Here is a 63,542-nt window from a genome sequence, read left to right as displayed (position 1 = left end):
ATATTTGCTACCTGATATGGTTTGGCTGTGTCCACAGGAAAATCTCACCTTGAATTATGATAATCCCCACATATCAAGGGTGGGGACAGGTAGAGATAAATAAATCATGGGGCAGTTTACCCTATACTGTTCTTGTGGTACTGAATAAATCTCATGAGATTTGATGATTTTATAAATGGGAGTTCCCTTGCACAAGCTCTTTCTTGCCTGCTGCCGTGTAAGCGGTATCTTGCTTCCCCTTCCCTTTCCACCGTGATTGTGAGGCCTCCCCAGTCATGTGGAACTGTGAGTCAATTAAATCTCTTTCGTTTACAAATTACCCAGTCCTGGGTATGTCTTCATTAGCAGTGTGAGAACAAACTAATACACTGTCCTTACCAGACTGTGAAAATCTTGAAGGGAGACTTGTTTCTGTAAGAATCCTTGTGACCCTAGAATCTAATATTGTTTCTAACATAGTGACTATTCTCAAACTGTTACTTGGATGAACTAAAAGACCAACTTCTAGCTACCAGACAGCCCATAGATTAGAAAATTTAGGGATAGAAAATATGCATTTTATTTTGTATGAATTCTTGGATAAATATTCTTTTTAATGCAAATGATTCAAAAATGAATCATAACAAATTTTACATTTTAGGGACTTTCCCAGTTTATAATATGTTGTTTTATGAACTGTCCTATTTCACTCTTAACTAATCACTTAATAAATACTTATTGAGTCAATACTATGTGCCTGGAATTGGGCTAGGTTTTGAGGATATGATGTTGAACACACATGCAGTAATTTTTTAAAAGAAAACGTAAATCAAATGTTCACATAAACTGGAAAAGTTCTGTAAAATAGAATTACACCTGCTAAAATTCCTATATAAAAGGGCCTGTTAACCCAGTGAAGGAAGTTAGGAAAGGCTTTTCATGAACTGAGATTTTTAATGGTGAATAAGACTGATAACTAGGCCAACAGGTGATAATGTTCTTGAAATATTCTGGACAGAATGTTCTGGAAATGGTGTTCCTGAAATAAGGATTCATTATGTACAAATCTCCTGGGTCAGAAGGAAATTTGCCAAGCTTAAGAGCATTACTGTTCTCCACTAGGGCAGAAGGTGTTAGTGAAGGGACATGGTTTAGCAAGACTAACAGAAATACCTTCATTTTCTAAAAAGGGAAACAAGGCCCTAATAAAGTGTGAGTATCTAGAATCATGATGAGTGACTGAATCAAAACTCAAAATTGAGTTTTCTGGTTTTAGTTTGGCTGCATTTTTCACTTTAAGCTACTGTCTATAAGGCTTGGTTCGCCTCTCAAACAACTTAAAGTTTAGTGCAAATTAGACATACAAACATAAACATGTAAAATAGACAGGCAAACATTTACTACAAGCTAGGATGAGAAAGATCCTGTAAGTTAGAAATAACCGAGTTGTTATTTCTTACACAGGAGGAGATGATAAAGTCCTTTGTAAGAAATTTCTTACACAGGAGGAGACAAAGTCAAATTGAATATTAGTGGAAGACCTCAAGGAAAAGTATGCATGCCAGAAATGTATCTAAAGCTTCATGATTCAAGGACAATTTACATATGAATTTAAGTTCTGCAACCCAAATCAAAACATATAAGGAAATAACCACCACAGTAGATCAAATGAAGGCCACAGCAGTTGGAAGATTATGAAACAAGCTTCCTAAAAAAGAAATTTGCAAGGTGGCCTTGAAGGGTGTGACCATAAAGCAAAAGAAAGAAGAGGACTAAGAATTTCCAGGAGGACATTGCTTTGGAGAACAAATACCTGGCAGCAACTGCAAAATTATTTTCTTTTTTGCTTAATGGAAACTTTAAGAGCAATAGATGTTGGGAAGAAAAAGCAAAGAGAAAAAAATATTGTTAATTAGGGACTGATGAGAATCTTGCAAAATTAGCTATGTCAAAACTTGGGCTAAGCAATGTATCATTGGAAAATGTATAGTGTAGCTAGACAATGCCATGAAAAGAGAAAAGAGCAAGAATGAATATACTAAACACATGCACCTTTGTGTGTGCAAACAGGCACATGCAGATATACAATTTCTTTAGTTCTCTACAAGATAGTGGGAGCTATCAATTTATTTCTATTCTTAGTATAGTCCCTGGGTTACTGTCATTCCTTCAAGATCAAGTTCAGGAATAGCAACAGCCATTTCTCTTTATTGTACACATATTCTTTTATATATATATTATTTAATCAAAATTGGAAATCAATGAATTCTTCATTATTGTGTGGCAGAATTTGAGTCCTATATAAACAAATTTTGTAAATATTAAATGAGTTTTAAAGGCATATTTTCATTTGTAAAGCAGAATTTATTGACCTCAATATTACATTTTCTTTCTTTGCATTTGCCAGCTGAATATTTTTCTGAGCTTGAATCTTGGCATCTGTTTTATAAGTCACTTGCTGGAATGTGAAATGATTATTAGAAGTTTTGTTTTCCTTGTATAATCTCAATACATCATATACAATGACTTTTTGTTAACCTGGGGAAAGCTGGCAAGTCTGATAAAGGGAGGGAATTAGAAACAGAGGAGAAAGGAGAAAGTGAATGAGGGTGAGATAATGGAAGAGGAGACAGGATCTGTTATGTGTTGACCACATGAATCAAGCCAGTTGTTCTCAATTATTTACCTTTATTATGTGTAGCATAGTTCAATAAGGTACTGATGATACAAATAACATCATTCTCATTTCACAGATGAGTAAAATGATTCCAAAGGAGTAAATTCATTATCATACAGAATGAGAGATAGTCAAAATTTGAAATCAGATATTCTACTCAGAATTCACCTGATCAGCATGGTTTTAACAAAATTAAATAAGCTCTTGTTTTAGTATGAATATTATTTTTCTGACAGTACAGACATAGAATTCACTAGAATAACAAAAGATGTAATGTGTAAAATATTTCACTTTCTCTTGTTTCTTCTATGGTATCTCATGTTCTGATTTGGGAAATAAAATGGTTGTGCTAGATTATTTTTGAAGTCCCTTTAAGTACTAGAATTTTATGATAGATGACTCTGGGAATTTGTAGAAAAACAATGGAGGATAATTTTGTGTATTTAGGAGATCTACAGAAATTAATCCTGCTTTTTTGGAACCCAACACATTCAAGAAAACTTAAACACTGAATATGTTCCAGGCTATCTGTTAGTTGCTGGAATGTAAACATAGAAGGACTTGTCACTACTTTTCAAGAGCTCATATATCTCAGGTTGGTGAAAGCCATAATGGGGAGAGGACAAAGAAAGAGCAAGTAAAGAAGCAAATGCAACTTCATGTTGTCTTGGGAGCTCAAGGAAATGTCAATATCTACCTCCAACTGCCTTCAGGTTGCCATTAAAATTAAGTAGCATAATGATATCAGGAGATGCATAGCCCATTATATTATGACATTGGGTTCTCAAAATATGGTTGTTAAAGCGTAAAAGTAATTGCATTTTTGAGTCAATACAATGAATAAAACAAGAAGTGATGAAATGGAGAATATGCAAGATATTCCATTTACTTCATGTTGGATGAGAGGAAAGTAAGGACATAAAAGGAGTGAAGGATAGAGTAAAGGTGATTGCGTAAATAATTTTGAGACCTGGTGAGATCAAACACTTTTACAACTTGTTATTACCATAAGGGAGTTGGAAGGATAGAGGCTATGGTCAGAAAGTGGGATGCTTGATATTGAGATTATGAAAATTGTTAAGTTAAATAATGATAGGGCTTGGGTATGACCATGACATTCCCTTGTTGCAAATGAAGAGATGAAGTTCACGAAAAGTCAGGTCTACACTACCTATGTGGATACTGGAATCGCCAAAAATTAAGGTAAGAGCAATGTGGAAAAGAGGGGCAGAGAACCTTGTGCTGAAATCTTCAGAGAATGAGAGGAGTGAACTGGTTGTTAGAGTGGTGACCACATCAAAGAAGAAGAGTGAGCAGTACAATGTGATGACAGGAGCTATAAACCTGGGTGGCTTTTGAAAGAAGTGGTACTTGTAGGGGGAGCTAGCCTTGGAGTGTAACATGCAGAATAAGGAATTAACTTCCTTCAAGTCCTCATTCAGTGGTACTAGGGGCGTGGAAGAGAAAACAGACATTGTTGAGAAAGCTGCAGGGAAAACAGTGCCCTCCAAAAAGAAGCAGATTTCCTTAGAGCAAAGAGCTTTGCTAACGATAGGTTAAGCTTTTCAGATAGTAAAGTGCAAACATTTGGAAAGATAGTGAAAGGAAGTGGTGATAAAATAGGGATTTTCAGAGCAGTAAGGAGGCACATATCTGTGGAGAAATGATGACCATAAGAGCTCAGATTCTTGTGGATTTTGACGTAGTTATTACTAAGGATCATCATCCAGGCGTGAGTCCTGATGTTCTCCAAGGTGGATTGTTTTGTGGTGCCAGTTTTCCTAAGGAAGGACAGGTGAGGACCTGGTTAAACATGGGCAGGGCTCCTAGTTTTCCTTCATCCTGGTCGTCAGGGGAAGAGTGTCATCACCATGGACTCATCCTATTGGTATCTTACTGAAAGACAGTGCTTTAGAATTCTGGCAAACTGGCAATGTCTAAGTAGACAGACATGATGTTTAAAATCTTTTCAGAATAAAATATTTCCACTTTAGAACAGTGCTATTTAAGAGAATATATAAATATTTCTGTGAGCCATGTTGGGGCTAAGAGACACTACCTCAAAATGTGGCACAGTAGATGTCATTCTCTGACCTTCTCCCACCCTTCTTTCTGAGAGCTCGCCATGAAGGAATTACCTGACCTTCCTCCCCTGAAAGCTGGTCATAAGACCATAAGACTTTCACCTGAAACATTCCCCCTCTATACCCAGAGGGAAGGAATAAAGACACAGGCCAATAAAAACCTGAAAACAACAAGCCTTGCTGACTTCCCTCAGTTTATTATTGTTAGACCACACTCTTTTATTCAATCATGCTTATAAACAGTTGTCTATTCTTCATCAAACCTAAGAATAAAAATAAGTTTTTCATGCGTCATTAGGTCTTCATTTCTGAAGGCTTCTGTGTCACCTAAAACTTTGGTTAAATAAATGTGTTATGTTTTTCTCCTGTTAATTCATCTTTGGTTATAGGGGTGTCAGCCATGAACCTTGAGATGAGTGAAAAAAAGGTATTATTTTTCTCTCCTATAGCCACGTAAATAATTTTAAATTTTCTAACAGCCATATTTTTAAAAAGTAAAAAAATAAAAAGTAAATTTTCACTAGCATATTGTATTTAACTCAAAATATCCATATATTAAATGTTACGGAAACAGGTCAGCGTCACCAGTCTCATTGTCTAAGATGTTATCCAAACTCGTCAACTCATGACCAAGAGAATTAAGGAGGGTGGACACAAAGGGTGAGGTTTGAGAGAAAGTTTAATAAGCAAAAGGAAAAAGCTCTTCACAGTGGAGAGGGGAGCCCAACTGGGTGCCATTTTTACCCTGGAATTCAAAAGCTTTTATAAGAAACTCCTTTCATCTCTGTAGCTGTTAGAGTAATTTCTCTTACCTGAAAAGCTGTCTGCACAACTCCCCCTTATCTATGTGGTTGTGAGTATGTCTCTAGGCAAGCACGGAGTGCCACTTCTCTTGTTTGTATAACTGTGCATTTGTTTTAGGTAAGCCCCCCTCCTCGCATGCAAGTTCCCACGGAGCCCATTGTGTACATGTTTGAAAAGGGAAGGAAACTTTTTCCTGGAAGCCCGCTAATCAAACAAAGAACAAGAGGCTTCTGTGCTGGACTCTGCCTGTTTATCTGTGCAAGTGCAGCCTGAGTTTTTCCTCAGTGTGTATTTTATACTTAACACATCTCCCTTGGACTAGCCACAGTTGAAATTGTCAATGTCCATATGTGTCAACCAGATTAAAGAGCACAACTCTAGAACTTTATAATCTGGTCACTACAGAAGAATAGAGCAGTTCTAATGTAAAACACTAATTTAGCATTATTTTTCCAAAGCAGTAAGCACAACCGTGGCATATTCCCACTTTGATCTCATGCTAAGAATTAAATCTTTTTCACACTTTAATAATGATAATGAGGTGAGCATTATGGAAAGTGTATTTTCAAACTCATGTATGAACACTGAGAGAGTATAACCCGGTCAAATGTTAATGAAAATCTGGGTTTAGAAGTCACAAATCTATCTAGCATGACTGTCTTGATCCTATTTTGACAGCCACAAGTATAAAGGAAACTGATGACCAGTTGATGGAAAAACTAAGAAAATAAAGATCATGCATAATTATTAGCTCCTCCTTCCTTTAGCCTCCCTTTGGTGTCCCCACCCTCTAGTGTTGGAATTACTCATAGGTTCCACTGACACTTTAAAGCCAGCTATAGTTTCCTCTAAGTCTGTAATACTGTGATAATGCATAATATCTAGCAATATTCTGGTAATCTTCCCAATACCATCTATTGGTCTGTGCCTCTGACTAGGTTTTGTACACTAGCATTAAACTGTTAAATAAAATATGATATTATTATTATTTTCATTGTTATGATTATAACAGTCATTATTATTATTAGGTATAGTAACTCAATGATGCTGACATAATTTGGAAGAAGTGTCTTTTGCACAAACTCTACATTGTTGTAGGAATCATTTTCCTGTTCTCTTGCGGATTTTTCAAATACAGCCTGGAATCTTTCACTCCATGCTTGGCCCATCAGGTGGTCTCTCCTCTTGCTAACTGATGAGATTTGGGTGTGTAGACATATAATATCTTTCCTTTGTATCCCAAGTTTTGAAAACAAGTGAGAGATATGGATATCTATTATCAGCTTTATTATTCTCTAACATCAGTTTTTTTCTTCAATATTTGACCAGTTCCTCAACCCTCTCCACCCAGTCTCAGGCAGAGCTGACACTGGTGTCAGCCAATGAAGGCAGACTGCTTGCCACATGACAGACAGAGCAAGCCTGCCCTGCCCCCTTCATGGAAGAAAGAGAGAGAACCCACTGGGGACTGAGCTGCAATTGTATGGTTCTTTGTCCCAGCGTCACTTGGCAGATGAATCCTGTTTTTCTTCCCAAGAAGTAGAAGTTTTTTGCTCTTGAGGGAAATGTGAGAAGTGTAGTATACATTTTTCCTGCAAAATCAATAACTGCCTGAGTTCCCCACCTCCCACTTCATGTTCTGGCAATTTTAGGCAGCTTCCAGCCACCCCAACACCCTCCCTTCTGCGGATGCTCAAGCTGTTCTCTCTGCCTCTTTCTGATTCACCTAGCTCAGTGGTTCTCTCAGTGGTTTTGCACCAGCCCACATCTCAGAGGGCTTACATGACTCATGTGTATTTCTCACCAAGCTCCACATTTAGAATGAGATGGTAGGGGTGAGGGTGAGTACAAGGCTGGGCCTGAAGGCCTTTACTATCCCTGCATCAGGAGAAATAATTCGATTCAATCACACACTCACTTTTAAGGTTTCTGCATGCAAGAGACAAGCTCCACTTCTGTTCAAATCTCATTAATCAAAGGAAGTCACATGGCTATACCCAACATTTAAGGGAGGAGAAGTTCATTACATCATGTGCCCAGAAGGAGCAGAAACCTGGACACATCTGGTGCACAGACTTAATGACAATCATAGGTGGCAAAGGGGAAAATCATGTTCCAACACCTGCTATCCATCTGCTTAATGGTTAAGGGAAACAGCATGAGGCAACAGAGTAAAGAGTGAGATTGGGTACACATCAGGTCCTCTTTCTGTCAGACATCTCAAGGAGTGAGTTATTTAACTGATAGCTTCCCAATCTCAAGTTTCATTTGAGATAATAGGGTGATGGCTAATGGAACAAGTTTTGGTCTTTCAGGATAAATTTACCTACCTATCTTTGATTCCTGTTCACTGGTGGTGAAGCCTTATATTACAGACTGAATTATGCCTCCCACAATAATTCATAATTGAAGCTCTAATCCACAAGATGATGGTATTTAGAGATGGGATTGCTGGGAGATTGCTATGTTTAGTTGAAGTCATGAGGACAGGTCCCTCATGATTGGGTTAGTGTCCTGAGAAGAAGAGGAAGAGACAGCAGGTGCTCCGTTCACATGGGGACAGAGAAGATGACTGTCTACAGGCAAGGAAGAGAGCTCTTACCAGGAAACTGAATCTATGGGCACCTTGATCTTAGATTTTCAACACTCAGAAACTGTGAGGAAAATTTCTTGTTGTTTGAGTCACTTAGTTTATGGTATTTTGTTATGGCAGCCTGAGATAAGTGTTAAAGCAAACTCAGAGGCCTGAGAAGGACTCTGTACTCTATATTTGACTCATTGCGGATGAACTGTAACCTAGCTTAATAGGCAGACAAGATTGAAAATCTAACTTAAGAGTATATGCCTGTAACTGAGTGTTGGCCAATCCCAGAAGCCATATTTCAACCACTCACAGACTGCTAATTGTTCAAACTGTGTTGAAATAAGGCAAAAGCTGAGCTGTAACCAATCCAGCTGTTTCTGTACCTCACTTCCTATTTCTGTACGTCACTTACCTTTATTTTGTCTGTAAATTTGTTCTGAGAATGATGCATCCCTGGAGTCTGAATCTGCTGTGATCCTGGGGGCTGCCCAGATTTGTGAATCATTCATTGCTCAATTAAACTCCTTTAAATTTAATTCAGCTGAAGTTTTTCTTTTAACATGACTAATACACCTTATATACATCTCTGCCCTTCTCTGATTCTCAGCTCCATCATTTGCGACATGCACATCGTCCTTTCCACCCACCTTCTTCAAAACATTTTAGGGAGGAACTGAGTAAAAAAGGAAATCATGTCATTAAAATTGCTTTGTGACCTATATAAAAGTTAACGTGAGTAGACAGCCTGCCTGTCATTGTGTTTCAGAGCCTCTTGTTTTTCTTTCTTTTTCCTTTTCTTTCTTTTTTTGCTTTTTGACATGGAATTTCACTCTTGTTGCTCAGGCTGGAGTGCAGTGGCGCAACCTCAGTTCACTGCAATCTCCACCTCCCATGTTCAAGCAATTCTCCCACCTCAGCCTCCCGAGTAGCTGGGATTACAGGTGCCCGCCACCACTCCTGGCTAATTTTTTGTATTTAGTAAAAATGGAGTTTCTCCATGCTGGTCAGGCTGGCCTCGAACTCCCAACCTCAGGTGATCCACCTGCCTCGACCTTCTAAAGTGGTAGGATTACAGACATGAGACCATCACGCCTGGCCTCTTGTTTTTCATTTGATATAGTTTGGTTCTGTGTTCCCACCCAAATCTCATGTTGAATTATAATCTTTAGTGTTGGAGGTGGGATTTGGTGGGAGATGATTGAATCAGAGGGGCAGTTTCTAATGATTTAGCACCATCCCCTTAGTGCTGTCTCAGGATAGAGCTCTCACAAGATCCGGTTGTCTAAAAGTGTGTAGCACTGCCTCCTTCCATCTCTTCCTTCTGCCCCAGGCTTGTGGGATGTGCCTGCTTTCTCTTTGCCTTCACTATGTTTGAAAGTTTCCTGAGGCATCCCCAGCCATGCTTCCGACACAGCCTGCAGAACCGTGAGCCAATTAAAACTCTTTTCTTTATAAATTACCCAGGCTCATGTAGTTCATTATAGCAATGTGAGAATGGAATAATACATCATCTATGGAATTTCCTTCTTCCCAGCCTTGACCAGCTTTTTGGTCCACAGTCATATTTTATTAAGGAGCGCTGGTTACAGTAGGGTAACATGATCAGTGATCATGTCATAGATTAAGGAGCTGCAGTAACACCAGTGAAAAGCATTCTTGCCAAGTTTTGTTGTTTAAACTGAATTAGCATCCTCTGGGAAGTAGAAACACAGCAGAGATTCCACAAAGGCCATCCATCAGTGGAGACTATAAGTAGACCTGGGTGAGAAGCAGCCCTACACTGATAACCTTGTGTGATCTTGGCCAAATCACTTAGCATCTCTGAACTTCGGTGGTAAAAGCTGCTAAATTGAATTAATAGGAGCTCTTATCTTACAAGTCCATTGTAAGGAAAAAAGAAACAAAAGTTCAAAGGATTCATTTGTTTGTATGGGGAAGCCCAGGAACAATGCTGTATTGGGAAGAAGGGGAGAAGTAAGCAGGAGTCCAGGCCCTGAAGAAAGCTCCCAAGCCCATGTCAGTAGATGCATGACTGAGGCTGGGGTTTCACCCCTTATCAATGCATCATGCAATCACTTCCTTTAACATTATGAATTTTTCAGGTGCTGGAAATACAATATTCAAAATAGAAATGGCCCTTGTCCTCCTGAGAAAAACGGAAACTAATCAAATAAATATTTAGAATACCATGGAGGAAAATGAAGCCCGAGAAGGCAATGAGGAAAATGGCATAAATGATGTGTGAGATAGAGCCATGCCAGATCTGAGGTGCAAGCATTTTAAGCAAGGAAAGCAGTTACTGCAAGCGCCCTGAAAAGAAAGAATGTTTATGAAAAAAGGCAAAAAATCTGGTGTGGCTGGAGCAGAATGACTGAGGGAATGGGGCTGGGAAAGAACGTGAAGGCAATCAGTTTCAAGTTTGTTGGCCTTGGACAGATTACAATTGACCTTGAAACAACCTGAATTTGAAGGGCGTGGGTCAAGTTATACATGTATTTTTTGCAATGAAATTTACACCAAGTGTGCTTGGCTCTCCTGCCTTCCCTTCCACCTCCTCCACCTCTTCCAACTCTGCAACACCTGGGACAGCAAGACCAACCCCTACTCTCCCTCCTCCTCAGCCTATTCAGTGGAAAGACAATGAGGATGAAGACCTTTATGATGATTCATTTCCACTTAATAAACAGTAAATCTATTTTCTCTTCCTTATGATTTTTTTTTTGAGGAGTCTTGCTCTGTTGCCCAGGCTGGAGTGCAGTGGCGTGACCTTACTTCACTGCAACCTTCGCCTCCTGGGTTGAAGTGATTCTCCTGCCTCAGCCTCTGGAGTAGCTGGGATTACAGGTGCCCACCACCACGCTCAGCTAATTTTTTGTATTTTTAGTAGAAACGGGGTTTCACCATGTTTGCCAAGCTGGTCTTGAACTCCTGACCTCAGGAGATCCGCCCTCCTTGGCCTTCCAAAGCCTGATGATATTCTTAATAACATTTTCTTTTCTCTAGCTTAATTATTGTAAGAATACAGTATGTAATACATATAACATAAAAAAAACTTAACTATTTATGCTATCAGTAAGGCTTCCAGTCAATGGTAGGCTATTAGTAGCTGAGTTTTTGGGAAGTCAAGCTATATGTGGATTCTTGACTACACAGGGGTTTGGTGCCCCTAACTCACGTGTTTTATAAGGGCCAATGTATTACATGGTTTAAATGTATTTCTGCTGAACCTCATATGTCATGTGTGGTGGGTAGAGTTTTGTCACTATTACATAAAATACCATATTTGAAAGCACACCAAGTCCTGAAATCATAAGACATCTTTTAAAAGGTAAGAAATCAGCCAGGCATGGCATGGCTCCTGTACCAGTTCCATTCTTTCCCAGTTGAATAACCCACCAGCTACCCTGCTTCCATCACCACTTGAAGTCCCTGAAACCTACTGCAAGGATCATGCACATTCTCTGATTCAACCCAGACTTCTGTCTTAATTCTTGAATGAAATAATAGCTACAAAGCTTTTAGAAGAGTACCAAGTACATTGATGTTAGCCACTGTTGTGTGTGTGTGTGTGTGTGTGTGTGTGTTTGTTTCTCCCCCATTGCCTTCGTGAGCTGGTCAGCATAACGCTGAACAAAATCTTTAAGGTCCCCTCTTTGGATACCTGTCCCTAGAACAATGAGCAAGGACTGAGCTAAATGTCTTTTTGGGTTCTTCTCCTCGGTGTGGCCAACAAACAGAAAGGAAGAAGGCATTCATAAAGTAGTTCTGATTACGAAAGATGAGAACTTCAAGGAAGTAGTTTCCATGGAGCCCCCAAATATCTCAGTGTTGAGAAAAATCTGTTTTCTAAGTTAAGAATGAAAAGTAGATAAGGTTGTTGGGTAAAGGTTGGTGTGTTAGTCTCTGAGGGCTGCCTTAGCTAAATCCCACAGACTCAGTGGCTTAAACAATGGAAACTTATTTTCTCACAGCCCTAGAGGCTGGACGTCTAAGACCAAGATGTTTGCTGAGATCTTTCTTTCTGACTTGCATTTGGCAGCTTTCTGACAAGTTCTCACATGGCCTTTCCTTTGTGCATTCACACAGAGAGGGAATGGAGGAAGAGAGAGGGGGATCTTTGATGTCTCTTCCTCTTCCTATGATGACACAAGGCCTATCAGCTTAGGGCCCCACTAATATGACCTTATTTAGTCTTAATTACCCCCTTAAAGGCCCTATCCCCAAATACAGTTAACACTGGGGTTCAGAACTGTAACATGTGAATGTTGGGGTAACACAATTCGGTCTATAACAGCTGGTCAGCATAGATAGATAGATAGATGATGATAGGTGATAGATAGATGATAGACAGATAGATAAACATGCATACATATAGCTAGCCATCAAACTGTTAGTCTTCTGCATAATTGGTTTTTGACATAAGAGCGAACTGAATTTTCTCTTCCAGCAACAACATTCACCAGAAAAAGAAATGTTATTATACCAACACATGAATGTTCACCATCAGTATATATTTTTTATATTTGAAAGTACATTTTATGACAGTAAGAAAAAGGATAATTTACTTCTGTTTTAACAATTAATATTTAATGCATTTAATGTTACAAAGTCAAAATTTCGTTCTTCTTGTGCTTTTACATTTAATTTATAAATCATCTCATTTTTTATTAGTACATCCAGAAAAATATTTAAAAGCTCATAAGTAACCCTTCCAACTTAAGGTCCATTAACTGCTTTAAAATTTATTTATAAATTTAATGTGTTTATTTTTACTTTTAAGTACTTCAATTTTCTAATAAGCTAAGTTTCCCAGATACTTAACCACTTTTTATAAATTTAATAGATCAAAATTACAAGTATCTTGTTATAATTTTCACAGATATAGTAAAATTGTCTTAGACTATTCAAATTAGAATGACAAGCAAAATCAAATTTTCTAATCCACATTTTAAATTGGAATCAAATTAATCTGTTATATACTCTAGGATGTCAAATTATACTTTAACATGCCAAAGTCTTATAAGTTATGAGTGATTAAAATGTCGAATAAGCTCAGGTTATTTCCAAACTTAACACAAAAATATTAACACTATGAGTTATAATTTGCTTCATCATGTTCAGAATTAAGTCTAGAATTTCCTGTGGTTAAACTACTCACTCATGCACCAATTTATTCATACAACCTTCAGAGCCTGCCATATGCCAGGCACCATCTGAGACGCTAGATCTAAAACAGCAGGGAAAAAAAGACCAGTATCCCCAACCTCATGAAACTTAAATGCAAGGGGAATGCAAAGCAGAAAGACCAACAAAGAACTACAAATTAAATCATGTGGTATGTCAGATGGAGATTACCATGAACAAAAGAACACTGGATAGGGAGTTCCTGAGTTATTACGGTGGCACTTTTACTTAGCACAGTCAGGAAAGAGCTCCTGTAAATGGTGACAATTGAGGAAACACCTGGAGGAGGTAAAGAAGTCAGCCCATGGATATCTGGGTCAGAAGCACTCCAGGCAGAGGGATGAGCAAACACAGACGCCCTGAGAAAGGAATGCAGCTGGCATGGTGGAGGAGTAGCCCAAAGGCCAATGTGAGTGTGGCCCAAGCAGGGAGAATGAAGAGACAACAGGTAGGGGATGAGGTCAGAGAGAGAATGAGGTCTAGGCTGGCTGGGGTTTTCCTGAGCATTTATTCTCAATAAGAAGGAAACTCAGTGAAACGCATTGAGCATGGGAACGACATGAAGTGTCATGACGTGATATGAGGTTGGCAGAAAGACTCTAGCAGCTGTTAGGTGAGACTGTGTGTAGAGAGATGGGGAACACAAGGGCAGAAGCCAGAAGGCCCGTCAGAGGATCCTGCACATCCCAGATGAAAGGCGATGGGCATTTTGACCAGGCTAGAAAGAGTAGAGGTGATGAGCAGTGGGATGTATTCGAAAGGAGACCCAAGGAATTGACTTCAAATTCCTGTTCATTAGTGAAAGATGTTTGGTCTGAGCCACTGGCAGAATGAAATAAAGAAGACTATAACAGAAGCCAGTTTAAGGGAAAGCAGGGAATTCAGTTTGGGCCATAAGTTTAGGAACTAAATTAAATATCATGTGGAGATATAACTTTGGGGTTAGATTTGTGAGCCCGGACAAAAACAAAACAAAAATGTTCGGTATTCAGCAAACTTGAGATTACCTATTTACCAAGCAAATTGGGGTTTCATATTAACCAGCAATTTTCACAGGGATGTAAGAATTAGAGCTATAAGTAGTAGGAGTGATTTTTTTTTCTTACCCTCTTTATATGGAGAAATGTGGAAAAGATCTCTAAGGCCGTGATCTCCAAATGATGTCTAATAGCTCACATCCCTGGGATTCAAGTTTTAGCTAATTAGTTATTAAGCCAGTGATTTTTGTTGTTACTGTTGTTACAGTTTTTAACAATTTAATAGGATACAACTTGTGCATTTATTGTCTGATCTATCCTGAATCTGTTTTACATTCTTCCTGTCTGACAGGGCTATGATTCTCACTGATATTTATTTGATTGGGTTCTACATCCACTTCTTGCTCTTTTTGAATTTAAGTTCCTACCTCTCAATGTCCAGTAAAACTTTTCATCAGCATTTCTTTTTCTTTTCTTTTGTTTTGATTTTGGAGGTAAGCTCTGCCCTCTCCAGGCTCCTGTTTGAATATACAAATATTGTGGGAAGGAGAAATACATTAAGATCAATCATACTTTACTTTTTCTCAATCTGAGAGTTAAGGTGGCAAGAAATCCTTTTGGCTTTTCAAAAAGTGGACAGAAGTGTTCCATGTGAAGAATTAGGGTATCCAAAGAACAACTTTGCCTGATTAATTGTGGTGCTGTCAGCCGGATCAGAAAAGCAAACTTTTCCAGGCTATGACATAGTAGGGACATATATCTTCTCTTAGAGCTCAGTTACCCAAAAGCCTCCACTGTGATCAACATTCTTGAAAAGGAAAAAAAAAATGCTTTCTGGAGCGTCCAGTTAGCTTTGTGTAAATCCATATGGCAAAGGTGTGTGCTTTACTTGAAATAATTCCCCACCTTCCCAAACCACTATAAGATGGTCTTTACACAAGTTTAACCAATGCTTGGTTATGAGAAGAAAGAGATCAGCGGTTACCGGAAGAGCTATTGGAAGCTGGCAGTCAAATGTGAGCAATGTGAGCAGAGGCAGAAAGTGTGAAATTTACACACAGACTTAGCCATCTAGAATCACAATAAAATAACATGAATTTCTCAAGTAAACACAAATTTATTAAGAAGAGCCAAAGGCCTTTAGTATCATTTAGGTAAGAAAGCAGAAACAGGTTTATAAGATGTATATGCTAAACACAAATCTAGTAAAAATGGCTGAATGACAAATTTTAGCACTGAAATAAGTACATTTTCAATGATATGGAAAATATTTTCTGAGAATTCCAAATAACCGAAGATTTGCTATAGAATAATACATTATTGTCTCTAAAAGGATGCATCAAATGCATTTTCTTACAGTGCAAACAGGTCTAAGGTTAGATGGTGTTTTCAAGATTACATAGCATGTTAATGTAAAAACCTGAATTAAAATTGAATATGACAAAAATATCCAGGACTGAGATTTATTCAATCACACTTTGGGTTAAGATTTAACTTTCTATTTTTTTTTTTAACCACAATCTGATTGTAATATGATTCTTTATAAGTAACTTAAAATGACATTTACCATTTTCTGTACTTCATAAAATGCCTTATTTTTCTTTGTTTGTGATCATCTGGATGTTTTTTCTTTCAAGGACCATATGCCGTTAAGCCAGTTTTAGACTTGGCTATTTTTACTACATTTTTAGTGTTCTCTAATTAACCAGATTGCTTTCTTTTCATTTTTCCTGTTAAGTCCTAATTTTGAAAAGCATTCCCTATGCAGCTTAGTGCATTTCTCCATTAAGTAAATCTGCCTTCTTTATTGGTTGGCTGTACTATGTTCGCTCCAATTTCTCTTGTATCAAGTAAAGAGCTTAAAAACTATTTCTTTTAATGATGCACTATGTGTCTTTATGGACATGTATTTTGTTTCATTTACATTCCCTTTCCTTTATTCTTATTATAAACTTTTCAGACCTACAGATAAATGTAGGTATTCAAAAGATTGAAAAAATAAAATAATATAGCACTATATAGGGTCCTTGTGGTGTAATTTCTACATCAAAATTTTTTCATGAAGATATCATATTGGTTAGTGGAATATTTACAATCTACAAATACAACATTTTTTCAAAGATACTGTTTCGTTTCATTTTAGGTGATATCTTTCCAGAACATTTACATGTTTCATCTTACGATAAACTAATGAAAGAGACATCATTAATACAACCAGGAAGTTCAAGCACCACACACTACATGGCAGTACTGAGGGCTAGCTACACATCTCATTTCCTCTTCCCCGAAAGTATTCCATTTTTCCACGGTTCTGTACGTGGACTGGTGGTCAAATCTGTCTCAAGTGTGTTTGGAAGACTGTCACTACGCTAACAACAACAACATCAGAAATCAAGGATCAACAGAGAAAGCAATATTTTCAGTGGATATTATCTAACTACTGAAAAGTTCATCACTTAATAAAATAGATATTTTTTCTCATTTTAAACATTTGTAATGTATGTATTCCAGAAATATATCAATCATTTCTGTGTATTCTTTTAATAAATTGCACATGCTGTAACCTTTCCATGATGCCTCGAGATCACAATCACGCATTGTAATTACCAAGTTATTCTGTCTAACCCGTATATCATCTGTGGCTTCTTTTCACTGAAGCTGGAGATGAGGTCTGCTTGAACCTATATTCTATACCTTATGTGAGGTTTAATGTTTGTCTTAATTTTTGTCTTGGCTGCTATAATAAAAATACCATAGACTGGGTAGCTTAAAAAACAAACATTTATTTCTCACAGGTCTGGAATCTGGGGATTCCAAGATCAAGGCACCAGCCTTGGTGTCCGGTGAAGATCTGCTTTCTGGTTTACAGATGGTGCCTTCTTTCAATGTCCTCACGTGGTGGAAGTTATGAGGGAGCTCTCCGAGATCTCTTTTTTAAAAGCACTAATCCCATCCATGAGGAATCTACCCTCCTATCCAAATTACCTCTTAAAGGCCCCCCTCCAAATACCATCCCCTTAAGGGTTAGGATTTCAACATATGAATTTGGGGGAACATAAACAATGTATAGCAATGTTCCAACCAAAATGTATGCAGACCCAGAGCATCAGTGTTCACCCTCAGCTGGGTTGCCTTCCCATGTGATTGTCTTCTATCCGCTGTAATCCTGCTCATTCTTCTTCCCAGGCATTCCAAACAGAGAGGGGAGGGGACTGCATTGAGTTTCGGTGCGGGAGTTTAGGAGAGCTGGGTTCTCAGCATAATCAAGAGAGTAGAGTGATTCTGCATTTGGTTATGAGTAGCAGAGGGATGAAGGTATCTAAATCATTTCTACCACATTAGCACTTACTAAAGCAGGGGAAAATTGTTTATCTTCTATCCATAAGCCCCATGAAGGTAGTGGCCTGATCCATTTTTTTTGATTCCTGACCTCAGAACTGCCTGATACCCACAAGGGACTAATGACTGAGTAGTGAATGAAGGGAAGAATGAATAAGTAATCAACAGATAGGATCTGCCTCAACTGCTTTACTTGTACTCACTCCATCATCACAGCAATACCATAAGGTAAATGCTACTTCTCCCGGTTTTCAGATAAGAAACAGAAGTCCAAGCGTTTTAAGTAACTTGCTCAAGAAAATTTACGTATCCAGGACTCAAACCCAGACAATTTAATCCTGAAGTCCTGCTTACCCTTATCATTACATGTGATTGTCCCTTCTGTCAATTTATCTCTGTGTTGGCATTAACTCAGACACCTTGGACATGGCTCAGTCTCGATCCTTATGCACTGAACTCCCAACACTAAACACACACACAGACACACACACACACACAGACACAAGCATGCACTCACACATGCGGAGTAGCTTTACTCAGTTTGTCCTGTTTTAAATGTATGTGTATATACATATACAAATTATACTTCTGTGTTCTTAGTTCATATATATATATATTTCTTTTCTCTATTATAGTTACCCTAATTTTCAGGGTCTCCATATTTTATAATTCTAATGACATTCTTATCTAATGAGAGAAACAGCTTTGTACTAAATATACATAGATTCTTCTGTCATTAAATAATATATTTCATTTTGTGAGATTGATAGTTTCTGCGTTTTTCTCATTACTGTCAGATTGTCAATGCCAGTTTATCATTTCAAACATAAGTGTAGTCTTAAATTAGTGATGAAATTTAAAATATTCATGTGCTAGTATTTGTGGATTGTACCATTTTCCAGTTTAGCAAAGATAACCTTTCTATTATCGGCTTGTTTTTCTCCAGTTTTTTTTTACATTACGCGTCTGTTTCTATGCTCTATGATTTCCAGAATTTTTTATGATGCAGAATTTGGTTTATGGCAGAGAAGGGGCAAGATCAGATATCTAGTTTTAATTATGTTATTATTTGCATATTCATGTGTTTTGTCTTTTTGTTTTGTCTTTTATTCCTATGAGCATAGAGATACTTCTGTTTTTGTTGGTTGTTCTACTCCCTATGCCTAGAATAGTGCCCAGCACATAGAAATCATTTAATAATAAAAAAGTATATTCTTCAACTCAATTTATATAAAACAATTACATGCATTCTGTTTCCTAACTATGAGCACGGTGAAATTTAATTTGCCCAGAGAAGGAAACCAAGGTAGCAGAATGACCTATTATTTATTCTGTGCCACTTAAACTTCGAACACTGTGTTAGACATATTATAGCTGTATATAATGTATAATTTAATTCTAATAACTGTCCGATAATGTTATAACACTTAGAACTAAGGAAACATTAGCTTAGATGTATTAGGTATTCTCATAGATTGTAAATGGCAGAATAGAGTCAGAATACCAAATCATTTTTCCTGATTTGTAAAGGTTTTTCATTCTGATGTTTCCAATTGCACAGCAACATGTATCAGTTTTCTGACAGAGACTTTGACCAGGGGAGAAGAAATAACCTGTCCAGCATGATATAGCTGGTAAGTACTTGAACCTGGCCCCAATGAAGACCTGTAATGGTAACCTTGAGTCTTGTCCCTCAAAGTGTAGCATATTATCTGTATTAGCATCATACGGTAGCTTCCTGGAAATACCATGTCTGAAGCCCCACCCTTCGAGACTGGGAGACTTCCTAGTAATTTGTCTCTCAAGAACCAAATGAGGTGTCTGCATGGTAAGGATACAAATCAGGATGGCAGGTAAGTGGGACCATACACCACAAGAATCCCAAGGTAACACATCTGCCCCAGACCCATTCACTACAGTAAGTTGTGCTGATTCCTTAGAACATTACACATCTAATCTTCTGAGACCCAACACATTCGAATTTAAGGCAGGGAGAATCCTGGCATACAGTTTCAAGACAAGGCACAATTTATTACAGGAATCGTAATTTCTTCTCCATCTAAAGTGAGATAAAAAGCTGATGGAAGATTCTCTTGGCACTCTGTTAATGGGTGCTAATTAAAGTCCTGCTTTGGGCAAAAGAAAACAGCTGAAGGAGGATTAACCAATAGAACCTCACAGATGGCTCCTGGAACAAGCAAGGTAGGCCAGAGAGGCTATGTGATTAAGACACAACATTATGGAACTTTTAGCAGCTGAAGCTGTTCTGTTCTCCTCATGTATACACAGTATGAAAGTAATTATTCATATGTAAATTGTGTGATTTTTTTTCTTTCTCTTCTTTAAAAAATGCTTATTCACTGTAAATGCAAACTCCAACAAGCAAATCCAACTGAACATTAGTCTGTGGCTCCTTTTTTTTTTATTTTCTTCTCTTTTTTTCTGTTTCTAATGCCACCTCTTTTTAGATGTGGCTTTACAAATAAAAAGCACATAACATCTGGAACTGCTTAAAATCAATTTCTTTTCTCCTTTATTTTTCTGTTCTATAACTAAAAATGGACTTTCCAATTTGCATCATGCTTTTTTCCTCCCTTTCCTTTATAAAATAAATAAATAAATGCCATCTGGTCTAACAGCGCAGTTGCCAATTATCAGCCCGAGGCAATCCAAAACTGCCAGATAGTCAATGCAGAAAATATGGTTTCAAGAAGAAATGCTAACAGAGCCTTTGCTGTAGTATGGCTTGGCACTACTCCAAATTACCGCCACATGAAATACTGTCTTATCTCCTAGGGACTTGCAAGAAATCCTTACAATCTGCGTTCTGGTGTATTAGCACCTTGACTTACCTTAATGAAGATGTCTTGAAAACTCAACTGTTTGATAGTTAATGAAACATATTGACAGCTCAGAAAATCAGATCAGCATTCTTCTGATGGAGCTGTGGAGTTCTCAAGTGAATGAATTTTCAATTTGTTCATTTTAGTGAGATCACAGTAGCTTTTTGGTCATGGCCAGCAAGGAATAGAAGCCTTTCCCTGTTGTACTCAGCTGAGCTACGGCTACGGAATGCAATAGATATAATTAGTCACTGATCGTCTCATCAAGAAAAATCACTTGACCTATGTGACTTGAGTGCTAATTGGGTTGTTTATTAAATTATAGCAATGGAAGGTTTGGAATCATCATAGAGACCTTACTCCTCTGCATTCTGTATATTCGAAATCCACTGAGTTCTAGAAATTCTACTGCTAATACTGTTATGCCATTTCAGTCTTCACTGCTACTATTCAGGTCCAACCCGGTAATATCCTATGCCTGCTTTCCATTCAAAACCTTCTATATGGTCTTTTATTGTCCATTCTTCCTTCATAGCCAGGAGGGTCTTCTAAAAATATGAGTCATACCATGTTATTCCTCTGCTTGAAATGAGGCACTGTTTTGTTCATTGCATTTAAGAATAAAATCCAAAATCTTTAAAAATGGGCTCAAGGATCTCTGCGATCTCATCTCTTGGACCATTTTGATCTTTTCACTATTTCTCTCCTCAAACTGGTCTGTTGGATCTAAAAGACCAAACATGTCTGCTTTGTTCCTGTCCATCATTCCTTTTTGTAAATTTTACCTAAAAATAATTTCATTTGTGGAAAGTATAATACCTTTAAAACAACAGATATATGTATTCAACTGCAATTCAACAGATATGGATTGGGGTCTTACTTTGTTCAAGACAAGGTTCCTGGTTTTGATTCTGATTTTTTTTTAATTTTTAATTTTTTAAAATGGGCACATAAAAATCATGCATATTTGCCAGTTGCATAGTGATGTTGCCATACATACAATGTGTAGTGATGAAATCAGGGTAATTAGCATACACATCATCACAAACATTTATTATTTCTTTGTATTGGAAACATTTAATATCTTTCTTGTAGCTATTTGAAACTATGTAATACATTATTGTTAATTATAGTCATTCTACAGTGCTATAGAAGACTAGAACTTATTTTTCCTATCTAGTTGCAATTTTGAATCCCTAAACAAATCTCTCCCTATCCCTTTCTTCCCCCTACCCTTTCCAGCCTCAGTATCCTCTGTTCTACTGTTTTCTTCTATGAGATCAACATTTTTTAGCTTCCACATGTGAGTGAGAACATGCAATAGGCAACTGTCTGTAGTACACTCAAATGCTCTCTGAATTAATTCAGACTGAATGTTGATTCTATCACTTCCTACGTTTGCAGTTTAGAAAAATATTCTGAAAAGTCTAAGCCTCAGTTTCCTTATCTACAAAATGAAATAATTACTCCTCAAAATTTTGCTGGGAGTACTAAAGAATATGCTTATAAAGCTCAGTCAGTTGGTTTCACAAGAATGTTATTGAATAAATTAATGTTAGACAAATATTTTAATGCTGGATCTTTCACTTACTATCTCCATGACTTTAGCCAAATCTCCTAGACTTTTTAAGTGTCCTTATCCTTGGACTGGGATAACAGTATTTTCAGAAGAGATTTCTTGTGAGCAATTAAATCATAAAATATGGGTAGCGGAAACTGGCAAATAGTAAGTGTTCAATAAATGGTGTAACCACCGTTTTACTATTATGGATTTGTACCATAAAAACAAAAATGGTGAATTCACTTTATGTCACTAGTTTCAGAGAATTTTACTCTTATATTTCCCCCGGCACCCTTTGTTGTACCCCTCACCTCAGTCTATTAAAGATACAAGGCTACATGTGAAAAGCCTGCACCACCATGTTATCGAAAACTTATTCAGGACCCTAGATTTATATCTCTCCAAATAATCCCTTTGCTACTCTCTTCCTGCTTTCGATTCCTATCCCGCCTCTCATTCCCCAGTTTCCTTGGTTCCAAACACATCGTATTCATACCTTGACCCTCCCCTGCTTCAAGCTCCTTGATCGGTGACCTGTGAAGTTTGCCACATCAATTTTGTCTTTCCTCTAAGACATCTCTTTCCGATTACCTTTGACCTTTTGTTAAGTAACCCACATTTCCAGCCCTGTAAGCATCCCCTTCAGACACTGTTAGGTGTGCTATATGTGCTTTCCTAGCAGCTTCCCTCCATGCCAGCAGGCATCAGACCACACATATATTGTCCACTATGCTGTCTTCTTTTTGAGAATAAAGAACTGACCTAACTTGTTCACTCAGCACGGTGCCTGCTATGTGGTTTCTAAGTCAATAATGTGTTAAAAGAATAAAACCACAAGCTTGATATATCCCAATTTTATGTCCCCAAATACCTGTGCGAGACATTCAGTTCTAGCTGAGCCAGTCCTTCTTGCAGCTGATCAAATATATATTTGAACATTGAGAAAGGACTTCTACATGGGAAGGTTAGTATATACCCTACTTGCAACTTTTTAAAAAAGGGAGAGTGGGACTTAGGTCACTTCTCAGAGCATCATTTCTTCATCTGAGTAACAGAGATGACAGTGGTAAGTACATAAAGTTGTGGGGATTAAAGCATTCATAAAGTATTTAACAGAGAAATGTGCATTAACTTTGTTCACCCCTCTTGTATTAAAGTGAAAAGAGAACATCTTACAAAAAGTTATAAAATATGCCAAGAACATTTTAAATTGACCATTGATATCCATATGCCTGTTTTATAATGAATGAGGTTTGAGTTCCTGTCTTCCTTGAAGTGCTGCGAACAATCTGTATTGCATCCATATATCCAGGTGGAGATAAAGGATGGGAGAATATCCTTCCTGCCACTCACAGAGAATTGCTTTGAGCCTCAGGCATAAGACTTAATTATTCTTATTATCTCATTTTGCATAGATAAAAATGGTGTGATTGCTCATGAAATTAAGCAGCATCTTTCTCAATCTGTTGACATTGATTGACTTGATGTCTTAAAATAATATAAAGGATAAAATGAAAATATGAGAGAACTGCGATGGATTCCAGGCAGTAGTTTTTATAACCAGGAATTTTCAAATTTCAGGAGTTTAGACTACCACTTTGTATACAGTAAAATCAGTAAGAGAGTGATAATGATAGTTGGAAAACTTGTCGTATGTTTTTTAAATTATTGGCTATCATAAATATTATGGCATTTAAAAAATTTCAAAACTAACCAAAACCTAAATTGTTTCTTTCTACAGGCAATAATGTTGGTATCCATTATTCATTGTGACATAATTGACTTTATCAATACAATGGCTTCCCATGAGGCAACTATACAAAGCACAGCATTATCTCATCCATTAACATATAACTGGAGAGAACATCTGTTAGGATTGCAGAAATTTTGAATGAAATAATTGGTGATACATTATTTGTCCCAACAGTATTCATGTGCATACTGCAACTTGAACTAACAAATTATATGTCTTCAATACATTTTGTGGAACTTCTTTATTGATAAAAGAGCACAAATTTAGTAACTATTCAAAAATTTGTATGTACCTAGTGTCTCCCAAAACATAGTTCTAGTGGCTTAGAATACACAGGTGAATAAGTCATTTTTTAAAAAAAAACACTAAAAATTATGAAGTTTATTCTTGGGCTAGCAAGCAAATTGATAATAATAGGAATATATGGTAATTTTTGTCATAGATATAAAATGTAGAAACACTACAATGTCATCAAAACACAAAAGGGGCGCAGAGATCTGGGAGTAGGAGATTAAAGTAGGGTAAGTTTTAGAAAAAAATATATTATTTAGGCTGAATCTCAATAAACAAAAGCAATACCAGGGCTGATCATGAGAATGTAAGGGAGGAAGCATATTTTAAGCTTCCCCGCTTAAGAAGAATATTCTTTTTTTTTTTTTTTTTTTTTTTGAGACGGAGTCTCGCCCTGTCACCCAGGCTGGAGTGCAATGGCATGATCTCGGCTGACTGCAACCTCCGCCTCCTGGGTTCAAGCGATTCTCCTGCTTCAGCCTCCTGAGTAGCTGGGATTACAGGCACATGCCACCATGCCCGGCTAATTGTTTGTATCTTTAGTAGAGACGGGGTTTCACCGTATTGGCCAGACTGGTCTCAAACCCCTGACCTCGTGATCCACCCGCCTCAGCCTCCCAAAGTGCTAGGATTACAGGCATGAGCCACTGCGCCCGGCCTAAGAAGAATATTCTTAAGAAGAAGAAGAATTGAGAAGGCATAGTTTTATCAATTTGCTATATTGAGGGAATTTTAAATCACTTCTTCTGGCTGCAATGGTACATGTGAGGTAGAGACTGGCAGAAGGTATTACTTGACGTGATACAGACTAAATCATATAAATTATAAAGGGCTTTCCTAATTAAGACAGGGAGTTGAAACTTTCCCTTGAAAGTTATGAGGAGTCATAAGGATTTTCAGCAGAAATGAGATAACATTGGATATTTGTTTTAAATTATTAGTTTGACAAACGTCTGCAAGGAGAATTAAGGAAATCCAGGTGTCAGGCAGGAGCCCAATGGAAGATGATATTATAGTAACTCAAGTGGGAAAATGATCAGCCATTCAATAGAGAGATCAATGCATTAAAGAAATAGACTACGTAGTTTAAACATTGAACAGGTGTGGTGGTATTTGGTAAGACTTGGAACTGCACAACTTGATGGGTGGTGCTACAATTACGAAATATGACAGGAGGAGTAGATTTGGATCACTGAGATGAGGAGATTAAATAGTATATCTGAAGACATATTTTACGCTATTAATTATAGTTGCATATGGTTTTTCAAAATTAAATCGTAGTATACTTTTCTTATCTTCTTATGAAATCATTGGGTTTCAAATTAGTGATGCTTTGCTTTTGTTATATAAAAGAATTAGTAATTTAAAGTGAAATGAGCTATCACGTATTTCTTCAGCCTTATTTTACAGATAACCAAATAAGGTTCAAAGAGAGAAAAATATGTTCAGTTTCCATAACTCCTGAGAATAAGAATAAAGGCTGCCACCAAATTAAATACTGACCAAATTATCTACTAATTCAGTGTCAGTTAAAGATCAGGGAACTCTATATTCTCGTCCTGATTCTTGCCCCTTTTCCAGCACTCTGAATGTAAAACTACTCGTGCAGTCTCATCTAGGTGTTATTTCAGTTTCTGAGCCAATCCTGAAGAAAGCTGGGAAAACAGACAAACAAAACATAGTTCCAAGCAAAACATTATGGGACTTAGTTCAAAATTTGTCAGTGGACAGAAGGCAAAATTTCTATGTGAGCCTGAAAACACCTAGTAGAGTTTGTCTTCTGCCATGACCTGCAGTGTTGCCTCTTTACGAATGATTCTTTTTTTTCTCTAGATTTCAGCCCCAACAGAGTTGCTTGCAGAGGGTGAAAGATATAGGCTGCAAGGTTCCGCAGGTGGGAGTTCAACTCCCCAGGGGTGATTTTGGGTGAAATACTTATCTACACTTCAGTTTCCTTTTCCATAGAACAGGAATAATCAAGGTGCATGCATCTCAAGAAATGCAATTGAGAACATATATATCGCATGACATAAGCTTTAGAAAAGGGAAACTGCCCATTCCCTCACTTTAACACCTGCCCATTAACTAATATTACAACTTGGCATAATGTTTTTGTTGCTGTTAAACCCTCAAGTTTAATCTATCTTTCTGTGTGCTTCCACATTACCCTCCACATATTCCTTCCTATAAGACATCATTGCAGATATTCGGTGGTGGTTTCAGACCTGGAATTTAGGAGCTGAACTTCAACACTGAGTTTCCTGATCACCCACTGAACCCATTAGTGTGTGTCACAAAAGTTATTCCAAGTCCCTCTTTTTCCCTGATGATAGTTTATGGTATCATCTTCCTCTTTAATATTCCACTTTCTAGTTTCATCCTGGTCTGAAGGCTGGATCTTTACCTGCTTGTCCAGGCCATGAAACACCCCCTGTATCTGCCATCATTGAGGTCATTGCAGTTCCCAGTGAGTCCAGGCGCAGGAAGCCACCACATCAAGCATGGTCAGATTATCGTCATGACAACCAAAGCCAACCTATGATGGCTGCGCACATGAACAGTGCTTCCTTCACGAGGGATTTCTTGAGCTGTACATAGTTTTTTAAAACATTCTTTAGACACTACTTTGCACCCCTGGTTTCCATTGCTAGTGCTATCACGAGCCATAGCAGCCTCAGCGTCCTCTGAGCCCTGGGAGATTCTTGTCTTCTCCCAGAAACGTTAGAAAGTCAAAGGCATGGGCTTTGGAACCAGACAGATCTGGGTTAAAGTCCCTACTCAGCTTGTGTAACAGGACATTGGGTGGCAATTTCTTTTGGTTAAAATGCTAAATCACTTTGAGCCCCAGTTTGCTCATCTTTAAAATGGGCAAAATGAAGCTGCCTCACAAAGTTATGATGAGCACAAGATGTGAAGCTGTAAGTATTGTCCATATACTTATATTCAGCAACACTGCTACAAGTCGTTCGAATCATTGTCTTCCTAATGCTGGGCTTCACAGTGGAGTCCCAACTGGCTTTTTGGGTTCTAGTCTTCACCCAGAAATCCATTCTCCACACAACAGTGTTTTAAAAATATTAATGATGTTACTTTATATTTGTCTTTAAGCCCTGCCTTGTCTTTCCATTGCATTGGCAATGAAAGACAAACACGCGCCAGGCCAAGGCTCCTTCCTCTTGCCTCTGCCCCAGCCTGTTTCTACGACTCCCCACTCTGCTCAATGTGTCTGAGGCACACAGGTTTTCCTCCTGGTCCTTAAGCGTCTCATACTAATGCCCCAGACATATGGCTGCCTGCAGTTCCTCCAGCAGGAAGGCAGTCCACCTGGTTGACTCTTTCAGGTCTCACTTCCTCTATGGCTCATATACCCAGCCTTTGCCGCTCATCACCCTCTCTTCTATCTCCTTGTATTATTCTTTAAAAATAACTTCCCGTTCTGAATTATTGATTTTTCTGGAAAGTATGCTTTATTACGTACTTATTTGTTCATGATCTATTTCTTTTTCCTTTACGTGAATGTCAGCTTTGTGTGAAAAGGGGCTTTGTCTGGCCTGTTCCAGGATAACAGAGCTTTTAAGAATGTAGACACTGGAGTCAGACTTTCCAGGATTAATTCCTAATTTCACCTCTTAATCATTGTGTGGCTCTGGGTAATTTATTTACACTATTTCTCTTCTCTATAAAGAAAATCAACTTATTATAAACTGCTTAACTGACAACAGTGCATATCACATAGTAAATTATTTATAAATTGTATTATTATAATTGTTACTATCATCATCCCACCTATAAGAGATATAGGCAAAGAGAGGTACTCAACAAATATCTATTAGCATAGTGTTTGGACCACAATTGGTGATCCAAAAATGGAGTTTGCTCATGTTGATGTCAATGAAAACAACAATAATAATAACATAATAGGACCTTTCTATCGCCATCAGCAGAAGCAGCATTAACTGTGCTGAGTATGAGACTGTTGAAAAGGTGCACAGAAACTATGAAACTGTACAATCTTTTGTTTTGTTTTTCTTATTTTCTTCTTCGTAATGCCCAGATAGTCAAAACCTGCAAGATGTTTTCAAGAATCAGAAAATAGAGAGATTAAGAAGATAGACTTGTTGTCCATAAGGATCACACTCCAGTGCAGATAAGAGCATTTAAGGTAATCACCCTGTTCTTAGAGATAGGAAGGGTTTTGAAATCTTAAAGAAAGTGATTCCCACTTCTTCCTAAGGGGGGTGGAATGTTTTCATAGAGTAGGCACCCAATGAATTGTAGTTGAAAGAAAAATTAGAAATTCTTCAAGTAAAGAAAATAGAAATGTGGTTCTAGGAAGAAAGCAAAAAGGGATTGTGATGGCATAAAAAAAAATTCAGGGAAACATGAGATCTAGGAGGATCAGTAACACTGCCTAAGGAGTAGGAAACAGGGTGTGGGGATTCAATTGTATATCAAGGCCAGACTGGCAACTCTCATGGTTTTGGGATGAAGTGTTATAATAAATATCAATGGGGCAATATTGAAATTTTTAAAATATAGAACTGTAAAAAAATCTGGAATAATTTAATTATTTTAAATTAAATTAATAATTTTAATTAATTATTTTAAATTAATTAAATAATATGCATTTGTTTTGGACAAGGGCAAAGAGAAAAATTTCGTTTTGGAAACTTTTATAATATTCATAGTTAGAATTGCTGGAAGGCAACATCTATGAGGAAGACAGAAAGGAAGCAGATTTTAAGGGATTTAGGACAGAAGGTCAAACAAATTTGGCAGCACCGAGGATGTGAATACTGAGGGAGGAAAAAATCCAAAGAGATACTGGTATGTCTATTTTGGAAGACAGATTTTTTTATGCCAGACATGTATATAGGGACTACAAGTTTAGAAATAACCCAGTGGTATAATATTCTGAATCTGAAAATGTTGCTTTTGATTTGTGATGAGTTGACCTACAAATTTTTCATTTGTTAATAATTTATTAATGGTTTCCTATGTGAATATGTTTGTGCAAGGGCTTATACGTAGGGTAATGATGTCAGTTTGGTTAGGACAGTCTTTGTTTTTGACTTATCGTACTGGAATAATTATTACTATCACCCCCTTTTCTTTACAAATGTTTCCTGCTTTGGATCATAAATTATATGGTGACTTAAGTTATAAGGAAATTCAAAGCTAAAAAGTTGAGAGGTCTCTACCTCTTAGGAATTTATAATACAGCGTAAGAGGTAGACATCTTTGAATAAAATATTTTCTAAAAATTGCTATTAGAATAAAATAAAATGTGTGAAGATTCTAAAGTCTGGAGTAACTGTTAATTTTTATCCCTGCTGCACAGACACTGCTACCTTGATGCTGAACCAGCAGACAACATGTTTTCACAAGGGCTTCTCATTAAATGTCATTCCAGGAGCATGGTCTCAAGTAAGGGCTAGCATGATGTCCTAGACATTCTAAAAATCCTCCCAAAAACAGTGTGAGGTAGGTATAATTATCTCCACTTAGAGAGCTGAAACCCAAGAAGCTGAGTGATAAACTGACTTGTCACGTGGAGGCAGATCTGAATGCCTGAAGGCTGATGTCAAAGATTCTTACCTTCCACTTTTCTTCTACTTCAGAGGACTACAGCCTTGTCTGGAGAAGCTGCGTGGAGACATGCATGAATGCAGGTCTCTCAAACGAGGGTCCACATAGTATGTCAGCGCAGGAGAAGGAAAGAAGGAAATCACCTTCTCATCAGGAAGGGTGATTGCTCTTGAGCAAACACAAGTGAAACCCACTTAAAGTTGATTCAGCTAAGCTGACATAATATTCAAAGTGATCCAGGAGGATGTTATAATCAACAGTGTCAAAAGTAGCATTAAGATCAAGCAAAATTAAAATACTCAAACTGTCAGATGCCAACTGCATTAATAAATCATTAAAAAGAAAATCTCAGGCAAATGCTGCTCTGCTGTGAAGTGATAAAAAGCTGGATTCAAATTGCTCAGGGAGATTATGTCTCTTCCTTAAATAGATCTTGTTATGGCTGGCTGTGAATGTTCTGGTCCAAAGAGGTACATTCAGTACCTGATCCAATGGCTACACATAGCACAGTAGTTTATTTCTCAAGATTTAATTGTACTCTTGAAAGAGAAAGAAGGGAAATTCATTCACTGAACAACCGTTTATTAGTTTTTGACTCAGATGAGCACGATGACAGGTGCTGTGTGTACAGAAATTGCTAAGATACCACCCCTGGCTTCAAGATACTTATGGACAAGGAGACTCAATGTTTTCCTTAAACTTATTAAATAATATAATACTTAATGTCAAAAGAGTAGAGATATTTGAGAAAAGCCGGAAGGATTAGGTATTGCCTCTGTCCTTAAGAGTCTTGCACTCCCTTTGAGAAACAAAAGGAAGTGACAGCTGCCAATTTCTTAAAATATGCTTCGTGGGATTTTATTCAATGAAATAACCATAGCATTTATCATCCAAACTTGACTTTTACAAAAGATAAGGACTATTATTAATGATTATATTAGGACAACAGATGTAAACTAGCACACAATAAATCAACATGCATGATGACCCGTGAATCTCAGAACTCAATATGAGAGACTATCACTTCCTAAGAATCTGGGATGGGTTTATTTGGACTTGACAAGTAGTGCAAGTCCTACATCCCATACTCAAATTATCCAGGTCATCTTTGTAAGTGCAAGACCAATCATGGTTGTCACTTATCATTTGGAAAACCATGGAGTAGATATGGTGTACCAACAGAGGAAACAAATTTACCCATACGGATAATAATTCACACAATGTCCAAATTATTTCAATCTTACATGAAGTTTCTCATCTTAAAACACCGTGTTTCTTACTTGATGTGGTCACTGTTGTGGTTTTTTTTTTTTTTTTTTGTGAGACAGAGTCTTGCTCTTGTTCAAGCTGGAGTGCAGTGGCAATCTCAACTCACTGCAACCTCTGCCTCCTGAGTTCAAGCAATTCTCCTGCCTCAGCCTACTGAGTAGCTGGGATTACAGGCATCCGCCACCATGCCTGGCTAATTTTTGTAGTTTTAGTAGAGACGGGGTTTCACCATGTTGGCGAGGCTGGTCTCGAACTCCTGACCTCAAGTGATCCTCCGGCCTGGGCCTCCCAAAGTGCTGGGGTTACAGACCTGAGCCGCTGCGCCCGGCCTGTTGTGACTTTAATGTTGCTCTAAAATCCTTTGACAATAAGTACTTGAGGAGCTTCATATTTTCCTGGACTAGATTTATAGAATGAGATTTCACCTTAAGACTAAACCTGATGAGGCTAATGAAATGGGAGTTTTCAGGTTCCTGGTAGAAAGGAAGTTTATTTTGCATTTGGGAGGAATCATCTGATCCCAGAGGGATGACTAGCTATTTTAAAATGTGGCCTCAAAATTCCTTGACAATCTTCCCTAACCACATGGGTTATGGTTCTCCTCCCCTTGAATCTGGGCTCTGTGACTGATTTACCAACGGAATACGGTAGAACCAATATCGTTCTATTTTTTAAGCCCAGGCTTCTAGGAATGCTCAGTCTAAGAATCCAGCCTCCATATTGTGAGGAATCCCAAACTAGCCTATATGATAGATAACATGGAGAGGCCAAAAATAGGGGTTCCAGCCAACAGCGCAGTGGACCGCTGTGCTGACAACCAGAATCAACTGCCAAACATGTGAGCGAGAATAGCTTCAGATAACTCAAGCCCACAGCTTTTGAGCTTTCTCATATTAAATTCCAGATATCATGGGGCAGATATAAGCCATACTTGCTGTACCTTCTCTGAACTTGTGGCCCATAGAAAGTATGAGGCATAATACAATTGTTGTTTATATCAATACATTTTGAGGTAGTGGGTTGTACATAAATAGATAACCAAAATACTAATGTTAACCTATTTTAAAAGTCACTTATCTACCAGACAAAAAGGAATTTCTCATTTGGTTCTCAACCTGTAAAAAGGCTTTTGATCACTTTTTTTAGCTTTGAATCGGGTTCCAACTCTTTGTGTGATGGAACAGCTCTGACCCTAAAGATACAAACTGTTGAACCCATATCACTTTATTTACCCCATTAGCCAATCATGAAAATTGCTTATATAGTAAATAATCAGTAAATCTGTATTAAATAAATTAATAAATGATCATGAGATCTGGGCAACAAATTTGTGAAAACTATTATAAAAATAAATGTTAATATTTTGTTATAAATTTTTGTGACTGTCTATATGAAGACTACTGGTCTATTTTTTGAATTACATATTTTAGAGTTTTGTATTAGATTCATTTGGTCTTTGTATAAGGTAACAACAGCTTCACAGAAAGAATTGAAAATTATTCTATTCTATTTTATTTAAATCAGAGACTGTGTAAAATTGGTGTAATTTTTCATAAATGTTTGGTAGACTACTCCAGTGAAAGCATAGAGGTAGGAAAGCTTCTTTAGGGAAGTTTTGTAATTACAAATTTGATTTCCTTCAATGCTATACTTTGAATATTTTTGTCCCTTCTAAAATTAATGTTGAGACTTAATCCCCAATGTTAGAGTATTAAGAGGTGAGTTTTTAAGGAGGCAATTAGGCCACAAGGGCTCCTCACTCATATATAGGATTCGTGACTTGATAAAATACCTGGAGAGACATAGGTAGACCTTTTTGCCTTTCTGTCTTCTGCCAGAGGTTTTCCTCTTGTGAGGGTTCAGCAGCAAGAGGCCTTCCTGGAAGCAGAGACCAGAATCTCAGCAGACACCAAACCAGCTGGCAGCTTGATCTTAAAGTTCCCAGCTTCCAGAACTAGAAGAAATAAATTTCTGTCTTTTATAAATTACCATTCTTGGATATTTTATTATAGCGGCAGGCACAGACTACAACACTTCATAAATATAAAATTCTTCAAGTTGGCCGGGCACGGTGGCTCAAGGCTGTAATCCCAGCACTTTGGGAGGCCAAGGTGGGTGGATCACTTGAGGTCAGGAGTTCATGACCAGCCTGGCTAACATGGCGAGACTCCGTCTCTATTAAAAATACAAAAATTAGCTGGACGTGGTGGCAGGCACCTGTAATCCCAGCCACTCAGGAGGCTGAGGCAGGAGAATTGCTTGAACCCAGGAGGCAGAGGTTGCAGTGAGCCGAGATCGTGCCACTGCACTCCAGCCTGGGTGACAAGAGCAAGACTCCATCTCAAAAAACAAACAAGTCTTCAAGGTATCTTTTTCATATTGAGTGAGTTACAGTAGTTTTTGTTTTTCAATAAGTTAGTCCATTTCATCTAAGTTGTCATGTTTTTATATTTTCATTTTTATTCAGGTCATTTTTAAATTTCCCTTGAGGCTTCCTTTTGAACTCATTAAATATTTGGGAGTATGTTGTTGAGTCTCCAGCTGTTGAGGGTTTTCCTTTTATTTTTCTGTGGTTGATTTCTAGCTTGATTCCAGTATGATCAGAGATTATTTCAATTATTTTAGATTTTTCAAGCTTTGCTTAATGTACAGGATACAGTCTATCCATGCATGTGTCCTTTTTATACCGAAAAGAATGTATTTCTGTTGCTATGTGAAGTTCCTATGGATGTCATGTAGATCTTGCTTTATGAGAGTGTTTATGAGTTTTTCTAAATTCTTGTCAACTTTTTTGTCTAGTGCTTCTATCAGTTGTTCAGAAAGAGATGTTAAAATTTCCAATTATTAATATTGATTTATCTATGCCTTCTTTCAGTTTTATCTACATTGCTTCATGTATTTTTGCAGGTGTGAGGTTTGGTGCACCAATAGGATTGCTATGCTTGTGTTTTTTACCCTTTTCTTATTATATAATATCTCTCTTGGTCTGTGATATTTCCTTTGCTCTGATATCAAGTTTACTTTAAATTGATATAGCAATTTCTGCTTTCCTACATGTAATATCTTCATAAATAGCTTTCCCTATCTTATTATTTTCAGCCTGCCTATATTGTTATATTTGAATTGAATTTCTTGTAGACAACATATTGTTAGATCACATGTTTTAATATTCTCCGACATTCTCTGTATTTGATACATTTCGACCATTTACATTTAATGTCATTTATATGTTAGGGCTTGCATGGGCCTTTTTTTCTGCTTGTTCTTTCTGTTTTTCCATTCTCTCTTTTTTGTTCCTTCCTTTGGGCTACTTTAACATTTTGTTAGAGTTCTATTTTTATTTATTTATAGTGTTTCTTGGCGTATCTTGTTTACAGCATCTTAAACGGTGAATCTAGGTATTGTACAGTGTACTGTGCTGTCATTTTACCAGTTCAAGTGAAATATACAAGACTTACCTACTTTACACCCGTTTGTCCTCCCCCATTTATAATAATGTTCTTAAGTGTTTTCTCTGCACTTAAAGCCTCTAAGATGCTGTTATAATTTTTGCTTCAATAGTAAGTAATACTTAGAAAACCTAAGGAGAAGGCCAGACACGATGGCTCATCCCTGCAGTCCCAGCGCTTTCGGAGGCCAAGGTGGGTGGATGACTTGAGGCCAGGAGTTGTAGACCAGTCTGGCCAACATGGTGAAACCCCATGTCTACTGAAAATACAAAATTTAGGCATGCATGGTGGTGCATACCTGTAATCCCAGCTACTCAAGAGGCTGAGGTAGGAGAATCATTTGAACCTGGGAGGCAGAGGTTGCAGTGAGCTGAGATCAAGCCACTGCACTCCAGACTGGATGATGGGGTGAGACCCTGTCTCAAAAAAGAAAAAAATAAAAACTTAAGGAGATGAAGAGAAGTCTACTGTAATTACACCTGATTTTGCTTATCATTTTCTTTTCTTCCATCCTACTCTTCCAAGGTTCTTACTTGTACTATTTTCTTTCTGTTTAGAAAAGTTTCTTTAGTCATTCTTTTTAGGGTGAATGTACTGGTGATAGATTTTCTTAGTTCTTCTTCATCTTAGGATTGATTTCCTCCACCCCACCCCACGCTTCACTGCTAAAGATAATTTTACTCAACACATAATTCCTAGTTGACTTCTTTGTTTCCTCTAAAAACTTGAAAAATATTATACCCCCTTCCTTTTGGCTTCCATGGCTCCTGATGAAAAATCAGCTCTCATTTGAATTGCTGATTTCCTCTAAGTAAAGTAGTTTCTTTTTGACTGGTTTCAAGATTTTTCTTTATCTTTAGTTTTTAGAAACTTGCTTATGTGCCTTGGTTTTCACTGAGGAGGCGGAAGTACATTGTGCTGGTTAGGGTTCACTCAGTTTCTTCTACATCTGAAGAGGTATGTCTTTTACCAAGTTTGCACAAGGTTTCATCCATTGTTTTGAGTGCTTTTTTAAACCTGTCCTTTCTCCTTCCCTTCTGAAACTCTTGTGACACAAATTTTAGATATTTTTTTTAATAGTCTGAGAGGTCCTGGAGGCTTTGCTGATTTTATTTTGGATTTTCTGCCTATTGATTAGATTCGGTAATTGCCATTGTTTTCTTGCCCAGTCACTGACTCTTTTCTATTCTGTTCATTCTGATGCTGTGCCCATCCACCAAGTTTTTTATTTGTCATTGTATTTTCCAGTTATATAAATTTTGTTTGATTCTTCTTTATATTTATTTATTTCCTGGAAGTTTCTAATCCCTTTCTAAAAATTTCTGTTTTTTTTCATTTTTTCAATTATATTTGCCATTTCTCATTATATTGTTTTTAGGATGGCTACTTTAACATCTTTGCAGATAATTCTAACATCACTGTCATCTTGATGTTGACATGAGTATTAGTTTCCTAGGATTCTCATGATAAACTGACACACACTTGGTGGCTTAAACCAAATAAATGTATTCTTTTATAATTCTAGAGATTAGAAGTCTAAAATTAAAGGGTCAGCAGAGGCATGCTTCCTCTGAAGGATCTAGGGAAGAATCTTTTATGTGTCTTCCACCTTCTCATGACCTTATGGTTGTATAACTTCAATGTCTGCCTCTATCCTCGCATGACCTCTTCTCTTAGTGTTTCTGTGTCTGGTGAGGACATTATCATTGGATTTAGGGCCCACCCTAATCCAAGACGACCTTACTTTGAGGTCTTTACATTAATATGCAACGACTCATTACTTCCAAATAAGTTCACATTCTAAAGTTCTATGTGAACATAAATTTTGGGGAGCTACTATTAAACCCACTATAATATTTACGGATTGTTTTTATTATTTAGTTTGAGATTCTTCTGGTTTTTGTTACGACTAGTGATTTCCAATTATAACATGGACATTGTAGATATTATATTAGTTATGAAACTATGGGCATTTTGTAATAATTTTGCATTATCTGGCTGATGTTGAAATTCTCAGTAAGGGAGTGAAATTTAGCCTTGTTACTGCCCAGTAAGGGTAGAAGAAGTTCAGGCTCCCCACATAGTCTCCACAGATAGCACAAAAGGGGACTAATTACCTCCACTGGAGTTAAAGATTTTAGCTATTGACATTGATTTGGCTTTCTCTGGAGCTACTCTAGTGGGAATTTGGAGGCATCTCACTATAGTCTGGTGACAGTAGAAATTTAGGCTCCTGCTTGGCCTTTGCTGATATGAGTGTGTGGGGTCACCAATGATTCTGTGTGTTTGGCAGAATTATAGCAGTTATTGTCTAAAGTCTTCTGTCTGCAGTGCTGCATGTTTCCTAGTCCTTTGGCTAGAGAGATCAGGCTTCTTTTGTGGCTTTGCCTGCACACATGGGAATTTCTAGGTCTCCATCTTCTTCAGTGTTGTGTCAGGGATATGTAAGGCAAAAAGGAAATTCAGAGACCTTGTCACTGTTGTTTCTTAGCTCCTGAGTTTTCCATCTCATCTGCATTTATCTCTCCACCTTCCAGAATGTTCTTATGTCATATGTACACACACACACATACGTGTGTATATATATATGTGTGTGTGTGTGTGTGTGTTGCCCAGGTTTTTAATTGTACTTGATGGAAGAAATAAGAGAAAAGTACACGTATTTCATCTTTCTGGAAGTGGAGGTCTTTCTGTATAGGTACTTTAGAAATACAAATTCTCAGTCTCTATGCATAAACTTGACTCAGTAGCTCTAAATCAGAGTTCATGAATCTGCAGTTTAAACAGTCTCCATCAGGATATCTAGTGACATCTAAATTTGATCACTAATCTTTGATTTCAAATATTTTAAAGAATTATTTGATTCTTGCAATTTATGGATAAAGGCTCACCTTATGTGTAAATAAGCTCAGCACAAGGAAAAATAAATCAGTGAAATGAGTTCCCATCAAGACCAGGTCAGTTTCATAACCTTCAACAATTTTTCACATACATTTGTTTGATTTCTCTAATGACTTTATAACTTTTCTAAAGAAAAGCCTGGATATCATGTTAATTCTATATTTATCTTTGCCTGTTCTCTCCTTTTAAATTTACTATGTACATAGTAAATGCTTAGGAAATATTTGTTTAATTAATAACCTCCAAATAACTCTCTTCTTCACACTATCATGTGTTTTTCAAAAGTTCAATCCATAACAATACAGCACCTGCCAAAAAACCTTCCCAGAAGGCTTCCCAACTAGAAATAGCCAGGGAGAAATTAAAATGTTGCTAAAATGACAATAGACATTAAAATTAATTCCAACTGTTAGAATCTTGGATACATGGAGATCGATTCTGAAAGTTAGGGAGTCTCATCAGACATCAGATCATGTCATACTCCACATTCACCTTCTGTAATCCTCAGAGTCTACACTGGTCAGGAAAAGAAAGAACTGTGCCTTTTCTCCCGCTTTGCTCCAGAATGCCACCATCATTCTTATGCAGGAGTTCAAATACTAGAAGAGTCTAAGCAGTCAGAAAAGGCATCGTCACGATGACGCAGCATAGTTATGAAGTATGTTGCATTCTTATAACACTATATTTACAGTGCACAGAAATTTTTAGAGACAGATGGCCGGGGTTTAAATCTCTATTTCACTATCTCCTATCTTTGAGACTAAGTCAAGCTATTTTTCCCTGAGACTCCATTTCTTTATTTGTAGTAAATTAATAATAATGGTCTCTACCTCATATGATTGTTCTGAGCATTGGATTCATGTAAGGATATTGATAAATGACCAATAATCAATAAATGTAAGATTTTTTTTCCATGACCGTCTTGCATTAATATAGAGTCTTTTAGAAACCTAAAACTAAAAACCACCCCGACATGTGTAGTTAAAAGGAGAAAGTTATTGGTTCAGCTAATAGTCAAGTCAAGTGACAAGGGTGGCTTGCAGCAGGCATGCGTTCAGATACTTAGACAATTTGTCTTTTACAGCACCTCTTCATTGTTTCTCCATATGGAGTCAAAGATGACTCATACAATCTCAAAAATTTTTTATCATGTGCTCTCATAAGAGGGAAAAAGCAGTCTCATTAAACATGCTAATCCCTGCAAAAAGAGTGTAACATATTTGAATTCATCCCTGGGCCTTGGGAACAGGGTAGAAGCATTAGGGTTCTGTCTCTGCAAAGTTTGAATTACGATTTTATCCACTCCAATGGAGGGAAGGTTGGGGGTACTGTGGTTGATAAAACTTTGCTTGGTGAAGTCAGACAATTCCAAAAATGTTGCAGGCAATAAAGGAGGTGGATTAGCATATTAAGAAATTGAAGAAAGGGATATTAGTTAGGAATCAATTAGAAACATCCGTTATAGTCCACCTATAAGTCCTCTAGCATAAATACATACCATTCTTTCCAATTATATAATTTTTAAACTATCTACCTAATATAATGCAACCATTGCATGCTAAAACTAAATAGTTTAGTTTAGTTGACCTATCCTCATAGCATACAAGCTAAAACGAGCATTGAGATCAAGGCTCAGGCTTTCTAGCACATGTATGTTAAATGACTTTACAACATCCCACGGAGAGTGGCAGAAGAAAACCAGAGAAAAACTTCCTGTTTGACAAGGGGAGAAAAGTGTCCTACGTACCATTGCCCAGCCCATGGTCCAGGTGGTGCTGATGGAATAATGGCTCGGATGAGGCCATCAACAATGTCTCCCAGTTCTACACTCCAGGACAATCTCTTTAGTCCATTTTCCTGAACCACATTATTTGAGAGGCCTATTGGGGAGGATTTTTGTAATTGAAAAAAACACCAAGAAATCTATGTCTTCCCTTTTGGAGGTTGTGCTGTTTTAAAACCCATTTTCACTGTATGTTTGGAATTTGGGGGCTATCTACTATGTAACAAGATTATATATATATATATATATACACACACACACACATACATACATACACACACACACACATACATATTCAAATATATTGGTCTTTGTCCCTGGTTTCTGACACAGAGTTCCTAAATCCAATTTTCATAAGTGATTATTGTAATAGGAACATCTTTATTATGATATTTGTTTTTTTACAAAGCTTCTAAAACCCTTGAAGATTTCTAAGCTGTTATTCATAACGAGCCCTTTTGGTCACACCTGCATTTATGTTAATGGAGTGACTTAGAGTGAGATCCCAAACAGCCTTCAGATGGGGCTGGCTACCAGAAAGACCAAGTGATTAGTGTCTAAGAGAACTGAGTCTCCCTTTGGCAATCTTCAGGAAAGGTAGAGGTTGGGGGCTGGAAATCAAGCTCTATAAAGCCTCTTGGACAATGAGATGAGCTTCTGAGTTGCTCAATGCATTTTGTGCACAGTCATCTTCTCGGGGACAGAGTTCCTTCCAGACCTCACCTTATGTACCTCTTTATCTGACTATTCATTTGTATCCTTTATAATTTTTTTAAAAAGTAAGAAACTGGAAAGCGTAAGTGTTTGATTTCTGTGAGCTGTCCTAGCAACTTAATCAAACCCAGGAGGGGGCAGTAGGAATCCTTGTTTGAGCACCTACTATATACCAGAAATAAAGCTAAGTGCTAGGAAGAAAAAAATAAGGAAATATAAAAGAGACTTATTTTCATAAATTTCTAAAAAGAGTTGAAAGAAAACAGGCAATCAAGCAAATTGATATTATATTATAAAACTAATAAATTCCATTATACGATTGGTGTAATGCAGGAAATGGGAGGTAGGAAAATCACAAAATTTCTATAACAATGTGAGAAGTGTTCCGTTAGCTCACAATATTTCAGTCTGAAAGTGAAAGGTGAGAAGGGGTTAATCTTGGAAAGAAGTAGGAAGAGAGAATCCTAAGCAGAGGGAATGCTAACTGAAAAGGCCACGAACAGAGGGAAAACTTAGCAAGAGAAGGTCAGTGTGACTCAGCCACATGAGGTGACCACAGTTCTGGAAGGAGAGGTAGGTGGATGAATTAAAAGTGAAGATGCACATTGACCTTCTAGGATGCATGGGCCGTGTTACCAGTTGCAGTTGAAGATTTCTGTGATATGTGTGGAGTCACCCCAATCCATTCCTGGCTCTCATTTTTCTTCTCTGTCAATTGTGCATCTCTTGATCCAATTCTGGTGGTGTAAAAGTTAAATACAAGATCATCTCTCTGAAAAAAGCTTTCATCCAGGGGATCTCTGCAACAAACACACCATCACATCAGGGTGTAGTCGGGTGGTGACAGTTTCCACAGTTTATAAAGGAAGGATAAAGCTGTCGCAGGACTTTTTCCTTACTTCAGCTAAGAGCCAGGTCCTTATCACATGGCCATGAAAAATTAGGCTCGCAGATGACTTGAAGGGTGAGAATAATAGGATTTATTGGGCAAAAAGGAAAAAAGGGCGAACAGGAACTCTCTGCAAGGTCAGGGTTCCCGCTAGTGTAGGCTTCCCAAACCATAGACTGAATTCCAGGTTCCACCCAGGAAGAGGAAGGGCCAGGTTCCTACTCGCTGCAAAGAGCATGAACTTCTGTGGCTCCACCCCAGTGCGCATTCCTCCCAGTGCACAGGCTGGTTGGAGTTTTGAAAGGGAGCCTCTTCCCACCTGGCTGCCTCAGAACCATTGAGGCCCCTTGCAGGAGCCCACGCCTGTAATCTCCCAGCAGTTTGGGAGGCCGAGGCGGGTGGACCACCTGAGGTGAGGAGTTTGAGGTCAGACTGACCAACATGGTGAAACCTCGTGTCTACTAAAAATACAAAAATTAGCTGGGCGTGGTAGCGGGCGCCTATAAGAATCACTTGAACCTGGGGAGGCGGAGGTTGCACTGAGCCGAGATTGCGCCACTGCACTCCAGCCTGGGCGACAGAGCTAGACTTTGTCTCAAAAAAAAAAAAAAAAAAAAAAAAGAAAGAAAAAACAAACAAACAAACAAAAACCTCATTGAGGAGTTCTTTCCTAGGAGGAAGACAAGGAGAGGTCTGTAGAACCTGGAAGGTAACGGAAGGTTAGAGGTTTAGGAACTATAGAGATCTGTGCCCCATTTGCCTGTTGCACTCCATGTACCGGGAAGGTTCCAGTATATCTGTGAAGAATTAATAAAAAGACCAGAGGCCTCTGAGAGCTTTGCTAAGAAACTCTGCCAGCACTGAGACCCGAGGACTTCATCCCAGTGCACCGTGGTGGAAGGAGCAAAGGCAAGGGTGGTGCCCAGCAGTTATTAAAGACCACGCCCTTTTTTAATTTTGGAGGTATGGCCTTAGCTCCCAAGAGTGACAGGTAGTCCCCATATGACAGGCTGAATGAGCCACTGACTTGGTCCGTGGGGTCTCAGGTTTAATTTGATTTAAAACAAACAGAGAAACTGTGTTTCCATGGATCTAAATATTATAAGACAAATTATTATGATCTCTTCAAGGAAAACTAAGACATTTTTCTGGATCACGAATATTCTTAAATAAGGTAGGAGCAAAGCATGTGTACAGTCAATGATCACTTTAGGAAATGAAATAAGACTTGTCAATGGGTAGGGAGGATGGGGAGAGTTGAGCGAGAAACTATTTAGTTGTGAATTACCAGCTAGGAAGATGGACAAAGTGACCCTGAAATAAGTTCCCTATGATAATCCCTGGGACAGATAACTCCTCTGATTTCAGGCAAGGAGGCAAGAAAGGAGAGATGAAGAAAATACTCAAAAAACCATTTTTGTCTGTTTGAAAATAAAGAGAAATACAGTAAATAGAAAAAAAAATCATCTCTTGCTAATTTTTCTATTTCCTACAGAAGGAGAGAAGGTAGCAGCTCCCTTACAGATCACTTTAACATATAAGTAACACTTCGGAACCTTCTGATTTGAGGAATAAAAACCAACTATAGACTCCATCAAATGTCAGAGAAAATTGCTTTGTTCCAAATGGGCTATCTTTAGCCACATTTGTTACAATCTATTACCAATTCTGTGGACAGTGCATAAATTAGCCTCCCCTTAATTGGCAGTTCCAAAGAAGTCTCCCCAGGAAACTTCCTTCTAAGGGAAGATTTAAAATTCCATTAGCAGCAATGACAATATTGTAGCCAAGAGGGGGTGGAGCTGGTCTTATCTTTTGTCTAAAATATTCAGAGTAATTGATGAGAAAGCTAGAGAGCCAGCGCCTGAGCAAGAATGAGACAGAGAGAGCAAGAGGGAGAGAGAGGCCTTTGGCTGAATGATTGATAATGGAACCTTTCTAATTACATCAGCCCTTTCCAGAGGAGACAGGTCATGGAACTTATAGATCCACAGCTGCAAGTTTAAGAGTTTTTTGACAAATAACTATAATTTAAAATACAATTATTAAAAGATAAGACGGATGTGAACAGCTTGTTTCTTTTTTCTTGTAGGAGTCCAAGAGGGATAGGGGAAACTTTGCTGCCGTAATGGAAATAAGTGTTATAACCTCAGTGACAGGGCTTGGGGTGGGTAACATTAGATTACAAAGCACTAAACCAGTGAAACTGAGATTACCTTTAACTCCGTGAGACAAATGTATACCCTCTTATTTTCTACCCTCTCAATATGACTTACTTTAAAATGGTATTTTATCATCTAATTGTAAACAGCGTTCATGCTCCTTATAGAAGTTTAAAATAAAATAATAAAATAAAATCTCTTCCACAATCAGCTGTCATGGTGAACTTCTGCCAAAGTATTTTTCCCTTTATAAATAGTTTTAAATAGTTAAGATTTATATAACTCATGCAATAATCTGATTTTGTTCCTACTTGGTATTAAAATACATTTTGTAATGCCATTAGAAACACTTTATACACTTAATTTTAATATGTCCTGCGTGTACTATTTTGACATTTGAGTTTTGTAAGTCTGTTTTTAAGTTGAATAAAAGAAAAAAATCGGCTAACCAAATATATTTTTTAAGATTTGCTATGAGAAGTTTCATTTGTTTACTATTGTAAATAACTATCTGATAAATTAACTTTATTGGATAACATCAGTTTTCCCAAATTGCTTTTCAAAACCTTTGTATCTGTTCTGTACCTTCACCATACCTCAATAAGCAAGAACTAATCTCATATTTGAAGTCTTTCTGGCTCAGGATTTGAACTTTACAAAATCACATGATGTTTCCTCAACCCAAGTCTTACATAAATTAATCTCAAAGGTGAATCACTAACTAGCAAAGGCATACTCAGGTTTGGAAAATGTCTCCCTTTCAAACCAGTTGAGCCATCAGGTTTTCTATTTCAATCCTATTTCTCTTCAAATCCCATTGATACGAGAGGGGGGCAGGGAAGTGATGGGTAGAGAAGGGGGGGGTCCCTGGCGAGGGCTCCACCTGTAGGCCTGTGCCCACCTAAGTGAGAACAGGCACGCCTATTTTTGTGCCCAAATGTTGCATTTTCCAAGACCACTCTGGACTGCCACACCCCCTATCCTGTGCCCATATAAACCTGAGACCTTAAGCAGACACAGACACAAGTGGCTGGGCATTGAGAGGAGCAGAGGAACACACCAGCAGATACCAGCAGACACCGGCAGACCAGATGACATGGATGCCAAGGGGAGTTCAACCAGGGGCGGTCAGAGAAGACTCCAGCCACTGCATGGCCTGACTCCATGGGAAGATCACCTTCCCACTCCATCCCTCTTCCAACTCCCCATCCACCTCCCTGAGAGCCACCTCCAACACTCAATAAACCTTGCATTCAACCTTCCAGCCCACGTGTGATCTAATTCTTCCAGTACACGGGGGAAGAACTCAGGCTGTCACACTGGTCTCTTGTGCTTGTAGTAAGTCAGAGGGTCTATTGAGCTGACTAACACAAGTCATCTGCAGATGGCACAACTGAAAGAGCACAGTGTAACACACGGCCACTTGGGCTTTGGGAGTCCTAGACACTGCCGTGAGGCCAGAGTCCAAAAGCACTCCCCACAGCCTCTGCACCTGCCCATCTACAAGCTCCACCTAGGGGTTTGAGCAGTGGGGCACCCTAAGAAGTGAGCCACAACCCGTCACATGCTGTACCTGTGAGGGGGATAAGGGAACTCCCCAGTTCACCATGTTTCCTTCAAAGTCTTCCCACATTAACTGTAAAAGAAGCAATAGCAGCTCTTGGCCCTACCTTAAACCATCAGAGTTTGCATGATCAGTCTCTAATTTTGGAAGGTTTTGTTTCTTTTTTCTCCTTTGTGAGAGAGAGTGTGTGTGTGTTTGTGTGTGTGTGTATGCGCATGTGTGTGTGAGCGCATGTGTGTGTGTATGTGCCTTTGTATATTGCTTGCTGTGTTTACTGTTGGACAAATGGTAATTGATTATTTGTGGAACTATTTGCACTGATCAATATTATTTTTCCTGCTAATATTAATACAAATAATAGCCAATTTGCACTGAGTGCTTATTATATGTAGGTTGTGAAGCTGGTTTTACCAACCTAGCTGTGGCTTAATACCTTTGAACAAGTTTCTATACTTCTCTGTATCTCAATTTTGTACTCTGGAAAATGGGGGGCAATACTAGATTTCTTTCTCATGAGTTATGAAGACTTTACAAGATAATGACAATGAGAATTTTTTTTTTTTTGAGACAGAGTCTTGCTCTGTCACCCAGGCTGGAGTGCAGTGGCACGACAATGAGGATGTTTTACAAAGAATAGCAGCACGATAAATACTTGTTAAAAGGAAAGATTGTTGGATTCTCTCATTTTGCTGATAAACGAGAGTAAATCTTGACATTTGTTCTGACAAATGCACACTGCACATGCTATGCTATGTCATTTAAGCTTCACAGCACTGTCTGACATATATCCTTATATAGACTGGAAAATTATGGCTCTTGGAGATTAAGTCATATGCCCCTGTCCTCACTTGTAACCAAGTCAGTATTCAAAGCCTGTCCCTCTCCCTAGAAGACCCGTGGGTGACCCTAATGCCTCACTGTTGCCTTTCTTTATCCCCAAAGCATATTCTCCTGTATTTGGTTTTCTTCCAATTTCGGGCCAGGTACTTTCTTTGATTTGTATTGGCATGGCAATGTGGCCACCTAATAGAAGATTTGTTTTCCCAGCAATGTGTATCCCTTCCTCTGGAATTGGGTTCCCATGATATTTCAGTTGTAGAAAACATTCTATTTGTGTAAGTCTTGTCTCCTGCCTGCACAGAAGTGCTCAGAATAATGCAAACTCTCCCATGAGACATAGGATTTGCCTCTACCACAAATCATCTGGGGTATGAAAGCATAAGGAAATACCATAGGCAGTCATGGGTGAATCGGGATTTTTCCTGCAAGATTTACCTCCTACATTAATTATCTAATCAGACAACTATACTTCACATTCCCATAAGCCCAGTTCAATATATTGAATTGAATTGATTATTTTTAATATGTAGTTCATATTTGGAATTGCAATAGTTGCTGTGGATAGAGGGGCTCAAGACAAGTGAACAGGGAGAAAATCCTTACTTTCCAAAGTAATATTAAATTGCTTCTTTGGAACCCCTAGTTCGGGTCCCTAGATAATACCCAGTCTCCCCCAAATATTTTCTGATCTAGAGTCCAATGCAATCATCCTTCTACAAAAGCTACTTTAACAACAACTTGCCATCCATTTATTCAGGTGGTCACCTGAGTAAATAAATCCCGAATAACTGTTGTGCCAGGCACTGTTCTACTTGCTCAGGAAATATCAGTGAGCCAAACAGACACAGATCTTTTTCTTTCAGAAGTTATATTCTAGTAGGAGAGAGGGACAAATAATTATTAATAAGCATGATACATGTGTAGATTAAAAACCATGTTAGAATAAATAAGTGCTTTGGTAACTATGTGGATGGAGTAAGAGGCATCAAAAGACAGATTGTAGAGAAGCTAACAGTGGTAACTAGGATGGGTCACATGAGTCTAATGGAAAGCTTGGGTTTGAACAAAGACTTGATGGGGACAGAGAGGAACTACAGCCAGTAGAGAGATGGGAAAGAGCATGGCTGGCAGAGGGAAGACCAAGGGCAAAGGCATAGAATGTTCCAGAATTTGTGGCCATGCTGGGTAAGGCATGTTGAGCAATATAGTATTTACTCTGAGTAAAATGGGGGCTCATAAAAGATTTTTGAGTAGAAAACTGATGTGAGCTGACTAATACTTTATCATTGGAACTCATTGGTGCCAGGCTGCTTTGGACTGAATGTTTGTGTCCCTTCCAAATTCATATGTTCAAGCTCTCACCCCCAATGTGATGGTGTTTGAAGGTGGGGCCTTCAGGAGGTAATAAGGCTAGATGGGTTAATGAGGGTGGGGCCCTCGTGATGAGATCAGTGTCCCTTTAAGAAGATGAAGAGAACAGAAGTTGAGCTTAGCTCTTTCACCACATGAGGACACAGCAAGAAGGCAGCTGTCTGCAAACAAGGAAGAGGGTGCTCACCAGGAAATGGACTGGCTGGCACCTTGATCTTGCATTGCTGGCTTCTAGAACTGCAAGAAATATATTTCTGTTGTTTATGTTACCCCATCTATGATTTCAATTTTTGTTATAGCAGCCTGAACTGACTAAGACACGGGTCTTAATTAAAGTTACTGATTTTTAATCATCAACAATCCTGTCAGACAGCAGTAGCATCTCCTCTTACAGATAAGCAAACAAAGGTCTTAAGAGATTAGATGCCCAAGGAGTGATGCTCAAGAAATAACATAAGTAAAATCCAAACTACAACAGAAACCTACTAAAGCTGCACCACACAACACTGCTTCTTACCCTTGTCACTTTTCCATGTGTTTCCCCAGATGTCTGCAACCCCACCTCCCAGCTCCTTCTGGAGTCTCCTTATCTTTTAGAGCTGAGCTTTAACTGAGCCTCTTCAGTAGGGTCAATCCTGAACACCCTGGTTAGTGCCGCAAGTTCTCCCGTATGCTGGACATATAAAACAGCCCCTTTTTTTTCATAGTTCTTATCACAATCTGTATCTATTTATTTGTTTACTTACTGATATTCTATCCGCTACTCCAAATACAAGCTAAATTACTATAATTGATTTGTGAATGTTGCAAACCTAGCACAATGCCTGGTATTTTGTGGGTGTTAAATAAATATTTATGAAAATAGAGAATAATGAATACTTAAAACAATATCACAAGAATAAAAAAAGTTAGTTTCATTATTTTTACAATTAAAACAAAAATGCCTCTTGTATTAGTCCTTTTCATGCTGCTGATAAAGACATACTCGAGACTGGGTAATTTATACAGGAAAAAGGGTTTAATGGATTCAGTTCCACATGGGTGGAGAGGCCTCACAATCATGGCGGAAGGCAAGGAGGAACAAGTCACGTCTTACATGGATGGCAGCAGGCAAAGAGAGAGAGAACTTGTGCAGGGGAACTCCTCTTTATGAAACGATCAGATCTCATGAGACTTATTCACTGTCACAAGAACAGCATGGGAAAGACTTCCCCCCGTGATTCCCTTATCTCACACTGGGTCCCTCCCACAACTCATGGGAATTCAGGATGAGATTTGGGTGGGGACACAGCCAAACCATATCAGTTCTTTACTGTCTACAGACCAAAAGTTCAAGCCCTTCCTATATATATATATATGACCCTCACAGTCTACCACCAAACCTTTGATCTCCCTACTGGAAAATATCTCTGATATGTCCAAACCATTATTTATCTTTGATGAAGCATGTAATTTCTGATGCATTAGTTTCTTCACTAGAATTAAGTTTCTAAGGTGCAGAATCTGTGGTTTTGTTCAACTTTAAATTTTACTAACTCAAGGCACATAGAAAAGTACACAGAAAAATACATTAAATATAATGTATATAATGTATTATATATAGTATACTATTATATATAGTATAACACATACGTACATATGCACATATATACATATAGTCATACTACATATAATATAGTATATAGTATATAATATATACTATATATAATTATAACATATTTATATATAGTACATATATTATTATTATAATTATAAATTAAAATATATATTATATAATATCAAATTAAAATGTTTAAAATTAGAAAGAGTCTATTACATTAATGTTGGGCATTCATGTTGCTCTTCCATGAACTCAGGACTTTGGTCACCCTCCGTTAAGTGTTACTTAAACCACCATTGATTCACCCAAGGGTTCTCTGCAGTAGGCACTATGACTGTAACCTTGTTTTAGAAATGAGGAACCTGAAGTGAACGAGGTAGACACTTGCCTAAGAACGCCTACGTGGGAAGCAGTGGGGAGGGCATTTGAACTGAGGTTGTCTGTCATAGGAGCCTATGCAGTTAAACACAGTGGAACAGCTGCCTCCTCATTATACATATAGTAGAAGGTAATGCTGTCCCTGTTTTCCAGATGTGGACTCTATCAGGAATGACAGAGTACAAAAGCCCATGTTATTTCTGTCAAATAAACTTCCCTGCCCTGGCTTAACTTTGTTATTTTTGTCTGAGAATTGTAGATTCTAGAATTCTCAACAGTAGTTACACTGAAATTTTATCAATATGTCTAGGAGAAGCAAATACACTGAGCTCTAGGCAAGTTTGTATAAGAGCAAAAAGCCAGTGAGATTTACCCCCCAGGAACTCCCAATAGAAATGAGACTTGCTGAGCTAAATGAGACTATGTGTTAAAAATGAAAGCATGGAGGCCTGGAGAAAGCCAGAAACTCATTGTGTGTTACAGCCAATGAGCTTTCCCCTGCCTGAGAAGCCAGTTCTTAGGACTTTACTGCCTTAACCTCTACCCCTCCCTGAAAGAGCCAGGTAGATCTGAAACCATTCGTTTGGTATTAGAACAAGCTGAGTCATCCTCTCTAAAGTGACGTTAAAGAGACAGACATGTGCAAAAGGTCAAGTTGCTTAGTTGAAACCGAGACTTTCTTTTATTTGATTATTATGATAATACTGACAGTTATAATAATCTCTGCCACAGAACTGATGCTGGCTATTCAATAAAAATTGAATAATGTACCACAGCTTTTTGACATTGCTGCCCTGCTTAATGGAAACAGTGTAGAAACACACATATACACAATTATGAAAGTCTGGCAAAGGAATTACTGCAAATGCGGAAAATCAAATAGTGCATTAAGGTCAATGTTAAGTCTTAAAACTACCAACAGATTTGAGGAAGCAGGGGGTCTAGGACGCCCCCTACCACTCCTAGTGTGAGAAATCTTATGTAAGAAGACAAGGCTGGGCGAGGTGGCTTACACCTGTAATCCCAGCACTTTGAGAGGCCGAGGTGGGCAGATCATGAGATCAAGAGATCGATAACATCCTGGCCAACATGGTGAAACCCTCTCTCTACTAAAAATACAAAAATTAGCTGGGCATGGTGGTGCATGCCTGTAGTCTCAACTACTGGGGAGGCTGACGCAGGAGAATCACTTGAACCCGGGATGTGGAGGTTGCAGTGAGCCAGGACCGCACCACTGCATTCCAGCCTGGCGACAGAGCGAGACTCAGTCTCGGAAAAAAAAAAAAAAAAAAGACAAATAATCAGTATTAAGAATACTTAACCTGCTCCTTCAGTCCACAGCTCTTGGCTACTCCCAAGGAACCCTGCTATATCGTAACAGATATTTGTCAGAGCCCAGTGTGGGCTGAACAGGTGGAGACGCCACACCTCCAGGAAAGGATGAGTCTAAGTGGACACAATAAAAAATGTGTGGATGTGTGTGATGGTCTGTAATGAATGACCAAAAAGGAATGCTAAGAATGAGGTTGCTGAAGAAACACTATGTGAAGACGCTATAGCTTGAGAGGAAAACGGGTACAGGTTCAAAACTAGAAAATATGTTTTCCAATCAGTTTTACAAAGCCCTACATCAACTTTATATCAAGCTGTTTCATAGAGTACAGATCAAATTCAAAAAATGCTAAGGCCCCATCTTTAGGAATATTTCAATACAATAATGGATAGGGAGAAACATAAACATTTGCAATATAATATGGTCTTTGCAATACAAAAATGGTGCTCTCTGAGGTCAGAGAAGGAGCCCTTTAGTCTGTCTGAGCAAAGCAAAAACTTTTTTTTACACTGGAGAAAAGATACTAGCTTAACACTAAGTTGAATCTAAGACCAAATCAAATAAAAAGGGATGATTTTGAGCTTGCAGTAACATAGTTGGTCAAAGTGGGAGGTCACAGACAGTTGCATGGAGTAGCAGCATACATTTGGGGTGGGGAGTGGTTGGTAATTGGGCAGGAGAAAATTCTGGATGAGTCGGGGCCACAGGTAGAGGACTTACGTGCTCACAGAAACAAACTTGCTCTGCTCTAGAGAGAGTGTCGGGGCATGAAGGGGCCAGGGAGACCAGACTAACTCCAAAGGGGAAGTTGAGGACATGGATACTTCTAATAAATGGAATTTCATTTTATAGACTGCATATTTTAAAGAGTTACAATATGAAGATACAAAACTTTTTAGAGATTATGCAGTTTTCATTATTTTCAGCAACAAAATCACACCATGATGGAAACATTTCAAAGGATCATATGCAATATGCTATGTATTTAATGAGTTCTTATGAAAAAAGAGATATTCATCCCTAAAATGCCATCTTTTCCCTAAAGATGTGGCTATGGATACAGAGATAGATAGAGATACAGAGATATAGACAGACACATGTATATAGATATGGGATCTAATATAGATTAAAACATAAAGATTTAGATAGATGCGTAAATAAATAATTATTTATCTTTAACTTCATATAAACATATGTATGTAAAGACAGATAAATATAAACAGAAAAAATGGATATACATTTATCATTATACAGATATAGGTATATACTGTATCAGTCAAGCTTTCCATAAATATAGAGAGAAGAGAAAAAAAGATAGAAAAAGAATGAGATTTATCTTAAGGAATTTATTATTGCAACTGTTAAGACTGGCAAGTACAAAATCTACATAGTGGGCCAGCACATTAGAAATTCATGCAATTTTTCTTGAGGCAGAATTAAAATCTTGAGGCAGAATTCCTTCTTTTCCAGGAAAACTACCTTTTTTGCTCTAAAGACCTCTAAATGAATGGATGATACCCACCTGTATGATGGAGAACAATCTCCTTTACTTAAACCTAATTGATTATAAATGTAAATCACATCTACAATATACCTTTACAGCAATATCTGGACTTGTGTTTGATCAAACTGTGCACCATAACCTAACCAAGATGACACAACTTTGACCATCTCACATATATTGCTAAATATAAGACAGAGATAGAGATAGACAAATATTTACCTGTTTATATCAATTTTTAGAGTAATGTAAATATCTATATATTTATATTTCTCTATACACCTCTGAGATGGATACTTAGATCTATCCATCTTTATCTGTATTTAGAGACATAGACTGCAGGCATGAATAGATATCTTTATCTATCAAGATATACATATCTACATCTATCTAACTATCTGTTCATATCAGTATAGAAATAGATGGATACAGAGATACAAAGATAGATAATCTGATCTTTTTTTGAGATGACGTCTGCCCAGGCTGGTGTGCAGTGGTGCAGTCTCAGCTACTGCAACCTCCACCTCCTGGGTTCAAGCGATCCTCCTGCCTCAGCCTCTCAAGTAGCTGGGATTACAGGCATGCGCCACCATGCCCAGATAATTTTTGTACTGTTAGCAGAGACAAGGTTTCACCATGTTGGCCAGGCTGGTCTCAAACTCCTGACCACAGGTGATCTCGCCTCGGCCTCCCAAGGTGCTGGGATTACAGGAGTGAACCACTGCTCTCAGCCAGATAATCTAATCTTAAGTAGCATACTAGTAATAACTACATCTCAACACAGAAAATGCCAGCCAGTGTGGGACATTTGTATAGAACCAGGGCTTCCAGTTGACGATCAAAGCTGCTCTGGTATGTCAAATACATATAATTTATCAACACAGCCTTGACTGGATTGCAGTATTTTGGGGAGGGTTTGAGTTTGTACCTCAGCTTCTGTGAATGGTGTCCAGTAAACACAGAGTTCATCTGATGATGGTCCCACTGCTGCCTCTTGTATGTACTAGACATCACAGTTTGCACAGCTGCTACTTCTGAGCCTGGGCCTCAGCTTTGCGGTCATGGACACTCCAAAGACTTCCAAATAATCTGTCATGAGATAACCAAACAAATGTCACACAGTTTAAAGTTTGACATCATTGCCTACCATCTCATTAAAAGTCCTATAAAGGGTCTACTGTTTATTGTCTTTGTTTAATTAATGTCACCATATCAATGACATACTGTGACACTTACATGACTGTATGTCATAATAGCTCAAAAATGGATACATGAGCGGCCCCCAGTAGTTAGACAAGATTGTGGAATTTCCATCCTTCTTTCAGTAGGGTTTATTGCTCCTTGTCAATTCTTGTAGAATTCTTAATATATTCTTTTCTTAATTTTAGATTTACAATATAAATCAAAGCCTTCTTATTTGCTCCCTGCACAATTTAGAGAGCCTTGACTTGTGGTGCTGTGCCACAAGGGGCCTGCAGAAACTGAAGGGTTGGAAGAATATTGCTGTGCAGGCAAGAAGATAGAGTGGTTATGGAGAAGCCCGTGGAGAGAGAAAGAGGCCAGATCATAAAGATATTTGGACTCCAGGTTAGGAATTTTAATTTTGAATGTGTGTGAGGGATGGGTAGGGGTTCCAGGTTAGACTCTTTTTGTATTTTCTGAGGTCATACTTGCCACAAAATGCATCTTGTGGCTAGAAAATATTTATCAGGCTATTACCATGAGCCAGGTAAAAGAGGAGTTGGAATCTGGGGCAAGCCTGAGGCAGAGAGATCAACGGGCTACTGGAAATCTTATGCAATGAGGAAGCATATTGTGACTGGTGGTTACCTGTTGTTTTATAAACTTTGCAGCTGCTTTAACTAAGATGGTAACAGACCTTCTACTTATATATTATGCAGATGGTGGCACAGTGCAATTTCCAAAGTCTCTGGGTACTTGGAAACTTTTTCAGAAGAGTCCCTCGTCTCTGGCACACAAGAACCATAACCTTCAAAAGATGGCAGGTGCATGCTAAAGAAGGTGTTGGTGGCTTCTGCCATGACTTATCCACCTGGAGTAGCACATAGCACCTACTGTAACATTGGACTCTAGACTCTAATGGAACAGTCCCATCTCTTGCTCTGGCATTTATTAGCATTATGATGTTGAGTGAATTTTCTTCACTTTTCTGATCCTATTTTTTATCCTCTGACGTTCCCTATACAGTGCAATAAGAATTAAACGGACTGATGCATGTCATAGCTATCACAACAACTGACACAAAGTATGTGCTTCCTACACCATGCTCCATGTGCACTCCCCTCTTTAAATTTTACTGATATTATATCAATAATCTCACTCTATGTGATTAGAGAACAAAAATACCAGAGGGTTGCACAGGCCACACACAGAACAGAACATTTTTTAGAGAGTCAGTAAGATTGAAAATCTCCATCTCAGTTAAACAACAGTGTGCCCATTTATGCAAACCTAGCCGTAGACTTAACCTGAACTCCATTATCACAACCCAATAAGTCAAACTAAACAATTACCTTTTTATAGGCATCCTTGTAATTGCAACAAAGCTTTAAGGACAGATTCTCAGGGAGATCTATGCTGTGAATATTAAAAACATAGATTAATCATATAAAATTGCTCTTTGCCTTGATTAAAACAAGCAAATATTGGCAATATCGTGTGGCTTAACTTACTACCATCTCTGAGGTGGAGTCTGACAATTATGTCAAAACTCAAAAAAAAATAATGACCTTCTCTCACCTACATACAGTTTCTTTTTTTATTTTTTAATTTTTATGGGTACATAGTAGGTGTATATATTTATGAGGTCCATGAAATATTTTGATACAGGCATGCAATGTGTAATAATCACATCATAGAAAATGGAGTATCCATCCCCTCAAGCATTTACCCTTTGTGTTCAAACAATCCCATTATACTCTATTTTAGTTATTTTAAAATGTACAATTAAATTATTAGTGACTATAGTCACCCTGTTGTGCTATCAAACACTAGGACTTATTCATTTTTTCTGCCAATTTTTTTGTATCCATTAACCATCCCAAAATTCCCCAGCCACAACCACCTAAATACCCTTCCCAGCCTCTAGTAACCATCCTTCTACTCTCTATGTTCATGAGTTCAATCATTTTGGTTTTTAGATCCCAATATGAGTGAAAAAAGATGATGCTTGTCTTTCTCTGTCTGGCTTATTTCACTCAGCATAATGATCTCCAATCTCATTCTTTTTATGACTGAACAGTACGCCGTTGTGTATATGTCCCACATTTTCTTTATCCATTTATCTGTTGACAGACGCTTAAGTCGCTTCCAAATCTTGGCTATTGTGAACAGCGCTGAAACAACATAGGAGTGCAGACATCTCTCCCATATACTAATTTTCTTTCTTTTGGGTATATACCCAGGAGTGGGATTGCTGGATCATGTGGTAGCCCTATTTTAGTTTTTTGAGGAACCTCCAAACTCTTCTCCATAGTGTTTGTACTAATTTACATTCCCGCCGACAGTGTAAAAGGGTTCCCTTTTCTCCATATCCTCGCCACCATTTGTCTTATGCCTGTCTTATGGATATAAGCCATTTTAACTGGGGTGAGATGATATCTCATTGTAGTTTTGATTTGCATTTCTCAGTATATTAGCTGTGGTCCTATCATCTATGGCTTTTATTATGTTGAGCTATATTCCTTCTGTAGCCATTGTCTTGAGGATTTTTTATCATGAATGGATGTTAAATTTTATCAAGTGCTGTTTCAGCACCAATTAAAATGATCATATGATTTTTGTCCTTTATTCTGTTGATATGATGTATTACAGTAATTGATTCGCATATATTGGACCACCCTTGCATCCGTGGGATAAATGCCACTTGGTCATGATGATTGATCTTTTTAAATGTATTGCCGAATACCAGTTTGCTAGTATTTTCTTGTGGATTGTTGTATCAATATTTATCAGAGACAGTGGCCTGAGTTTCCTTTTTTGATATGTCTTTGCCTGATTTTAGTATCAGGGTAATACTTTATAGAATGAGTTTGGAAGTATTCCCTCTTCCTCTACTTCTCAGAATCGTTTGAGTATGATTAGTATTAGTTCTTTTTCAAAAGTTTGATAGGATTCAGGGGTGAAGCCATCAGGTGCCAGGCTTTTCTTTGCTGGGATAATTTTTATTATGGCTTTGATATCATTACTTGTTATTGGTCTGGTCAGGTTTTGGATTTCTTCAGAGTTCAATCTTGGTAGATTGTATGTGTCTAGAAATTTAACCATGTTCTCTAGATTTTCTAATTTATTGCCATATAATTGCTTCTAGTAACCACTAATGATCCTTTAAATTTCTGCTGTATCAGTTGTAATGTCTCCTTTTTCATCTCTGATTCATTTATTTGAGACTTTTCCCTTTTTTATTATTCTTTAATCTGACTAAGGTTTGTCAATATCTCTTTTTTCAAAAAGCCAACTTTTCTTTTTGATTTTTTTGTATTGTTTGATTTATTTCAAATTCATTGATTTCTCCTCTAGTCTTTATTATTTCTTTTTCATTACTAATTTGGGGTTTAGTTTGCTCTTGCTTTGCTAATTCTTTAAGATGAATTGTTAGGTAACTTGTTTGAAGTTTTTCTTCTTTTTTTGATGCAGGCACTTATAGCTATAAACTTCCCTCTTAGTACTGCTTTTGCACATCCCATAGAATTTGGTATACTTTGTTTCCATTATCATTTTTGCAATAAATTTTTCAAATACTTTCTTAATTTCTTCATTCACCCACAGGTTATTCAGGAACATATTGTTTATTTTCATGTATTTGTATAGTTTTCCAAATTCCTCTTGTTATTGATTTCAAATTTTATTCTATTGTGGTCAGAAAATATGCTCGATACTATTTCAATTTTTTGAATGTTTTAAGACTTGCTTTGTGACCTAACATGTGGTCTATCCTTGAGAATGATCCATGTGCAGAGGAGAAGAATGTATGTTCTATAGCTGTTCAATAAAAGATTCTGTAAATATCTATGAGGTCCATTTGTTCTGTTTCTTTGTTGATTTTCTGTCCGGGAAATCTGTCTAATGCTGAAAGTGGAGTGTTGAAGTCTCCAACTCTCATTGTATTGAGGTTTGTTTTTCTCTTTAGCTTTAATAACATTTGCTTTTTATATCTAGATGCTCCAGTGTTGGGTGCATATATATTTACAATTGCTATACTCTCTTGCTGAATCACTCCTTTATTATTAAATAATGATCTTTTGGTGTCTTCTTACAATTTTTGTCTTGAAATCTATAAATCTATTTTGTCTGATATAAGCATAGCTACTCCTGCTTTTTTTTTTTTTGATTTGCATTGGCAGGGAATATCTTTTTCCATCCCTTGATTTTCAGTCTATGTGACTCTGAACAAGTCTAGGCAACAAATCATAGGGTCTTGTATTTTCACCCATTGAGCCACTTTATGTCCTTTGATTGGACAGTTAAGACTATTTACATTCAATGTTATTATTAATAAGTATGGAATTACTCCTGTCATTTTGAAATTTGTTTTCCTGTAGTTCTATTGTATTCTTTTCATTTTTTCCTTTGTTCCTGTTATCTTTTTAGTGAAGATGATTTTTCTTCAGTGGTATAATTTAATTTGCTGCTTCTTATTGTTTGTGTATCTGTTGTATGTTTTTTGATTTGAGGTTACCATAAGGCTTGCAAATACTGTTACAACCTATTATTTTAAATTTATGACAACTTAACACTGATTGCATGAATTAACAAACAAACCAAAAGAAAAACTAATAAAGTCTACACTAGCTTCACACCTACCACACACACTTTTTAACTCTTTGTTGTTTCTCTTTATGTCCTGTTATACTATTTCTTGAAAAGTTGTTCTAGTTATTATTTTTTATTTGTTTCTCATTTAGTATTTCTACTTATATGAGTACTTTATACACCACAATTACAGTATTATAATATACTGCTTTTTCTCTGTGCTATAACCAGTGAGTTTTGTACCTTCAGATGATTTCTAATTGCACATTAATGCCCTTTTCTTTTCAGAATGAAGAACTTCCTTTCTTGTAGGACAGGTCTGGTGTTGATGAAATCCCTCAGCTTTTGTTTCCCTGGGAAGATTCTTATTTCTCCTTCATGCTGGAAGGATATTGTCACCAGATATTCTACTCCAGGGTACAAGTTTTGTTTTTCTTTTTTTCTTCAGCAGTTAAATATGTCTTCCCACTCTCTCTTGGCCTGAGGTTTCCACTGAAAAGTGTACTACCAGATATATTTGAGCTCTATTGTATGTTATTCATTCCTGTTATCTTGTTTCTTTTAGGATCCTTTCTTTATCCTTGACCTTCGGAAATTTGGTTATTAAATGTCTTGAGGTCGTCTTCTTTGGGTTAAAATCTGCTTGATGTTCTATAACTTTCTTGTACTTGAATGTTGATATCTGTCTCTAGGTTTGGGAAGTTCTTTGGTATTATCCCTTTGGATAAACTTGCTAATCCTATCTCTTTATCTACTTCCTCTTCAAGGCCAATAACTTTTAGATTTACCCTCTAGGGGCTATTTTCTAGATTTTGCAGATGTGCTTCATTGTTTTTTGTTCTTTATTTCTTTTGTCTCCTCTGACTGTGTATTTTTAAATAGCTTGTCTTCAAGCTCAGTAATTCTTTCTTCTGCTTGATCAAGTCTCTGTTAAGAGACTCTGAGACATTCTTCAATATGTCAATTGCATTCTTCAGATCTAGAATTTCTGCTTGATTCTTCTTAATTATTTCAATATCTTTTAAAATTATTTCAATAGTTTTGAGGAACAGGTGGTTTTTTGTTAAGTGGACAAATTCTTTAGTAGTAATTTCTGAAATTTTGGTGCACCCATCACCAAAGCAGTGTACACTGTAGCCAGTGTGTACTCTCTCACCCCCTCCCTGCTTCCCCTCAAGTCCCCAAAGTCCATTATACCATTCCTATGCCTTTGTGTCCTCAAAGCTTATAAGGTCCCACTTATAAGTGAGAACATACAATATTTACTTTTCCATTCTTGAGTTACTTCACTTAGAATAATTATATGCAACTGCATTCAGGTTTCCGCTAATGCCATTATTTCATTCCTTTTTACGGCTGAGTAGTATTCCATGATATATATATATATATATGACTTTTTTTAATCCACTTATTGATTGGGCATCTGGCTGGTTCCATACTTTTGCAATTACAAATTCTGCTGTTATAAACAGGCACGTACAAGTGTCTTTTTTCATATAATGACTTCTTTTTTCTCAGTAGTTAACCAGTCATGGGATTGCTGGATCAAATGGTAGTTCTACTTTTAGTTCTTTAAGGAATCTTAATGCTGTTTTCATAGTGGTTATGCTAGTTTACATTACCACCAGGAGTGTAAAAGTTTTCCCTTTCCACCACATCCAAACCAACATCTATTATTTTTTCATTTATAAATTACAGTCATTCTTTCAGGAGTAAAGTAGTATCGCATTCTGATTTTAATTTTCATTTCCCTGATAATTAGTGATGTTGAGCATTTTTTTTTCATTTGTTCATGGGCCATTTGTATATCTTCTCTTGAGAACTGTCTTTAAATTTACCTGATAGAATGCTGAATTCCTTCTCTATGTTATCTTGAATTTATCTGAGTTTTATCAAAACAGCTATTTTGAATTGTTTTTCTGAAAGGTTACGTATCTCTGTTTCTCCAGGATTGGTCCCGTTGTGCCTTACTAAGTTTGTTTGGTGAGGTCATGTTTTCCAGGATAGTCTCAATGCTTGTAGATGTTCATTGGTGTCTGGGCATTGAACAGTTAGGTATTTATTGTTGTCTTCATAGTCTGGGCTTGTTTGTTCCCATCCTTCTTGGGAAAGCTTCCTAGCTATTTGAAAGGACATGGGCCCTAAGCCTAATAATGCTGTGATTTTTTTTTCAGACTCATACAAATACTGGCTTTGTGGTCTTAAATTAGATCTAGAAGAATTCACTGGATTACCAGGCACAGACTTTTGTTCTTTTCCTTTACTTTCTCCCAAACAAATGGAGTTTCTCTCAATGTGCTGAGCCACCTGGAACTGGGAGTTTGATGATGCAAGCACCCCTGTGTCCACCATCACTGTGACTGTGCTGGGTCATACCTGAAGCTAGCAAAGCACTAGGTCTTGCCCAAGGCCCACTATAACCACTATCTGGCTACCACCTGTGTTCATGCAAGGCTCTATCTATAATCAACAGATAGCAAAGCCAGCTCAGTTTATGGCCTTCCCTTCAGGGCAGCAAGCTCCCCCTGGCCCCAGACAGGTCCAAAGAGGCTATCTTGGAGCAAAAGATTGGAATCAAAAACCATAGAAATTTACCTGATGTTCTATTCTACCATGGCTAAGCTGGCACTCAAATCACCAGACAAAGTCTTTCTCACTCTTCCCTTCCCTTTTCACAGACAGAGGAGCCTCTCCTTGTGGTCACCACGACCACCAGTCAATGGGGTATTCTGTTAGATCACTGCCAATGTTCTGTTAAGGTGCATGGGCTCTTTCATCAGCTTGTGATGAATGTTGCCAAGCCTCGGGCTTACTCTTCACTGGGCTCTCCTCTGCCCCGGGGCAGGTCCAGAAATAATGTCCTAGAGCCTAGGCTAGGACTTGAGGACCCCAAGAGCCTCTTTATTGCTCTACCCTACTGTGGCTAAGCTGGTATATATGGTACAACACCAAGTCCCCTTAACTTTTCCCTGTGTTTTTTTTCCAAACAGGAGGAATCTTTCACTATAGCCAGTATAGCTGGGAATGTGTTGGGTCACACCTGAAGCCAGCATGTCTCAGAGCCCAAGGCCCACAGCATACAACCTAGGTATCAGTGCTGGTTATTCAAGGCCCAAAGGTTCTTTTGTCAGCAGATAATGAATCCTACCAGGACTTAGTTTTTCCCTTCAAGTTCCCTTTTGGCCCTGGGTGTGTTTAGAAATACCATCCATGAACTAGGATCTGAAACAGGGGCCTCATGACTCATCCTGGTGTTCTGTATTACTGTGGCTGAGAGACAAGACAAAGTCCTCTTTACTCTTTGTTCTCTCTTCGGGCAAAAGGAAGGAGTCACTTTCATGGCTATGAGCTGTGCTGCCTAGGGTTGGGGGAAGAGTGACACAAGTACTTCTTTAGCTGTCATGGCTTGTGTCTCCCTAGGTCATGTGCCTCCTTAGTCCATCGGCTCTAAGCCCTGCCCAGCACTAGCGCTTTCCTAGAAATTGCAGTCCTTGTGGTCTAGACTGTCTTTCAAGTTTACCTAGGACCCCAGAGCACTTTGGCTCATGGTGGCCAGGCTTTCCAAGAAACCAAAGTTCTGACTGCTGAGATGGGCAATTCCTTCTGGCTAGTCCAAATGCTCCCTCCTTATCTGGATGTTGGCTGAGCCCAGCATGGTGTTTCTCTTCTCTGTGTCCCAGCAGCATTGAATTCAATGTAAAGTCCAGAAGTCACTTCACCCTCACTCCCCCAAGTGCATAAACTCTCTGTGCTGAACGGTCACTGCCAGTGGACTGGGGAGGGGTAGCATTGATTAGTCAAGACTGTATCTCCTATTCTTTTAAATACCTCTCTCAGTGATGTGAAGTTAAAACTAGGTACTGTGATTGTTTACTTGATTTTTGATTCTTACGATAGTGCTTTTCTCTTTTCTGTGTGCAGATAGTTGTTAAAATTTGGTGTTCCTGTGGAACCAGGAACAAATGATGTAGGCTCCTATTCTGCCATCTTGCTCTGCCACCCAAGCTTCTTAATATGATCCTATTTTTGTAAAAATTCAATGCTAAATAGAATGTAGGGCACTGAGTATTTACTACAAACTGAACAAAAAATAGACGTGATTTCTATTTCCAAGGAATTTTACAGTTCAATGGCAGAAACTATGAATTATAAGCGACATCAGCAAGATGTGCTACTAAAGTTTACTGGTGCTAGTCATTCAACAGAAATAAACCAAGACAATGAACAAACAACTATATTTCTGTTGGAATGGTTAAGGAAATATGCTAGAGAGAACCAGAGGAGTGGCTAAATTCCTGTAGAAGACACACACCTAGGATAGCAACATAGAATGGTGAGTGAAGCACTCTACCTGTAACATAGCATCTCCCAAGCTGGGATTGTTGTTAGGCTGGAGCCTTCCAGAAGTCCCCATTGCAACTGCAGTTGCCTGTAGTCCTTGCTACAGAAGAGCCCCACAGTCCTCACAGACTCCAAATCCAGTTTGGAGGGTTACCTGGAGGTAATTCAACTGTATTTCCCCAGAATAGGAGCTTAGGTTGAGGACACCCCACCCTTGCAACCCAAGATGGCCTCATCTCAAAACTGAACCCATAGCTAGAGTGTGTCCCTGCCCTTGGGGCCAATGGCCACTGCTTCTCTGTGTCCCTGAGTCTCCATCATCATTTTACCATGCTCAGACAAGACACTGCAGCAACTAGCCATGGTGGCATGAAAACTAGGCTTAGTGACATGGCTTAGACCCCAGTATGTGAACCTATGTAGAACCCCAAACCCCAAGGAAAAGAGACACTGTAGAGTGAGAAAGCTGACACACAGCTGGCTGGCTCACCATGCCTATACAAACCTGTGTACATCCACGTACAATTTGTCTCGCCTGACCACCAGTACAGTGGTAGCTCAGGTCCCTGGAGAGTTAACTACACAGTAGGCCAGTCCATGGCTCACCATGCTTAACAGCCAGAGCAAAGGTGACCTCATCCCCTGGACAACCCATGGCATACCCAGCTCTTCCATGAGGTATGCACATTTTTGGCCTGACAGCCAGCCTGGCACCCCTTCCATCAGCAAAAACTAACTACTGCTCTCACTCCTGTCACCTAAGCCACTGACACCATCACAAACATCACTGAAGTGGATTATAGCTGAGGAAACATCACAGAGACCACACTACTGAGTCTAGCCAGAATCAAACCAATGCACTATACCCGTCCAACACCATAGGACCCATCTACATCAAAAATATCTTCATGAAATCGAAAAAGGTGGCTGTTCCACCATAGGTGCAGATGTCAATGTAGGGACACAAGAAACGTGAAAAAACAACGAATCATGACACTCTCAAAGAAACATAATAATTCTCCAGTAACAGACCCCAAGTAAAAGGAAATTTCTAAAACATCTGAAAAGGAATTAAAAATGGTGATCCCAAGGAACCTCAGTGAGATATAAGACAACACAGGCAATTTAATGAAACCAGGAAAACAATTCATAATCTGAATAAGAAATTCAAGAAAGATAGATGTCATATAAAAGAACCAAACAAAACTTGGAGATGAAGAATTCAATGAATAAAATACAAAATACAACAGAGAACTTTGGCAACAGACTAGATCAAGTAGAAGAAAAGAAATTCTGAAGTTGAAGACAGGTCTTTAAAAATAATCTAGTCAGAGAACCAAATTAAATTTAAAAAGAATTTTAAAAGCTTATGGGACTTATGGAACACTATTAATTAAACAAACAAGTATTTACATTATAGGAGTGTGCAGGGAGAAGAGCTGGAGAAACAAATACATTTTAAAAAAGAAAATTTTCTAATAACCTAATGATGCATCACACAAAATCTACAAACATAAGAAAAAAAAGCCCAAACTTTGTACGATGAAGAAAATATTAAGGCTCAGAGCAGAAATAAATAATATAGAAACCAGAACATCAATTTAAAACATCAACAAAATGAAGAATTGTTGTTTTGAAAAGGTAAGATAAATCATATCCAGATTTATTTAGAAAAAAAGAGGGAAGACACAAATAAATAAAATCAGAGGTGAAAAAAGAGGCATTACAGCTGATACCACAAAAATACACAGATTTAGAAGAGATAATTGTGAACAATTGTACATCAACAAATTTTCTAATCTAGAAGAAATGTCTACATTGTTGAATACATACAACCTTCCAAAATTAAATGATGAAGGAATAGAAAATTTGAGCAGACCATTAACAGTGAGAAAATTGAACTGATAATAAAGTTTTCTATCAAAAAAAAGCCAGTGCCTGATGTCTTTACTGAGGAATTTGATGAAATATTTAAGGAAGGACTAATACCAATTTTTCTCAAATTATACC

General features: G+C 37.9%; 1 long non-coding RNA gene across 1 annotated transcript; it reads left to right on the top strand.

Annotated features, from left to right (window-relative positions):
* Positions 1-13,036: 13,036 nt before the first annotated feature.
* Positions 13,037-32,251, top strand: LOC129524406 (uncharacterized). Its single transcript, XR_008668156.2, has 5 exons — positions 13,037-13,760; positions 17,725-17,856; positions 19,190-19,262; positions 28,131-28,238; positions 29,418-32,251. It is a non-coding gene; the product is annotated as an uncharacterized lncRNA (long non-coding RNA).
* The last annotated feature ends 31,291 nt before the right edge of the window (positions 32,252-63,542 follow it).

This window comes from Gorilla gorilla, chromosome 7, assembly GCF_029281585.2.
Source record: "Gorilla gorilla gorilla isolate KB3781 chromosome 7, NHGRI_mGorGor1-v2.1_pri, whole genome shotgun sequence".
In the NCBI taxonomy this organism is placed as follows: domain Eukaryota; kingdom Metazoa; phylum Chordata; class Mammalia; order Primates; family Hominidae; genus Gorilla; species Gorilla gorilla.
This window is presented reverse-complemented; position numbering and strand designations above follow the sequence as displayed.